We start from the raw sequence: 60,036 nt of genomic DNA, 5'->3' as shown, positions 1-60,036 counted from the left end.
CAACTACAGACCTATATCTATCCTGCCAAACTTGTCAAAAATTTTTGAAAAACTAATCTATAAGCAGCTTTACTCATATCTAGCCAAACTCAATATACTTAGCCCTTGCCAATATGGCTTCAGACCAAAAAAAAGCACTAACGATGCACTTATTAGTATGCTTAACTCGATTCATACAGCTCTTGATAAAAATGAGTTCTCTGTTGGGTTGTTTGTGGACCTGCGTAAAGCTTTTGACACTGTCAACCACCAAAACCTTCTTCTTAAATTACATCATTATGGAGTCAGAGGACACTCCCTACAATACCTCAAATCCTACCTTACTGACAGGCTCCAATATGTTTCTGTGAATAATACAATTTCTCCCACCCTACCCATCAACATTGGTGTTCCCCAGGGCAGCATACTTGGCCCTCTCCTCTTTCTCATCTACATTAATGACCTTCCAAATGCCTCCCAACACCTCAAACCAATTCTATTTGCTGACGACACAACCTTCATTTACTCCAGTCCTGATCCCCTTGCTCTAAATGCCACAGTAAATACTGAGCTAAATAAAGTCCATCTGTGGCTAACTGCCAACAAACTCACCCTTAACATTGACAAAACCTTTTATATTCTGTTTGGCAATAAATCCTCTAATCAAATAAATCTCAAAATAAACAATACCCAAATTTGTAACAAATTAGATGGCAAATTCCTTGGCATTCTCATTGACCACAAGCTTAATTTCCAGGGACACATTCTAAACATATCAAAAAAAGTTTCAAAAACTGTGGGCATTCTTTCTAAGATCAGATATTATGTACCACGCCCTGCCCTGGTGACTCTCTATTACTCCCTTATCTATCCATATCTCAACTATGGTATTTGTGCTTGGGGCTCTACTACCCAAAATCACTTACGTCCTCTAATTACTCAACACAAAGCTGCTATTAGGACAATATCCAATTCTGGCCCCAGACATCACTCGGTACCCCTACTTAAATCTCTGAATATGTTAGACATTAAGTCACTGCACATTCTCTCATGTGTATTATACATATATAAAACGCTAAACTATAATGCAAATCCTGATCTCAAAAGCTTCATAGAAGGTTGTATCAGAACCCATGAGCATCACACCAGAAATAAATACAGTTTTGATATTCCTAGAGTACGACTTAATCAAACTAGAAATGCTCTACAAATCAAGGGGCCCAGAATGTGGAATGACCTTCCCAACCATGTTAAAGACTGTACCTCTCTCAACCAGTTTAAGTTAAAAGCGAAGCTATACCTAATAAATTCCCTGTAACCTACCTTACCCTTCTATTGTCAACCAATGTCTGTTTTTTTCTTTAAAGAGCGCTGTTTGTCGACATAATTGTATTTGTGCTGCTTTTTCATCTATGTTTTCATTTCTTGTTTTCATTCTACTCATTATGCTCAATTAGTATTAAGCTTGTCATTTAAGTTTATCATGCCCGAAACGCTTTGCGTAATAGTGGCTTTAGGCATTGTATGTACTAGCTATACCTATAAGTCAAACAATCCTTGTAAATATTTATTGTATGTATGTACCTTACCTAAATAAAATTGTATTGTATTGTATTGTATTGTAAGGTATGTGTGTTAACACTCTGGTGGTGTATGACAGCGTGTCAGAGCGCCCTTGCACGCATCAACACAAACAATAACAACCATTGTATCACAACAAACAACACTAAACAACACAGTTACACTTTACCAAGAAGTGTTCTTCCCCCTTGAGTCCCTGGCGCAGCCGTCCGCTCCACCACAAGTCGAACTTCATATTCCGAAGGTGGAATACACCATCATAAAGGTGATGTAGGAACACTACTGGGATAAGCATTTAGAGTTTCAAGACTGTGAGTGGTGAGAGAGCAAGGCACTTCACTTGAGCCCCATTCCAGGTTGCCAAGGGCCTGTGGGAACCTGGAATGGGTTCCCACAACCTGGAATGGGTTCCCACACCCTGGAATGGATTCCCACAACCTGGAATGGGTTCCCACACCCTGGAATGGATTCCCACAACCTGGAATGGATTCCCACAACCTGGAATGGGTTCCCACACCCTGGAATGGGTTCCCACACCCTGGAATGGGTTCCCACACCCTGGAATGCCCCAAGCAGCCTCAACATCACTCCCCGGCTGCTTGGAAACTCGGGTAAAGGTTCAGAAACCTGTGAGTGTTATCGAGGTCCTGCTAGGACAAGGACTTACCTTCCCCGAGGTGCAGCAACCCACAACAGTCAACTAACTCCCGGGTATCTCTTTTACTGCAGATATATCAGGAGCAAGTAAACCTTTCCAAACCTCCTGTCTAGAAATCGAACTCAACTGCTTGATTAGCGTGCTGATCACTGTTTATTTAAAGGGTGGCAATATAAATGGCATATCAGCGCTCTTTTGTTTGTGAACTGTGATCATAAAAAAAGAGAGAAGCAACGTTTCGTTTGTCTACTGTGCTAAAGTCTGCGAGCGCTTTGTCCAGGGTTCGTATCCTGGCCGGGGAGGGTTGACTTGGCGTCAATCCTTAACTGTAGCCTCTGTTCACCCAGCAGTGAATGGGTACCTGGTTGTTAAACAATTTGGCGGGTCGTATTCCAGGGAACATAGGATTAAGAACCTGCCAGAAACGCTACGTGTGCTAGTGGCTGTACAAGAATGTAAGAACTCTTGTATATACTTATAAATTCGAAATCTTAATATTATTATTGACATTTTTACTGTACCTTGGTAAATATTTCCCGTGTTAATATTAAGATAAAAGAGTTTTAAACCTGTGTAAACTTTGCTAGTCTTAACACTCGGTGTTTAATTAAACATGAGTTATGTTTTGGCGGGAGCGGGGCGGCGGCGGCGAGAGGCGGCCGATGCTTTTTCCTCACGTGTTGAAGGCTGCAATATTTTGTGTTAATGTTTAGTGTCGCTGCATGCTACGGCCTGCTTCTGCAACCACACCACCACCACCACAACCACACCTCCACCACCACCACCACAACCACACATCCACCACCACCACCACAACCACACATCCACCACCACAACCACTACATCACATCACCACCACAACCACATCACATCACCACCACAACCACTACATCACATCACCACCACAACCACTACATCACATCACCACGACAACCACTACATCACATCACCACCACAACCACTACATCACATCACCACCACAACCACTACATCACATCACCACCACTTCACATCACCTTATCACCATCACCATATTACCCCGCCGTAACACTGGGGGTCGAGGAGACACGCCTGATATATTCTCGTTGAACAGAAATAAAAGAGAAGAGCAGGCAGGCTGCATATTACAGGACTGCCAGAAAGTCATCAACACAGCAGACTAGTGTACAATTAGGAACAGCAGACATTAATAAGAGGAAAGGTGCTCCTGTGGATACAGGAGCACTTCAGCAACGGAACACAGAGCCGCAGTAAAGTGGTATATGTGGTACTGTAAATATATTCCACCCAACAACGAGAGGTATATCAGACCTTTTTTTAATTACGGCATCATGTGGAGTACTTGTCTCCTTAACAGAAGAACCAAGTTAAGAATTACTTGAAATTCTTAAGAATTACGAAAAATTGCAAAGGTCCATACGTGGCAGCTCCTATTTATACCAACCCAAACTCATTCATATAAATGTCTAACCTACGCTTGAACCTATCCAACGATCCCCCGGTCTATTATGAGGCCCTTCAGTTTGTTTACAAAATTAATAACCCTGTTTTCGAGCCAATTTTTATCCAGGTCTACAAGGAAAAAAAGCAAGTTGTAAAAGAGTATAAGTGTGTAGTGCGCTTCCATTTGGATTACTATATTCAAGCATGGAGAAGCACAGAGCTGTTCTGGTGCAACACCGGGCAATAAAAATCATTCCAGAGCTAAGTCATCTCTCGTATCAGGAACGGTTGAGGGCCACGGAGCTAACAACACCACAAGCCAGGCATGACAGGACGGATCTCATCAACACTTTCAAAATACTGACCAGTTTGGAGCATGTTGATCCGGACAATGTCTTCAGAAGGTGTCAGATGTAACACAAACAAGGAGCAACAGTCGCCAGTTCAACAAGCCACAATGTTGGACTGAGAACACCAGATGTTTCTTCACCCACAGGATTATTAACCCATGGAACCGCCTACCCGCCCAAGCCGTCAATACCAAAACACTTCAATTTTAAAATTCAGCTCAACAAAATCATCAGGGGCAAATAGAAGGGGAGGGGGAACCTTTGACTAGCCGCAGGCTTCCTGTCCTCGTCGAGGTCACTAGAGAGATAGTGGCCCCCAAGTAAACAAATAATATAAGGACTTTAACCAGTATTTACCCAGGTCTTTAACCAGTATTTACCCAGGCACTGAAACCCTTACTCATAGCTGCCAATACGAAGCTGGAGAAGTATGTAACCAGACTAGCACCACACCTGAGAGGTATGCGTTACGGTGAAAGACTAAAGTAATAACACCTTACGCCACGAGGAAGCGAGGAGATATGATCACCACATTCAAAATACACAGGAGAACCGACTGCGCTGACGAGCACAGGCTATTTAACATGTAAGGTACAGCAACAAGGGAACACAGGTGGATACTAAGAGGCCCAAGAACGCTCTTTTAAATGTGAGAATTGTGAACAAATGTAATACAGTAAGAAGGTGGAAGAGGTGAAGGCAGCGTCTGGGATGCTCCCACACATAGGTTCGAATCCTCGTCACGGCCCTTGTGGATTTGTTCAGGTGGAAGAGGACTCCAAACACAGCTTCAAATATGCACTCGGTAGACCACAACAAACTCGAGAACCTATACCTCAGTTGACTGAAGGTATAGAGGCTCGGGACCCCAAGAGCTTAACCCCCGTACTAGACACACACGCACCAAGGTAGCCCAACTATCCAGTAGAGGGACGCCACTGGGATCTACACTGTCGCCAACTGAGCGGAACACAGTTGGTACAAGGCGCACAGTAAAATGTCAACAGTTTGGTGGGTTACTGTGCCAGTACATCAGTCCAGTGTTTACTGTGCTACCGTGGAGCCCTTAACTGTGAGGTTTATCCTTCACTCAATACATCATCCCACGCCACCACATCACTACACCGCCACCACATCACTACACCGCCACCACATCACTACACTTCCCCAGTTGTCACTGTATTAGATAAGCACTACATCATCTGACCATCACCACATTACCATCACCACATTATCACCATCACCACACCACCACTACACCACCACCACATCAGCTCACCACCACAGATACAACTGACACTCTTTCCCCCGTACCTTACCACACCAGAAAGGGAAAGTAGTGTGTATGTGTAGGTGTGTGTGTGGGAGTGTGTGTGTGTGTGTGTGTGTGTGTGTGTACTTACCTATATGTACTCACCTATATGTGCTTGCAGGATCGAGCATTGACTCTTGGATCCCGCCTTTCTAGCTATCGGTTGTTTACAGCAATGACTCCTGTCCCATTTCCCTATCATACCTAGTTTTAAAAGTATGAATAGTATTTGCTTCCACAACCTGTTCCCCAAGTGCATTCCATTTTTCTACTACTCTCACGCTAAAAGAAAACTTCCTAACATCTCTGTGACTCATCTGAGTTTCCAGTTTCCACCCATGTCCCCTCGTTCTGTTATTATTACGTGTGAACATTTCATCTATTTCCACTTTGTCAATTCCCCTGAGTATTTTATATGTCCCTATCATATCTCCTCTCTCCCTTCTTTTCTCTAGTGTCGTAAGGTTCAGTTCCTTCAGCCGTTCTTCATATCCCATCCCTCGTAACTCTGGGACAAGCCTCGTCGCAAACCTCTGAACCTTCTCCAGTTTCTTTATGTGTTTCTTCAGGTGGGGGCTCCATGATGGCGCGGCATACTCTAAGACGGGTCTCACGTAGGCAGTGTAAAGCGCCCTAAAAGCTTCCTCATTTAGGTTTCTGAATGCAGTTCTAATTTTCGCCAGTGTAGAGTACGCTGCTGTCGTTATCCTATTTATATGTGCCTCAGGAGTTAGATTAGGTGTTACGTCCACTCCCAGGTCTCTTTCTCGAATCGTTACAGGTAGGCTGTTCCCCTTCATTGTGTACTGTCCCTTTGGTCTCCTGTCACCTGATCCCATTTCCATAACTTTACATTTACTGGTGTTAAACTCCAGTAGCCATTTCCCTGACCATGTGTGTGTGTGTGTGTGTGTGTGTGTGTGTGTGTGTGTGTGTGTGTGTGTGTGTGTGTGTGTGTGTGTGTGTGTGTGTGTGTGTGTGTGTGTGTGGGAGTGTGTGTATGTGTGTGTGTGTGTGTGTGTGTGTGTGTGTGTGTGTGTGTGTGTGTGTGTGTGTGTGTGTGTGTGTGCCAACAGAACCTAAACACCTAACCTAACCAGTGCCTAAACTGTATATGCACAATATGCTAATATATTTTAAGATTAATTTATATTTGAGCAAATTTCTGTTTTGAATGAACAGAATGTTAAAATTGATGAATATGTCTTTGGGGTCGACCGCTGGATGGAATGGACTTGGTCCGAGGACGGGTTGCTATCATACCTACAAGATATGTAGGTATGATAGCACTCCACTATCTCCACTACTTCCAATTCATTCAATTTATTCGCTAAATAAATATTTACCTCCATTATTATAGCTCAAGTGCTTCTAGTTTCCATCCACGATCACTCGTGTATATGATCAATATTTCCCCTTCTAATTTTGCCCTTTAAAATCCTGTATGTCTCGATCATGTCCTCTCTTTCCTAATTTTTATGTATGTAAGCCACAGCTCATCTAGTGTTTCCTTGAACTAATTCCTCTCAGTTGAGGGACTCGCTTTGTGGCGTTACCTTTTACCTCTCGAGTTTGGTCTTGTGTTTTGTTGACCAGACCACACACTAGAAGGTGAAGGGACGACGACGTTTCAGTCCGTCCTGGACCATTCTCAAGTCGATTATGAGAATGGTCCAGGACGGACTGACACGTCGTCGTCCCTTCACCTTCTAGTGTGTGGTCTGGTCAACTTACTTTAGCCACGTTATTGTGACTCATCGCCTGCATTTGGTCTTGTGTTTGTTGCTCTTTTATTTGTGTAGACTTTGGCTCCAGTGGGGCGGCGTACTTGTGTGTCGGTCCCCTCAGCTGTGGCAGGTCTGAGGAACACTCTAATGTTGTTCATGGGTGCGTATGGAGACAGGTTTGGTATATTGTCTAATAGATCATTTAATTTAATTATTCTGGTTGTTGTCTTCTCTTGTGTGCAGGCATTATTTGATGTCCTCGCCCCCGTCCCCCCAACCTCCTTACCTTACACGTACAATGGTTGAAGTCACGTATCCATCCCTCAGACTATTGGTGCAGTTTGCTCCAGTCTTTCCGAGGCAGTCTGAAGACCGCATTGAACATCGGGAGAACTGTCAGGAGAAAGTGCCAAGTCATAACGGCTATATAGCACTTGGAAGGGATCAGGATAGGGATGTGGGATGGGACGGGGGGAAGGAATGGTGCCCAACCACTTGGACGGTCGGGGACTGAATGCGGACTTGCATGAAGCGAGACCGTCGCTCTACCGTCCACCCCAAGTGGTTGGTACCTGCGGACAGAGCCAGAGTGCGTCGGGGAAATTGTGTGAAGTCCTGGTTCGGCTTCAGTGGAATCCTCGTGGGTTGAGCAGAACTCCAGGTTACAATTCTTTTGACCATGTGGTGACGTAGTGGTCTAGAGCGTGCGTCAGGGAAAACCCAGTGCACAGATTCGAATCCTCGTCAGGGCAGGTGTGGATTTTCTCACTGGTATATAACGTTACTTTGTGTAATCCGCCTGTGTTGAAGGCCAGTTGTCTCTTGGGTATGTTGTTTACTATTGTCTTCCTGGTCCACTGGTGTAGTTGTTGACGTGTGTGTTGAACCCCTTGTGACGTGGACCTGTCAGTGGTATATTGGTCTGTAGCTTGGCGCCCTCTGCCTCTCTCTCTTAACTTAACCCATGTCCTCTCTCTCCTAGATGCCTGGTTGATACCTGGTTGATTCCTGGTTGATGGGGGTTCTGGGAGTTGTTCTACTCCCCAAGCCTGGCCTCAGGCCAGGCTTGACTTGTGAGGGTTTGGTCCACCAGGCTGTTGCTTGGAGCGGCCCGCAGGCCCACATACCCATCACAGCCCGGTTGGTCCGGCACTCCTTGGAGGAATAAATCTAGTTTCCTCTTGAAGAAGCATTTAATTCATTTTAACACATTTAATTATGCATTTAATTCAAAATATTTACTGTCCACTTTGCCAATGTCTCTAGGATTATTATGTCGTGGTCATGTCTCTTCCCGTCCTTCCTTTTTTTGGGCCCAAGAGAGGTGTTGCCTATCCATGTATAGCTGAGCTTTCCCAGTACAGGAAGGTGAGTGGTGCAGAATATCAAAGACCAGGAACCAGTCTTGTGGTTCACCTCTCAACTTTCTCTTGTTTTGATTTTATGTGATTTTAATTGGACAGCGACCCCCCCCCCCCACCACCACCCCACCCGGGGACTATATACTTCAGAGGTGAGCAAGTGGATCCAAGTCTGCCAGCATTGCACACGCCGCTGATGTTATCCTGACACACTGTGTCTCCAGAGTGTGTTGGAGATACATTATTCCCCCTCCCCTCTTCCCTCTCAAATCTATGATGGGATGGAATGATGGGAAAGGAAGGCGGCGGATGTTTCCAAAGGGATGCGAGGAGCAGCAGTGAGAGACGGAGGGAGGGGTGAGAATAAAGAGAGGAAGAGGGAAGGAAGGGGAGAAGTGGGACAGGAAGGAGACCCCCGGGACACCTGCCGCTGGGTGAAAGTTCCCGCCGTTTATGACGTCATCCAGGTGACGCAAGGCGTGTGACGCGCGTGCGTACTGGGTGACTCAAGGCGTGATGGGGTGACGCAAGGCGTGCTCCAAGTCCCCTGCTGCCTGACGCAGCTCTTATTCTCTTCCGTTTGCTCTCACTCACCCTCACTCACCTCTCACCAGTTGTCTACATTTGCAACTCCGTAAAAATTGTAACTGTTTTGCATTTGGTGGTGTTGTGTTTGTTGATGATGTCTGTAGTGTCTTTTGTTGACAGTGGTGGTGTATTTGTTGACTTTTATACATGCATGCATTCACACATGTATATATGTATATCTCCACTACAAAAGACATACAGAAAAACAGGCTGGGTTGGTGGGAATGTTCAGAACGAGAGTGCCTGACTGGCAGAAAACAAGAGGGTCATGGTGAAAGACATCATAACGGAGACGACATAAGGAGCTGTGTACCGCTTGTTGCGTCACACACTCACCTACACAAGACAAACACAGCCTGAAGGGGGAAAGTTATCACAGTAAAGGGAAAACGTCCCCCCGGGGCGAAGGTCAGGTCAGGTCTAGCCCCGGATGTGAAGGCGAGTATCACAATGCTCACAGACGTAGGTTCGAATCCTCGTCACGGGTCTTGTGGATTTGTTCGAGTATGACAATATGGCCGACATGCGCAACACTGACAAAAGGAATACTTTAGTGCAACCTAAATGGGTCATGTAGCATAGTGGTCTACGTCCTCCACACACAATTAATCGGGATTCCCGAGTTGAGCCCCGAGCGGGAAAGAAATGGTTAGGCACGTAGACCACACACTAGAAGGTGAAGGGACGACAACGTTTCGGTCCGTCCTGGACCATTCTCAAGTCGACTGTGATGAGATGAGGGAGGCAAAGGTCCCTCTTTGCCGCCCTCGAATTCCCAGAAGAAATTACAAAGAAAGTATTTTTCGACGGCAGAGGATTTGTTTCTTCCGCGTTGGAGAAGTGGAGAGGAGCGGGAGGAGGGGGGAGACAAGAGCGCAGCTCCACCCACAGTTGTATAACATGTGACGAGGCATGTGTTAGGGGGGGGGGGGTGTCGCCAGGCTGATACCCCGGGCATGACCAGATAGCCTCACACTTGTACTCTGTGCAGCTCACCACACGCACTCATTCAGTGAAGGTCACCACCTACTCGGCACACGTAAGTACTCACTTGTACTCAGGGGATCGTGAGCACACACTTGTACTCAGCACAGGTGAGCACATACTCGGCTTACCACCTGTGCTAAGTACTAATGTCAGGAGAAAGCAGAAGTTGTAAAAGCCACCTCGATCACAGCTTCAAAACCTAGCATGACAGACCATTAGAACATCACCAAGTGTAAAAAACATCAGACACAGCCTATGAGGCGGGACCCTAGAACTAGATCTCGCTCCCTGTAGATACACTTAGGATAATATATGTGCGGTTTGCATATCAGGTAAGGTAAGGGAACTATCAGGGGAAAAGCGCCAAGCCATTACGACTATAAAGCACTGGGAAGGGGTCAAGATAAGTATTTACCACCTCACAGGAATGGGTATGGGGTCCACTACCACCATGAGGACTCACAGGAATGGGTATGGGGTCCACTACCACCATGAGGACTCACAGGAATGGGTATGGGGTCCACTACCACCATGAGGACTCACAGGAATGGGTATGGGGTCCACTACCACCATGAGGACTCACAAGAATGGGTATGGGGTCCACTACCACCATGAGGACTCACAGGAATGGGTATGGGGTCCACTACCACCATGAGGACTCACAGGAATGGGTATGGGGTCCACTACCACCATGAGGACTCACAGGAATGGGTATGGGGTCCACTACCACCATGAGGACTCACAAGAATGGGTATGGGGTCCACTACCACCATGAGGACTCACAGGAATGGGTATGGGGTCCACTACCACCATGAGGACTCACAGGAATGGGTATGGGGTCCACTACCACCATGAGGACTCACAGGAATGGGTATGGGGTCCACTACCACCATGAGGACTCACAGGAATGGGTATGGGGTCCACTACCACCATGAGGACTCACAGGAATGGGTATGGGGTCCACTACCACCATGAGGACTCACAGGAATGGGTAAGGGGTCGACTACCACCATGAGGACTCACAAGAATGGGTAAGGGGTCCACTACCACCATGAGGACTCACAAGAATGGGTATGGGGTCCACTACCACCATGAGGACTCACAGGAATGGGTAAGGGGTCCACTACCACCATGAGGACTCACAAGAATGGGTATGGGGTCCACTACCACCATGAGGACTCACAAGAATGGGTATGGGGTCCACTACCACCATGAGGACTCACAAGAATGGGTAAGGGGTCCACTACCACCATGAGGACTCACAAGAATGGGTAAGGGGTCTACTACCACCATGAGGACTCACAAGAATGGGTAAGGGGTCTACTACCACCATGAGGACTCACAAGAATGGGTATGGGGTCCACTACCATTCTGAAGTGACTACGCGTAAGACATTTCCATTAACTTATACATCAAATTTGCAATATTCATTGCCTAATCTTTAAAAAAAATACAAATTAAAACTTTGTATCAAGTAGTTAAAGGCAGCAAGCCGGGAAGTTTGTCAACATAGTGTAGAACTGGATGGTAGAGCGACGGTCTCGCTGCATGCAAGTCGAGGTTCAATCCCCGACCTCCAAGTTGTTGGACACCATTCCTTCCCCCCGTCCCATCCCACATCCTGCCCCCTTCCAAGTGCTATATAGTCCTAATGGCTTGGTGCTTTTCCCTGGTAATTCCCTTCCTCCTCATGGTGGTGCTGGTGCAAGCTTTATAATTCACCGAGTTTGGGGGGACAGACAGCCTGTGAACATATACATGTTAGACTAGAATCCAGGTCCCTCACAAGGTGGAACTACTGACCCTCCCCAGGATACAACCCCCCACAACAGTTGTCTAACTCCCGGGTACCTATTTACTGCTAGGAGAACAGGAGCATTAGGTGATGGGAAACGTGCCTAATTATTTCTGTCCCACCCGGCATTCGAACCCGGAATCAAGACAATCGACTTAAAAATGGTCCAGGACGGACCGAAACGTCGTCGTCCCTTCACCTTCTAGTGTGTGGTCTGGTCAACCGGAATTCTGGATTGAGAGTTGATTGGGAACCCGACTGCACTACCAGGTTGACGGTCCGTGTGCGACCTTCCACCAGCCGCTGCTCAATATGCTCCTCCTGTGGGGGGGGGGGGGGGGGGAACAAATCAACAAATAAAAAGTAATCATCAAAACCCGCTGAAAATGCTACGTATGAGACACAATTAAAGCACCGTATTACTGACGTTTTCTTGGGTTCGTACGTGTCCGATTGGGCAGTACGGTAGCATTGAAATTGAAATAAGTTTATTGAGGTAAAATACACACAAAGGGATGAGGTAGCTCAAGCTACCCTCACCCCGTTCAGTACATATCGTGTTAATACATACATAGACACACATCACAAACAATAAACATATTACCAAACATTCTGAGAGATAAACATATAGATTTCCTCCTTTACACAAGTAGTATGGTATCAGACGTACACACAAATACTTTTATGGCCTAGGTATACTGTATAGACAATTTGCAAGAGACATGCAGATAATTCAACAAAAGATCACAGTCTCGTAGTAGCATTGTTTACGGGAAGTAACTGGACTGTGCTAAATATAGCGGTAGCGGCCACAAGTGAAGGACATACGTGACCCTGGGCATGGCTCCCGAGACAGTCACTGCTCTCTACTGGACAAAAACAACAAACAACACAAGGACGGTTATGGCAGTTAGACCTTGCCAACCATCATGCACGATGATTGGTTGTCATGCCCTCCATCCCCCTCAGTCGCAGCCAATAGGGAGGGAAGTGCTGGCTCACGCCCACAGCCACTAGCCAATAGAGATATGGCATGATATATTTGAACCCAAGTCACAGGATTTGTAACTTAGTTGTTTTTCTAGTTAATTTCACTTATTATGCGCGCCATACCCATCCTGTGAGCGGTAGTGGGAAGGGTTACAGACGCACATATAAATGGGCTAAGGAACTGAACCCCCAAATTCTTAGCCAAATTAAACTGAAGTTTGTTTACGAAAACATCAACAGTATTATATCACAGTTTATGAAGCTAACATCATCGGGTTCACTCAAGGCCAGACCTTAACGTACCACCGAGTGAGCTTTAGTTAGACATCACACAAGATGAATTTAGTTAGATGAATTGGTTTATCATGTACCCCCCATATATACCTGTCAATGAGGGGCGAAATTATTCACTGTGCCATAATGGGTTCAGGCACTGTATATAACCCTATGTTTGTAGGCTTGGTGTATATACCCCGGAACTTAGAGATGCTTCTATTTTTGTTATTAAAACATCCTGGAAAGACAGATGGTGAATCAGAGTCCTGACTCTTTCTAGGAGACTTCGTAGACCCATTAGTGTGTTTAGGTCTTTTACAGTTACGAATATATCTTAGACATATTCGTATGTGTTAATAACACACACAGAAGCATCTATATATACCAAGCCTACATACAGGATTATGCCCGAATGGTAGAAGGGAGTCTCTCCGAAGACATAGTTCTCAATGCTTATATTCGTCGAGCCCTGATACTCACTGCTCTGAATGGAGCAGCGTGAGCAGGGTAATATTGTAGAGGTATGGTCCTGGAGATATTGTAGAGGATATGGTCCTGGAGATATTGTAGAGGGTATGGTCTTGGAGATATTGTAGAGGGTATGGTCTTGGAGATATTGTAAAGGGTATGGTCTTGGAGATATTGTAGAGGGTATGGTCTTGGAGATATTGTAGAGGTCATGGTCCTGGAGATATTGTAGAGGTCATGGTCCTGGAGATATTGTAGAGGTCATGGTCCTGGAGATATTGTAGAGGGTATGGTCCTGGAGATATTGTAGAGGGTATGGTCCTGAAGATATTGTAGAGGGTATGGTCCTGGAGATATTGTAGAGGGTATGGTCCTGGAGATATTGTAGAGGGTATGGTCCTGGAGATATTGTAGAGGTCATGGTCCTGGAGATATTGTAGAGGTCATGGTCCTGGAGATATTGTAGAGGGTATGGTCCTGGAGATATTGTAGAGGGTATGGTCCTGGAGATATTGTAGAGGGTATGGTCCTGGAGATATTGTAGAGGGTATGGTCCTGGAGATATTGTAGAGGTCATGGTCCTGGAGATATTGTAGAGGGTATGGTCCTGGAGATATTGTAGAGGGTATGGTCCTGGAGATATTGTAGAGGGTATGGTCCTGGAGATATTGTAGAGGGTATGGTCCTGGAGATATTGTAGAGGGTATGATCCTGGAGATATTGTAGAGGGTATGATCCGGGAGATATTGTAGAGGGTATGGTCCGGGAGATATTGTAGAGGGTATGGTCCTGGAGATATTGTAGAGGGTATGGTCCTCAAGATATTGTAGAGGGTATGGTCCTCAAGATATTGTAGAGGGTATGGTCCTGGAGATATTGTAGAGGGTATGGTCCTCAAGATATTGTAGAGGGTATGGTCCTGGAGATATTGTAGAGGGTATGGTCCTGGAGATATTGTAGAGGGTATGATCCTGGAGATATTGTAGAGGGTATGATCCGGGAGATATTGTAGAGGGTATGGTCCTGGAGATATTGTAGAGGGTATGGTCCTCAAGATATTGTAGAGGGTATGGTCCTGGAGATATTGTAGAGGGTATGGTCCTCAAGATATTGTAGAGGGTATGGTCCTCAAGATATTGTAGAGGGTATGGTCCTGGAGATATTGTAGAGGGTATGGTCCTGGAGATATTGTAGAGGGTATGGTCCTGGAGATATTGTAGAGGGTATGGTCCTGGAGATATGGTAGAGGGTATGGTCCTGGAGATATTGTAGAGGGTATGGTCCTGGAGATATTGTAGAGGGTATGGACCTGGAGATATTGTAGAGGGTATGGTCCTGGAGATATTGTAGAGGGTATGGTCCTGGAGATATTGTAGAGGGTATGATCCTGGAGATATTGTAGAGGGTATGGTCCTCAAGATATTGTAGAGGGTATGGTCCTCAAGATATTGTAGAGGGTATGGTCCTGGAGATATTGTAGAGGGTATGGTCCTGGAGATATTGTAGAGGGTATGGTCCTGGAGATATTGTAGAGGGTATGGTCCTGGAGATATTGTAGAGGGTATGGTCCTGGAGATATTGTAGAGGGTATGGTCCTGAAGATATTGTAGAGGTCATGGTCCTGGAGATATTGTAGAGGGTATGGTCCTGGAGATATTGTAGAGGGTATGGTCCTGGAGATATTGTAGAGGGTATGGTCCTGGAGATATTGTAGAGGGTATGGTCCTGGAGATATTGTAGAGGGTATGGCCCTGGAGATATTGTAGAGGGTATGGTCCTCAAGATATTGTAGAGGGTATGGTCCTGGAGATATTGTAGAGGGTATGGTCCTGGAGATATTGTAGAGGGTATGGTCCTGGAGATATTGTAGAGGGTATGGTCCTGGAGATATTGTAGAGGGTATGGTCCTGGAGATATTGTAGAGGGTATGGTCCTGGAGATATTGTAGAGGGTATGGTCCTGGAGATATTGTAGAGGGTATGGTCCTGGAGATATTGTAGAGGGTATGGTCCTGTAGATATTGTAGAGGGTATGGTCCTGGAGATATTGTAGAGGGTATGGTCCTGGAGATATTGTAGAGGGTATGGTCCTGGAGATATTGTAGAGGGTATGGTCCTGGAGATATTGTAGAGGGTATGGTCCTGGAGATATTGTAGAGGGTATGGTCCTGGAGATATTGTAGAGGGTATGGTCCTGGAGATATTGTAGAGGGTATGGTCCTGGAGATATTGTAGAGGGTATGGTCCTGGAGATATTGTAGAGGGTATGGTCCTGGAGATATTGTAGAGGGTATGGTCCTGGAGATATTGTAGAGGGTATGGCCCTGGAGATATTGTAGAGGGTATGGTCCTCAAGATATTGTAGAGGGTATGGTCCTGGAGATATTGTAGAGGGTATGGTCCTCAAGATATTGTAGAGGGTATGGTCCTGGAGATATTGTAGAGGGTATGGTCCTGGAGATATTGTAGAGGGTATGATCCTGGAGATATTGTAGAGGGTATGATCCGGGAGATATTGTAGAGGGTATGGTCCTGGAGATATTGTAGAGGGTATGGTCCTCAAGATATTGTAGAGGGTATGGTCCTGGAGATATTGTAGAGGGTATGGTCCTCAAGATATTGTAGAGGGTATGGTCCTGGAGATATTGTAGAGGGTATGGTTCTGGAGATATTGTAGAGGGTATGGTCCTGGAGATATTGTAGAGGGTATGGTCCTGGAGATATTGTGGGATGATTTTTATGTTGGCACAATGACACTTTCCGACACCTTCCAGTAAGTCACTGCAGACAATTCTGCATGTTTGCAAATATTGTATAGTACTGTATTGTTATATAATCAAATTATTGGTTATATATTAGTCACGTGCTGAAATATGTGCAGAGGTGTGTTCTATCGTTACCTATAAAAAAAAACTCCAAAACGTTTGAGTCACAAATAGTAATAGAGTACTATATATCCGGAAATTTGGATTATTTGTGAATCCGGATCGGGTCTGGATCTATAGAATACAGGTTTGAATGTTCTATACAATTAGTGCGTTCTTATCATAATATCGTAACATTTAATGTTAGTCAATAAAGGTGGGGACAATGCCAATTTAAAGTAAGTCTTTGTTATATTACTATAAATTGTTTAATGTTCCATAACAAACATTTGGATTTTTTTTATAAACACAATTAAGGACACCACAAATGTTCTAGATGTATTTTATGAAGGTGCATATTATAAAGTGTCTCGATTCTCTCTCTGTCTCTTGGACAGAGTTACCTGGCAATGATTTCGGAGCTCAACGTTCCCGTGGCCCGGTCCTCGACTAAGCCTCCTGGTTCGGTATAGTACATGGATGAGGATGAGATAGATAAATGTTCTATAGATTACTTGTGTTGCAGGTTGTTACTCTTGCTGCTAGAGAAGGAGGAGGAGACAAGAGGAGAGGAAAAGAAAAATATAGTACTATAGAGAGGAAAGAGAGGGGGCAAGTGAGCCCCCCAGCTTAGCCCAGTGTGCAGAACAAGAGGCCATCATGACTGACCGGCTCTCCCCTGAGCTGCTCGCTCAGGTAAGTTACTTCTCGTTTCCCAGACACTAATTGCACATACATTCATGCATGCACAGGTGAGCATCCTCTAATTCTCCCATACACCCCTTTTCTCCTTCTTACCAGCCTTCTCTCAACAGTACAGGAGAGATGGATGTGTGTGTGTGCCGGGGTTCTTGACAGAGGAGGAAGCTGACAGTCTACGGGCAGCTTGCAGCCGTCTGGTGGATGACATGGACCCTGCCCTACATACCCCAACCATCTTCTCCACCACCGACCACAACCAAGTATGCCCTTGGTTATGCTCTTGACTTAATCAAGTATGCTCTTGGCAGAAATTTGCGTACTGTACTCTTAACTAATGTTTATATGGTGTCTCTTCCTCCACAGTCCCGTAGCTCCTACTTCCTTGAAAGTGGTGACAAGGTGCATTTCTTCTTTGAACAAGGAGCACTGGACAACTCGAAACTGAAAGTAAACACATTATGCATAGTTTCCTCCGTAATTCTTTTTATATAGTTTTCCTGTACATTGATAATTGCTTTCCTGCATTAAAAAAACAGGAGTTTGATTTAAGTATTGTATATGGAAAGTAACCCCCTTTACACAATGTGAGGCATTCAATCATTACTGAAAATTGAAGTTGAAAATGCACACTTTCTTGATTTTTTTTATTTTTTATTAAAGTAGAGCATTTTTATTTGTCTATTTGTTAACATTTTTTAAAAATGTTATTTAATGAATTGGTTTTTTGTTTTGTTCTTTGCAACTTTGTATTAATAATATACAGTATATGTTTTTATTTCATGCATATTTCTATTGGTATAGTCTTCTTTCAAGTGCATTTTTAATGTGTATATTTGCTTTTGTGTCTGTTTAAAGTGCTTATTGAACAAGTTTGTGACTATGTCCAAGCATTTAATATGCTAATCTGCTGCTGTAGGTGGACAAACATTTGGCCCTCAACAAGATAGGCCATGCCCTCCACTGGCTGGTACCAGAGTTCAAGAAAGTATCCTTCTCAACCAAGATGAAGAGAGTTGCCAGGCAACTTGGCTTTGTGTCTCCGGCTGTTGTTCAATCAATGTATATCTTCAAACAGCCAGGCATTGGGGGAGAGGGTAAGGCAAATTTTGCATTACTTGAAGTGTTGTATCAAGGGTTCTGATAAATGGAAGGCCGTTTCAGGTACACAATATAAATTAAGGTTGCTTCTGCTAAAAGCATTAATAATATTGTACAAATCCACAAAGGCCATGATGAGGGTTCGCACCTACGTCCGAGATAATCCCAGACGCGTCTTAGTCGATTGCGCCATGACATGGTCAAAAGAATTGCAACCGGGAGTGCTACTGCCCTCACATGGATCCTGCAGCCTCTCCGAGACACAAACCAGGGTTTTACACAATTCTCCCGTGTACCCGGGCTCTGTCAACAAGCTGTTCTACCTCTTTGCCCTTACTTCAATACACACACAGAAATCACAATAGCATGATACGTCAAGGGAAAATTTGGAGAAGTCAATTTCGAGCAAATCCAGACTAGGTCTAAAATGATATTACAGTAGCTGGATTTCTGAAGTTGCTCTGTATATGGATTTGATACACAGTACTGTATCTACACTTTTGTTTTCTAGATATATTAAATTTAAACAATTGCTTAACACAAGAGCAAATGACTGGGAAAAGACTAACAAATTAACTGGAAATAAAAAAACGTATCCAGAAACAGTACTTTAAAGGTTGAAGATCTAAAGTGGCAGGAAAAATGTACAATGGCCGTCCATTCCACAGCATCGATGAGGAATTTAAAAAAAAAAAAATGGCAGAGGAAGACCAATGGTTCAATCTTGAATATGAGGGTTAAACAATATAGTCACGTAACCAGTTTTCCTTCAATTTTCATAACAAAATTAAAGGGGGGGATTTCATCAGCTGTGATCTGTATTTCCAGGTATGAGTGAACAAGACTTTTAGAGTTTAAGTAACATGTAAAGTGAAACAAGATTTGACCCTAAAGAGAATACCCAAGGCTTCCAACACAGGTCAGATGTGGCCCACAATATTAATGGAGGAATGAAGTTCAAAATAGTGTTCTTGGAATTAAGTTGTTAGTCAACCACAGTTTACTTTAATATAATTGATAAAAATCTAGTGCTTTACTAAAATTCTGAGTGTCACAATGGGTGATGGAGTTTAGATCAGATGTAAAAGAACTATACCACAAAGTTTGAGATTCAAAAAGGTATGTGAATGGTTACAAAATATTTATGGATGATATTTTGGAACATCAGGGATTTGGGGAAAACTCATTTAAATTTGACCATAGGATACCAACCTATCTTTGCTACTTTACATGTCACATTTTAGGCTTAATGTTGACAACAGTGTTTCTCCACAGGGATGAATAATTCAGACAACATGAGGGGGGGGGGGTGCATTTGGCAACCAGTAATACAGAGGATTATTAAAGTCTAGTTATGTTAAGATTGATAACAAATAAGTATTTATATACATTCCTTGATAATAACTGCAGTTAATGTGCACTAAAACCCTGTTAATTCTAATAATCAATAAAAAAAGTGATCAGTGTGATTGTTTAATAATGAAGTGCACATTTGTGTCTCCAGTCACACCTCACAAGGACAGCACCTTCCTGTCAACGGAGCCACAGAGCTGTATAGGATTCTGGTTTGCTCTGGAGGATGTCACCTTAGAGAATGGCTGCCTTTGGTTCAGTCCGGGATCCCACAAGTGCCCCACCACCCGCAGGTCAGTCCAAGCTTCAACAACACTCGGGGTCATTCAGTCTTGAATTCAGGAGGGAAAGGACGTATCAGGAGAAAATTCCAAGCCAACATAACTATATTATGCCATTTCAACTTGGAAGGGATCAGGAAAAAGGATTTGTGACAGGAAGGAAAAAAGAATGGTGCCCAATCACTTGGACGGTCAGGGATTGAATGCCAATCTGCAAGAAGCAAGTCAGAGAGAGAGAGAGAGGGAGGGAGAGAGAAATTACCAAATTGTAGTTACAGTTTGAGAGCTACGCTTGTGGTGTCCCATCTTCCCAGCACTCTTTGTCATAACACTTTGAACCTTTTGAAGCTTTTATTTTTCTTAGGTCCAGATAGGCACAATCAACAAAAACCATCCCTTTCCTGTAGAATCTATGTGGCTCTATCATAAACACTAAAATTTGTTACACATTATCTTCCTGTTTGAAAACCATACTGTCTGTTATTATGTGTGTGTGTGTGTGTGTAATTATCCAAGTGTAGTTACAGGATGAGAGCCATGCTAGTGGTGTCCCGTCTTCCCAGCACTTTTTGTCATACAACGCTTTGAAACTACTGACGGTTTTGACCTCCACCACCACCTCGCTGAACTTGGTCCAACCACTATATGCAAATGAAAACTGTCTAATATTTTTTGGCACCTTTGTTTCCTTAGCTTGAAACTGTGTCCTCTTATTCTTGAAGTTGCTGGTTTCAGGATCTCCTGTCAATTTGGTAGATTTCCGTTAGTATTTTGGAAGTGATGATCATATCACCTCTCTTCTACCTTCTAGTTTTGGCATGATGAACACCTCTAGTCTCTCCTTGTAACTCTTGTTTTTCAGTTCCGGAAGCCAATTTGTGCATGCCTTTGCACCTTTTCCAGTTCATATGCTTCTTGAGATTTGGGCACCATACAACTGTACATATTCTAATTTTAGTGTCTCAAAAGCCATGAACAGTTTCTTTAATATTTCACTATTCATATAATTTAAAGTGAGTGAAGTTAGAAAGCATCACATACGCTCGTCGCATACCGTTCTTTGTGTGCTCCTCTGGTGACAGTTTACTATCCCCAACCTCCCCTTGATCTAATTCTTTATTCAAGTTCTTTAATTCCTTTCCTCACAATTTATAAGTTGTGTGTGGTCTATGTGTACATGTGCATGCACACATGACTTCATTAGTAATATGCATGCATACTCTTGGATGCAAGTGTGTTAAGTCGTGCTGTTGAGTTGCCTAAATGCATCAGGGAAGAGTACCCTTAATTAATTAAGCCATTTTAATTTTCTCCAAAGGTTTATCCGAAACCCTGACAAGACGGGCGATCTGACCTGCTTCACTGCTCCTCCTGACCCTGATGACCCCACCAAGTACATCCCCATCCCTGTCCCAAAAGGTCTGTTCTGCATTTAATTGTATGTTCTTTACACACAAATGTGCCGTACTTTACACCATGCAAACCAGTTCAAGAGATGTGAGAATCACAAATATCTAAAACACTTCATTACGACACCACGATTTACCGAGGATACAAACGCTGGTACTTCATTTCTTAGCTGTTCATGGGGTATAGGATGACTCCTTTTACAAATTACCATTGTAAGAAATTTTAACATTGCTATTGAAAAACTGTAATGTATTTCAATAGCTGAAATACATTACAGTATAAACTGTATTAGGCATAATACACACTATCTAAGGCCTAATATAGTACATATATATGTGCTATACTAGGCCTAGGAATATTTAAGTTTGGTTTTTAGCTTTATTTTTCTGAGACTATACAGTGAATAGTACCAAATTCTACTGTCTAATTGTCAATTATGTCTCGGTATGTACAGTGGTGCACATAGTTGCAAAAAGTACTATCTAAACACATGGATGGGTTGTCATATGAGGATTTAAACTATTATCATCCGAGTTTTACACGTATGATCCAAATAAGGATATAATAGCTCTTTGTGGATATAATGGACTTTCCCTTAGCCCATGAACAAAAATCCTGTTATCAAGTCATGGTTACATTACTAGGTGAATATAGTTATCATGAATGTTACTAGGGAAATGTGGTCATTGTATAAAATTCCTACATAATTACATGATACGTATACCAATGGTGTTCATATGCATTCTACAACTCCATATGGTTGTAATGCGACATAACATAAAACAATCAACAATTGTACCATTACTATGCATCACCTGTTAATTGGGTGCCACAATTGGTGCCAGTAAGGTAAGTCATCTTGACAAACATTTTATACTTCCAGCCATACACTTAAACTACATACAATCAATTTCTAAACAAAGAAACTAGTTGAAGAGTACTGTGTATTTGAAGAATACACTGCTTGACCAGACCACACACTAGAAGGTGAAGGGACGACGATGTTTCGGTCCGTCCTGGACCATTCTCAAGTCGATTGTGAGAATGGTCCAGGACACAATCGACTTGGGAATGGTCCAGGACGGACCGAAACGTCGTCGCCCCTTCACCTTCTAGTGTGTGGTCTGGTCAACTTACTTTAGCCATGTTATTGTGACTCAACTCTTGCAATACACTGCTTGCTGGTGATGGTGTTCATGAAAGAAATTACGTAGGTCTGTATGTAGTTACGCAAGTGTTGGAAAAAATTTATTTAGCATATATGCAGATACAAAATGTTCCAGATACTAATACATGTAATGGGATAATTTTAAATTGTACAGTAAAGTATTACAAGGAAAAAATTGTATTTTGGAATTTATTATTGCTGTAATCCAAAAATATATGCACATATAAATGACAAAATATATTACTTAGTTATATCAAATTAGCACAACGCAAAAGTGAAAAGAGAATAGAATATACAATAAATATTTCAATGGTTGCTTTGATCTATGCTGGAAACTGCACTACAGGTGAACATTTAGTATTTACATAATGCACGAATGACACACAAAACCTCATAACTGAACTGTTGATTTATCTACTCAGGTACGCTGGTGCTCATTGATGGCCAAGTGGATCACAAGAGTGAGAAGAATACCTCCCCAAAATCCCGCCACATTTATACCTTTCATGTCATCGAACGTCACAATACAACCTGGGATCCAAATAACTGGCTCCAGCCCACTCCACAGATGCCATTCACTGGACTTTATGAAAATGAGCCTTAAACTATTGCCATTTAACAGCACAAATGGATATTGAAATTTAACCAACAAGGATGTGTATGTTAGGAAGTGTAACAGAAAGGTAGACACTAAGAAACAAGTCTTTTTATAGGATATTTTGTTCAGATGTAAACAAAATTCAATTAAAATTTGTGTAGGTCTCTGTGGAAAGAATGTCATTGTGATAATGTCTCAGAGATACTGCTTTGGTTTTACTTACAGTATACAAATCAGCTCATCTCTCTCATCTCATTTCCAGAGAGCACATTTTCATTACCTCATTTTCAAGGGGCGGGGAAACTTGCAAGTATTTAGGAGATATAAACCAATAGACATGGTATGTCTTGAAGAACTTTATTTTTGTTCCTTAATATTACACACAGTTTACTCTCACTGCACAAATCTACACATTGAAGAACATGTGTAAATTAATGTCCAAGCTTCCTTAACAATTGTAAACTCAAAAATAATACTCATAGAGAGAGGGATAAAGTGCCAAGCCAGTCCGACTATACAGCACTTGGAAGAGAGACGAAGACAAGGAGCTGGGATAAGAAGGAGGGAAGGAATGGTACCCAACCATTTGGACCATCGGGGATATCACAAGAAGCGAGATCTCTGCTGTTCCAACGACTCCATGTGGTGAGGCGAGCAGATGTGGTATGAAAATATACAACACAAAGGATAACCTGCCTGGGAGTAGGTAAAAGGAAGCTTCACAGCGAGGCCGACTGAGAGACTGTCAGTGTGTCGATCTGTTACTATGCAAAATCTTGCGTCGTTTCCAAAATTTCATTCGTGTAGGTCTCTGTGGAAAGAATGTCATTGTGATAATGAAACAGAGATACTGCTTTGGCCCCACCTACAATATACAAATCAGATCAAAACCAACCCACTGATGAAACAGGATGCAAAGTTTATGTAATCAAATGCCCTAATTAACAGCTTAACTGTAATGATATATTTTAAACTCAACTGTCCCTGATACAATATAAAATATACAGTACTGTATTGAACAAATACCATGCAAATAAAAAAATAGCTTTTACAGTATCTACTTTCCATAAAGAAATAACGAGTATGCATTGGTTCTTACATTAAAATTGACATTGTTCTTAAAAATCGTTTAACCTAAATACTGTATATAGAACAGAAGTCAATGTCTGGTATTCACCCATCTGCTAGATTAAGAATATGTTCCAAAAGTTAAGGAAAGATGAACATATTAGTTTGTTCAAAGGAAAATATTTTTTTGGGAAGTAACATGTGTATAATATGCCACCATCTAAGGCACATGAACACATGAGGTAGATGAATACACAAGGCAGAAGGATATCTAAGGTAGATGAACACATGATTCTGAAGAATACATGAGACAGATGAATTCAGTGTGTACCCAGCCCCTGGATAAGACATGCACATGTACTTACTTAATTCCTCGATCTTGTTTGGGTCGGTTACAATGCAGTTTTTGATGGTGCACTTCCTCTCTATACTAGCAACAATCAAACTATTTTCTATCACACATCTGAAATAAAAATGGTCTTTATCATCCTCTGATTGCCGGAATGTGTGAGAGAAGTCAGCGTTGTTCTGTGTTAGGATAGTTACATTTGGATAATAATGAGGTATAATGAGGGTCTCGCCTGAAGTATAGTCTCTCTCTTACTGTATCAAACATGCATGTGAGGAAAGAGGTGGAGTGAACTAGCAGGGTTCTAGCATCACAAAATTTGAGTTTGTTTTCATTGTTGGGGAGTTCTTTGGGCAATTTTGGGGCTGTGGTCTTCTTTTTAACCATGCAGTGGTCTTGTGATTTGCCTGTCTTTCTTGGTGCCTTCCCTAGATGGTGGCAAAGATGATCAAATTTAACCCTTAGACAGCGGTTATCATCATATGTTGATTATCTGGGTAATGCGGTTGTCGTCATATCACGATTTAAATTATTGTCTGGGTTTTACATGTACTGTATCATACAAATATGGATATAATAGCTCTCTTTGGATATGATGGAGTTTACTTTGACCCATGAACAAAATCCTGCTATCATTTCATAGTTACGTGTACAAGGAGGAGCCTGCCGTCATTGTGTGTGTGTGTCACACTGATGTCTTACACCTTTCTTTTAATCTATACTCTCGCCCATATGGTGCCAATTAGGTTATATGTCATCGCCCAGACCCCAACACCATTGTTTATTATTTTCAAATATTTTCACTACTCATCTTTTTGTATACATCTTTTTGTGCATAGGCACCATTTCTCCATAGCCCCTGTCTAAGGATTAAATGTAAAGTAATCATAGGCTATAGGATTTTGCCTTTCTAGGTATCCAAGTGTGAGAGATCACCATTGACTACTGTGAACAATCAGCCAGGCATTGACAGTGTCCTAGATCAAGTGTGCCACACCAGTAGCCAAGAGTATTTACGCTTGCTTTAAGGCTCAAAAACCTCAACATATGAATATCTATAAATATTTAAATTTGTTCTACACCATACTATTACTGGTCTTGGAATGAGTATTATTTTCCCCACAAGATCCCTGTTAAAGTACTATGCCGTCCAATTTGACAGTGCAACAAGGAATGTGTAACAGCATAAAACTAGGAGTCTACTCTGAAGATTCAAATATTTAAAATGCAAAATGTCTGCATATATGACATGTAGAAAATTTCACATAAAAACAACTCGCAGAAAGATTACAAAACTTTATATAGAATTTGCAAGAAGAGCATAACAATGAACACTAAATTAAATAAACTTACATCATATTTTTGGTAGAGTGACAAACTTAAAACAAAATGGGTTACTTTATTCTAGGGGTACTGATGATAGTGGCCAAGTCGACATACACAAGACAGTAAACTTTATGTTCAATATCTATCTAGTTTGGGTGATAGTGCATAAATATTTAAGGATCTCAATACTACACTTGGGATCATCCTCTACTCACAATTGGGAATCAAAGGTCTAAATCCTGGCAGGACAGAAACAGGTGGGAATGCTTCCTACTGCCTAATGTTTCTGTTCACTCAGTGGTAAATATGTATCCTAGAGTTAGTCAACTCTTGTGGGGATGCAGCTTAGGGAATGGTCAGTAGTTCGACCTGGGGGGGAGGGGGGTACCTCTATATAAGCCTAAAGTGTATATATATATATACCCAGGCTGCCTGTCCCCCCTAACAAAATGAATCATATAATGCAGCACACAAGACAGAAGCCAATGTAAGAAGCAAATGACTGGTACTTACCCTGATGCAATGGTAATGTGGTCTCCCAAAACACAGTTCAGCAGACGGACGAAGGGGTTAATACGACAGTGATTGCCAATGACAGAACTTGTTACATTGGTCTTCTCACATATGACAGATCCTGAACCAATTAAACAGTCCTCCCCAACCTATTACAAAATATTCATCTTTACAAAAATGGTAATGACTAGATCAAATTAAACTCAATAGCAAAGTTATCAAATTTAGACAAAAACTTGCCTAATATGGGCTATCAAAATTAATTAGTAATTTTCCCAACAACTATTCATTTGTTTTTCATCCAAGAGAATGAAATGTAAGAGGAATTTGTGAATACACACACTGTCTAGCATTCAATGTTTTATTATACAGCAGATTAGTTATTAGCAAATATATTCAAGAGCCAAACACATCATCTGGCATATCATTGGTATCAAGAGATTACTCCACACAAAGCAATGTTTACAAACTCACCTGTGCCCTCTCGTGAATATCTGCTGATGGATGTTTGATGCTCCACTCCGAGTTTGGATAAACTTGCTCAAACAGCGAGTGCATCTAGGAAGGAATTTCTGAATTATGGTACAATGATTTTGATGCATGTGAGAAGAGACTAGCAGCAATTGCAGCTGCCACTTGGGAAATAGGGGCAACAACTATGGTTATTGGTGCCTTGACTGTCAAGGTTCTGACTGTCAGAATAGCAAAGAATTACCAGCATGATTATAAACAATAAATATCTTCAGAAATATTTACCAATTGTAATCTCTGACATTAAAAAACAAAACAGCGTTGAATGTAATGAAACGCCAGTTTCTGGGTGAGCCCTGGAGGCTCCCTGAAGCCATCCCACAGATATAGTGCTATTCTATTTGGGATTGTCAGTCACAGTTCTTCTTGCCTACCAGGGACCAGTGCCTGGGGACCTGAGCGAGGGGACCTGAGCATGCAGCTGTACCAGGGCAAAGAGGCATTCGTGCCTCAAAATCCCAGAACAAGAAATTGAGCCCTGAGGTTAAGTCTGACTGCCAGCACCATCAGTCAAGAACTGAAGGGTGTGTTGGTAACAAAGTGGGGTAACCGGGCACATTTTTTCCCTGCAAGGAGGGAATGGTACTAACAAGTGAGGGGCTAGTTCATTGAAGTGTTGCTTAATTATTTTCTTTATGGGGGAATTCTTTTGCTCTTTTGAGGACATAGGTCGCATTTTTCAACCACAGTGGTCTGTTTTGTTTTGCCTACTTTTCTGGGTGCCTTCCCTGGTTGATGGCAAGTATGATATACTTTAAATGTAAAGTGTTCATAGGCCATTGCTCCCTGCAAGTCTCGGAGGGGGGGGGGGGCCAGGTTCTGGCGCTGGTCCCTGGTAGGCAACAAGAACTCGGTGACTGATCACCCCAAATAGGATAGCACTACTGTATATCAGTGGGCTAGCTTCAGGGAGCCGATAGGGCTCTCCACAGAAATCATCACATTGAATCAGTATTTTACCTTTTTAAATTCTTACAATGCCAAACAAGAAACACCTTTGAAGCCCCATTAGAGACTCATCAACTGACCTTTCTATTAAGCTGCCAATATGAGTTAAGGGTGTTGGCCCGGACACAACAGCCTTGGTGAAGGTAGACGTAACACACCCGAGGGTCCATCTGGCAAGAATTGTGGTGTCTTGACAACTCCACACTGCTGTTGTACTTCTTCACCAAATCATCATATTCTTCCTTTTCTATTACGTCATGAATATCTGGCAAGAAATAAAAGTGGGTTACACAATTATATAGTCAAGTGCCAGTTATCAGAGGTACAATATTTGGATCCAGAGCTGCCTTGACACGATGACCAAACCACACACCAGAAGATGAAGAAATGGTGATGTTTCGGTCCATCCTAGACCATTATCAACTCGTGTGTTCGCCGACTTCATAATGGTCCAGGATGGATCAAAACATCATTGTTTTTTCATTTTCTGATGTGTGGTTTGGTCATCATATCTTCAGCCACATTATTGTGACTTATCATCTACCTTGATACATTTTTACAAAAAAATTATAATTGAGCATTTTAATGCTTTTGTACCCGGTACTTTTAAGTACCTTTTGTACTTTTGTAACTTTTGGAAGCCTGGTCAACGACCGGGCCGCGGGGACGCTAAGGCCCGAAAACACTTCAAGGTACAGTAACCTCAAGGGACCCGAGGTACAATAACAATGAAAAAAATTCCTGGAAGCATTATTTTCTGACAGCTTATGCCTCCAGAGTATAGAAAATGGCTATTATTCCCCTCAAACTTTGCTCTGACCTTTTCCCCAGACAGCTTAGGGAAGATGCCATGAAGGTGCCTGAAGGCTGCCGACTTATGAAACAATGTAACTGCTCTAGATAAGGAGTCAACAGCTGTCAAGTACCTTCAAAACATCTTCCCTAACCTGTGGGACTTATCTGTTTCACATGCAACATTCAGCCTATTATTTATGAAAATTTTTTGTGCTGTCCCTTAAACAATATACAGTACTAGTAGCATTTTTCCATTTTAAGGGAAATAAACTTGCTGCCTCTCACTAACCCAGCTTCCTCTCACTACGCGGCTTGGTGGGCTTCCTGGTGAACTGGCGAGAGATGATGTGCGGGAGGATTTCTGCCTTGAGTGAGCCCATTTCTTCACATGGAGATCTGTAACAGAACACTTTTGCCAATAAGCATGGCATCAGGCATGGACATAATATAGAACATTAGCAACATTATATCATGCAAGTGGCCAGGAGCAGCAGGTAAAGTACTAAGGAGGTAAGAAGGAAGCACAACCCAGTGCCTGATATACTGGTACTGTACTCAGGAGAGAAGATCAAAGTACAACCCAGCATCTGATATACATCTTCACCCCATTTATATCTTCATAGCCTTCCCTGGTCTTTAATGTCTTTCTACATATTGCATAAACTAATCATTAGCATCCAGAACATTATTTAACACTTTCACACTCTTGGCGCTCAAAAAAAAATAATACCCTAGATGCTTTCGGCGCTCCGGGTACCTACGCGGTAAGACAGAAAAAGTGTACACTCTTTTTACTGTCCTGATAATAATTGAAGGCGCACGTATTTAAATTTGGTATCACTGTGTTCGCAATAAAATTGTCTATAAGAACATATCTATAAAATGCCGCCAAACCATAAGGACTATCAACACCAAATAAAAAACTATTCAGATCACTCGCCAAGAGCGCCAAACAGCAACAAAATGTTTCCACTCTCTTAATGGTTGCGAAGCCTACAGTTGTCCTACATCGCTAATTGTGGTATCATTGGAATCGCAATAAAATTCTCTACACGGACATATGCATATAAATATAGATTCAATGTTGTAGCCCACCCAAAACAGTGTGGGAAGTGGCCGAAGTGTTACCCGCGGCAGCATATCGGCGAAACTCGCTTTGAAAAGTGTATATTCAATTCACTGTCCTGACATTATTTGTCGATGTATGTATTTCATTTTTGTACCAATGTGCTCGCAATAGAATGTTCTATAAGAACATAAGTATTAAAGGTCACATAAGGATGCGTTCGACCGGCAACATATATAAAAACTACGTCGATTACACTCGTCGTGTCAATAATACAATTGTTTTACCACGATGATTCACTGCCACGCCGTTTTCTTTTATAAGCTGTTCGGCTATTAGAGAAAACGTAAATTTCATGGCAAACATTTGTATACTATTCCCAAGTTGATCGGATAATAAATGGATTTTATACAAATATTTTTTCGATGGACTACAGGCGTCGTCTGTTATGCGGAAACGTAAGAAAATACGGTGACGACTCATGGATAATCCTAAGCGCGAAAGTGTTAAACAAATTGAACTAAAATATATCACATTAAACTATATGACTTAAAGAGTCGTGCCCTTTGCGTACTGTCAGCATTTGCAAGTACCTACTGGGTATTTTAATTATCAATACCTGATCAACTGAGCAATTTTCATCAAAATTAATGTCAGTATAAGTGCCTCAAAATTTCATACCTTCCAGACTAACATAAGTAAACCTTCTGTGCATGTATTCATTTAGTTAACAAAACCTGGAAAGAAAAATCTACTATAACATGAGCAGCCAAGAGAAACTCATAATGAAACAAAAACACTAAGAACCCTACTCTTTACTAAGGATGTAATCAACAAGCCATCGCTTCATGATGTAGAGGTGAGCATCAATCACAGAAGTTGACAAGTCAAGGGACTTGGCACTCTTGAAAACACGGGAATGCAGCGTGATAACTTCGTCATAGTCACCGCCTGCTACTGCATACATCAGCCGTTTTGTCCCCGTCTCCAGACACACAACATCGCTACCTGTCAAAAGGGAAGTAAACAATAAAAACTGTCCAAAGTGTATTACCAAAAGGAATATCATATTTTGAATCCTTATATTTTGTATACCCTTGTCATGCTGTGACAGACTGTGGGGGAGATACTATGCTTAACCAAAAATAAGATGTTGAGTATAGTAAAACACTACTTTTCAGGTGGTTTCTTGGAGTCTTTCTAAGTCAGAAGATATTTGGACCACCAGAACAATGCCACTATGCTAGGGTCATGTGACTTCTTTTAAAGCCTGATATAGATTTTTGCAAATGATCTCATCATGGATAAAGGTGCATAAGGGAGACAATGGGAAGTCTAACTCAAGCCATCACAGAAGGTTCAGCCCAAATTGACACCCTGCAGGGAGCAATACCCTCAACATCCACTGCAAACACTACTTAGCACTCTGCAAACTATTATAACTGACTACATTACTTCCCACTCATGCTCATCCTAAGGTAAATCCAGGCAGATACTGTAGTCAAGTCACAAGAGAATCATTCTCGGAGTGCACCATCCGTCCTAATACCGTCCTATTCAATGAGAAAACCTTAGCCCTGTTTATGCATCAAACTACTATAGAAAATATATCTCTAGGGGGTCATTCATGTTTAAAAAACCATACACAGAACAATAACCCTGCAACTAAGCTGTAATGGAACCCCTATAGACAGTGGCACACAAATAACTACAGTAGTTGCAGATACTTTCCATGATGCGAACAATAACGAAGAACCTAGCTAAAACTTTATGTAATTAACCAATGCATAGCTTAGAATAGCATAGTAATGTACTAGGCAAAAATTGAGAAGTTGGCTTTCTCCAGCCCTGTAACTCTTTGGGTCCGGCCACTTTAGCAAGGCAGGTGGCAGCATAGTTTGAGGCAGTAGATTGCAAAATGTTAATTAATGCTTGTAATGGCTACTGAAGGTACTGCTCTTCCCATATGGCATAGTGAGCTGCACCCTGCACCCTGTGTGCCATAGTGAGCTGCACCCTCTGTAATGGCTTGAGCTAGACTCAAGCCATAACAATCTTTTTTCCCTGATAAACCCATTTCCAAAAACCTGTATCCAGCTAGGGAAGAAAACCATGAGAGCCTAGTGTAGTAACATTGTCCTGGTGATCCAAAGGGTTTCTTGCTGCGGGCATCTGAGGGATCTTGGCTCAGAAACAAAGCAACAGTTAGCTTTATGTACAAATATTAGCAATTCTCCAACCTGAGCCAAATGTAGCAGGACAGATATGAAAGCAGCAATTAAACACGACTTAGTAGCTCCTAAGGAGACTGAGCTAGCAAAACCTATTTTATTCCATTATTTCACCAAATTTTCAAGGGTACATGAACATTTTGTGGAAACATTTTTTTTACTATGTTAAATATTTATTAAAAGTGATTTTTAAGTGGTTTTATAGGGGGAAGGAGGGGGGGGGAGTGAAAACATATGATGGTGTATATATACATAAATACAGTACACATTTAGTGGGTTGTGGACTAAAACATGTGTCTTATCTACCAGCAAATATCATACTATACTTATTACAGTATTTATAACAAAGAAAAGAAAATATCTACCATTTACAAAGAAATCTCAAATCTCAATACAATGACCACTCAAAATTAATCTTAGCACTGTAAACATTTGTAAACTCAGCTGGGCAGACATTATGACTTACTGAGTGTAGGTTTAGTTTTAGGTCCAGGAGCAAATGCCTTCAAGAATTCTGGCTGTTTGTTAGCTGTGAGCATGGTAAACGCCGCACCACTAGACCGGTGCCGATTCAAGATATCTTGAAGTTTAACATCAGTCACCAAATCACTTGATACAATCACAACGTCATCAACACTCCGCTGTAAGTAAACATGTCAATAATGTAGTGAGGGAATAAGTTTATATTAATACATTTTTAGCAAAAGAAAATAAGACAAGATTGGGACAACTACCTGGAGCATACCTGGAGAGGGTTCTGGGAGTTCTACTCCCGGTCTGATAACTTGGTCTAACAGGCTCTTGCTTGAAGCAGTCCAAATAGAGCCGGAGCACAAAGCAACCCGAACCCAGCAAGCTGGGAAAGCACCAGAACCCCGGCTAGCAGACAAGCAGACAACACCAACCAGTCATCGAGGCAGGCTACTAGCCTGCCACTTCCCTAGCACTCACTTCTATGCACCTACATTCATTACTTGTCAGACAGAAGTGATTGTGGTGATACCTTGTGAGTTGTGCCAAACTCCTCCAGGTAACAAAAAACCAGCGTTGAATGTAATGAAACGCCATTTTCTGGGTGAGACCCGGAGGCTCCCCGGAGCTTTACCGGCTGATATGCTAATGTCAGACTTTGGCATCAGTCATGTGTATGGAGTTCTAGGGCCTACCGGGGACCACGAGCCAGAACCTGGCCCCCTCAGAGAGGCAAGGGGAGCAATGGCCTATAGAAACCCCCGTGTGGTTGGAAGCATTCTATGTCTGCCATCGACCGGGTCAAGCATCCAGAAAGGTAAGCATTCCAAAACAAACCCCTATTCTGGTGAAAATTGCTACCTAAGCCGAACTAGTGAATAGAACTCTTCAACAGAAAACAAGGAAACTAGTATGACGTCATACGTCACCGCGCCGCTGTCTGCGCAGCTCCCCCCTCCCCGGGAGGGGGAAGGGGGAGCCCCAGACCTCCCACGCCGGCTATCCACCCATCAGTTCTGAGGCTGGATGTCAAAACACGCGAAAAACGCCGACCGGAGGGAGGGAGGGTTGCCGGGGAGCATCCGGGTCTCACCCAGAAAATGGCGTTTCATTACATTCAACGCTGGTTTTCTGGGGGGAGCCCCTGTTACGGCCCTCTCGGGACGCAACGGGGTTCTCACTCTGATGTTGTTAGAGGAAGATATAGGTATCCGTTCCCAAGCCAGTAGTGGCTATCAAGGGATGAGATCCGTGACGCAAGTAACTTAAAAGGGAGTAGGGAAAGAAAGTTAAGAACTTAATATAATATAATGTTCACCATCACCATTTAAATATATAAAAGTAAAACGTACACAAGGGGGAGGGGTATTAACACTTTACAAAGGGGATCAACACTGTAGTCTTCTGCTGGAGACTATGGATCCTCGAAGCTAGGTGCTGAGTCCGCGGTGCTTTCTTCGTGGCCTCAAGACGTGTCCTCTGAGAACGCCGAGCCTACCCTGGCCACAGGTCAGCCACAACACAGGTCCACTGGGGGCACCGTCGTGGAGGCCGTCAACCACACGTCCAGCAGGTCTGCTGGCAGGTACTGAGCCACCAAGGCTGGTACGGCCACTCCACGAACGATAAAAGGGGTACGCCCTAGACAGGAGTCTCGTGTGATATCACCAATCACCCTCCTGTCCTCAATACCCCAGTGGATTATCGTCTCCAACCGTCGGTCCCGGGTAAATCCTTCCACTGCCACTCCACTGGCAGGCTTAACACACCACAGTGTTCTTCCGGGGGGACGACGTCACGACAGCTGCAGCAAACTTCACAGTATGGAGACTGGCTGCCTCGGGTAGACTGACTCCACTTCCATCACAGTGGTCCCAGGTCGGCTCTGTAAGCAGACACGTCATCAATAACAGGGACACTAAAACACCACACTTACAGGCTCAGACACAAACGCCGGACATATCCACTCCATAGGTGGCGTTGTAGTCTGAGCACCACCTCACCAGAGGTCAGCGGCGGCGGTGTTGAGCGCTGAACCAGACTGGAAACTGGTCCTCGAGTCCAGTACACGCTGTCCTCACTAGGTGTCGTCGTTCGTTTGGCGGGGGTTTCGGGAGCTGACCCACAGATGGCGTGTTTGTCACTGCTCCAGGCTCGAACGCTGGATCCGGGTTCGTAACAGCCCCGTCGGCTCCCCGGAGCTAACTACCCACAGAGGAAGGTCAAAGGGACAAAACCGGGAGGCGGACACCACGCACCCCCCAAGGAGGCAAGACAACCGGCAGCAAACGCCAACCCAAGGCGCCACAGCCCCGAAAATCCCGGGAACAACACGAGAACCACGAGCAGCAAGGCCCCTGCACGAACACCAAAAATCCATGCCCGAAAGACTGCAAGGCCACGTCGCCCAGACGGCAGCGAGAGCAGCGAAGCCACGAACGCCACAGGCATGAGGGAAGAACACAGGCAGCTTAGCCACAAGAACACGGCTGACCACCCGGGACACCATCACCCGCGAACCGGGAAGAACAGAACCGGATCAACGCAAAACGCGCTCCGGACCCAAACGCCGTGGCACGCAAACAACAGCGGAGGGCCGCCACTGAACACAAAAACGACACCCCCGGCCCGACCAACGAAGCACCAACAAACCCTGGACCCCTCCAGAATGCAGCAGCCCCACCCCGCGCCAGAAAAGATGGAGACTGCTGCCATCAAACAACCAAAACGCTAAAACCGAAGGAGCAAGAAAACTCAGCGAACCGACCCCCAGAGGCAAAGGCCCAAAGGAAAGAGCCGACGAAAAAACACACCGGAACCGAAGGGGCACTACCAACCGAGGAGAAGACAGAGCACGCTGACCAGAGACCAGGATGGTGCAAGCGGCGCACGAACAGGCCTGAGGTGAAACGACGCACAAGACAGCTGACTAACGGTGCAGAAGCAACACCAAGACCGAAAGCAAGCTGAAGCGGCTCCGCCTGCGCCGCACGAAAAGAGGCGACAGTATGTGGCAAGACGACGGCCCCCAACCCCCACTAGAAAACCAAGCCAAGAGTAAACCAAGCTAACAAGAGGAACCACCTAAGAAGGGACAGGAAAAGGAAGGACCGCCAAAATACCCCATACTGCCGCCAAGAGAAGCACGCAGGTGGGACACCTACCACGAAGCCACCCGACCACCAACCGGAGGCGAGACCACGAGGCAGAACATAAGCAGCCCCGACAAGGCCCCCCCGAGCCCAGGAAAAAGGCGGAGCCGCGAGAAGATCTCGGGCGCGACCACCGAAACCCAGGCGGCACAAGGAGATGGAACGAAGGCAGACCCCCCCACCAGGTATATAAACAAAAGAAAAAGAAAACCCCGCAAGAGGACAGCGTACCCAAGCGGAACAGAGCCGGCCGCTATGATTGGTAAAGACAAGCTGCACAGTACCCCGCGCCCCACCAGTGCAAACACTGCCCCTTACTCTAAGGCGAACAAGGGAGACAGAACACCCGAGCACACAAAGAGCGGCCGAAAACCAAGCAGTAAACGGCCAAGCAGGGGCAGGACCCAAGGAACTTGTGGAAGGTGGCCCCAAGCCCCAAGGGCAGTACTTACAGGGCACCTAGGGAAGGGAACCCTAGGCGCATGCAGCCCAAGTACTGAAGAATCACTCCCGGCTCACGCACCACCTAGAAAACAGACACCACACTCTAGGTACAGTGCTGAAACAACCACTGGAGCCGGAGCACATAACCATTGCCTATAGCATCAGCCGAAGAACTGATGGGTGGATAGCCGGCGTGGGAGGTCTGGGGCTCCCCCTTCCCCCTCCCGGGGAGGGGGGAGCTGCGCAGACAGCGGCGCGGTGACGTATGACGTCATACTAGTTTCCTTGTTTTCTGTTGAAGAGTTCTATTCACTAGTTCGGCTTAGGTAGCAATTTTCACCAGAATAGGGGTTTGTTTTGGAATGCTTACCTTTCTGGATGCTTGACCCGGTCGATGGCAGACATAGAATGCTTCCAACCACACGGGGGTTTCTATAGGCCATTGCTCCCTTTGCCTCTCTGAGGGGGCCAGGTTCTGGCTCGTGGTCCCCGGTAGGCCCTAGAACTCCATACACATGACTGATGCCAAAGTCTGACATTAGCATATCAGCCGGTAAAGCTCCGGGGAGCCGACGGGGCTCCCCCCAGAAAATTATCCAAGCCCAGAATTATTCACAATTTGGTTAATATTCACATTCCCCAACACCCAGGGTGTTTACGAGGGCTACTACGTAGTACTGCGGGATCTTCAGCTTTCAAGAATTCTCATATTAGCCTGCAACAAGTAGCTGGTTTGAGATCCCCATTCTTCTGGCTTTTCTAATGGTCAGGGACAAAGTAAATAGATTGGGCTGGAAGCCAATTACTCAACAATTTCTTCCCACTAATGGCAGAGCAAGCAATTTTTTCTACCTACTTATGCCTCCCCCACCATACAATATTGGAAAAATGGAGTAATGATAATGAATTAATGAATAATATGTACAAACATTTTTTATTTCAGAACACCATCAATTTTCACCCCACCCTGTCATTCCCTTTACGGGAACAGAGATAAAAAACAAGTCATGTAACATAAAATAATGCAAACCTTGATCTTGGAGGCAACATGTCTGAGGGAGTCAGCAGTGCCTGGGTCATGGGAGGTGTTGACTGGAGCTATGTCCAGGTTTAGCTTGAGCCCATACTGCTCCACCACTTTGCTCATTCTCTGCTCTTCACCCACACTCACCACCACTGTCACCTCTGTAGAAATATACAAATTTGTTAACCATCCACAAATCTGAAAAAGAATTGAAGACATTTTGGTCCATCCCGAACCATTATCGTGTCACGGAAAAAAAAAAAGAGGAGTGGTACAGAGTGTCTAATTTTCTGCCCCCTTTTTATCTTATTAGATACGTAAAATATTTAAAACGAACAAATTGACAAGATAAACAATGCAAATCAATGTAAGAAAAAATTAGAACCTCAAGTATAATGTAACTCACTTTCAGTGCTGGAATGTCAGAATGTCGACCAAGAGAAGCCCAAGCCCTGCCACGACCCAACTGAGAGGGGCTGGAATGATGCCCCTCCCCCTCCCAGAGCACCAACAAGTCCGATACAGGACGGCAACTGGCCGAAGCCGCAGACAGAAACTGGGCAACACTGTCCTCCGGGAATAACAGAGGACAAAATAGCGAAGAAGACTGAAGAGCCAGGGCCCAAGTCGAATGCAAAGACAGAGAAAGCACAGCCTGCCAACAAGCGAGACGTGAGGTGAAAAACATAGTGACCGCCTCCCGGAGGATCGGTGCAAACAGCTTCAGAAGGGCAGACGATGACGCAGCAGTTGATTCCAGAACCCAAGTCTAAGAACCCTCGCCCAGCACCCCCAAATTCTCCAAAAACCGATCTGAAAACAGGTCCAAAGACCGGAAAAACGTAAGACAAAGGCCAAATGACCGCGAGTCCGAAGGTCATCAGCCGCCAACGCAGCCAAAAAGAGTGGGAACCTGAACATGCACCAGACCCACATCCCAAGGAAGCAAAGGAGCGAAGAGGCACTCATTGAGGAACTCTTGCAAGCCTCTAAGAATTCCTGCAACACCGATGAAACCTCCCCCCATTCAAGCATGCGGGTATGACAAAAGTCATGCCAAGCCCCAAGAAAGAAGAAAGGGCAGTCTGTTAGCTAAGAAGATTTCGGAACCTCCTGTAACGGGGGGTGGGGGGAAATAGCTCTATCTTGTCCATTATTCCACCCCCCCAGTTAACTAACGAGGCCGGGGGAAGCAGCTCTCTCTAGTCCGTTATCCCGTCCACAGTTAGCTAACTATTCTAGAGCACTCCCAGAGTTCCTAAGGCAACCTCTCTCGTTCAACACCTTGTAACCTAGGTATTTGACTACCTAGGTGCTAAGACTACAAGGCGCAGTAACTGGATCAGCTACCCGAAACTCTAGAGAGAACTCTAGAATACTGAATCATTGCTACAAACGTATAAGAGGAAACGAAAGGAAAGAAATGAATAGTGAAGTAATTAGTGAGGGTGTGGGGTGAGAGGTAGGGAGGTGGGAGGAGCGAGGAGGGTCATTAGTTGAAAGTGAGAGTTCAGAGAGGGGTGGAGGGAGAGGTGTAGATAGGTAGAAGTAGAAGAGTAGATAGTAGAAGTAGAAAGTAGATAGTAGAAGTAGAAAGTAGATAGTAGAAGACGAAATGCTGCCACCATCCATTCATGATCATTACATACAAGACAAGGAATGGAACTTGTCTGTATCACAATATTCACCAAAGATGTTATCAAGAGATCATTATTAGTATGGTCCCATCTTTATCATGTACTCATTCTAAACCATGAAACCAGTAACCACAGAGGCTTTCTCACCTCAACTCAAAATCTCTAGGGAACAAAATAAAGTCCATTTAAATAATAAATTCAACAATTATATTTTTCATGATAAGTATCATAACTTAAGCAATCCAATTAAAATGTTAAAGATTAATATTCAAAGTGAGTCATCCTCCAAGAATCTGAGAACACTACAACTGACTGCCCCTGATCATCATCACAACACTTGTAAAACACGTCCAAGTCACCTTACTGCTCAACTCACCAAGTGTCTCTGCCTATAGCTGGATTGAGGGGGGGGGGTCTGTAGCTTGACAGAGACTGTCTCGCCCTGCCGGCCGACAGCCTCCCTGCTAGCCTCCGGCACTCTACCAAGCCATTCCTTAAACGTCGGCATGTTTGAAGAAACATGCCGACCACGGAGAAACAGTCTCCGTGGTGTAGTGGTAAGACACTCGCCTGGCGTTCCGCGAGCGCTATGTCATGTGTTCGTATCCTGGCCGGGGAGGATTTACTGGGCGCAATTCCTTAACTGTAGCCTCTGTTTAACGCAACAGTAAAATGTGTACTTGGATGAAAAAACGATTCTTCGCAGCAGGGGATCGTATTCTAGGGACCTGCCCGAAACGCTACGCGTACTAGTGGCTGTACAAGAATGTAACAACTCTTGTATATATCTAAAAAAAAAAAACTATTAGAGGTGTGACTTTCCGGTGGACAAACTGGCGCCTTCTCAATCCTTGTATGTGACTCATGTACTATATATATTTTAAATAAACTAAACCAAACACTTTTACAGTGTTACATCTCCCCTTCTCCCCGAAATAAAGTTTTTGCAACACTGCTAAAGCAAGCTAGCTGTGTGCAACAACTTTATTAACGAAAAAAAATACATCCTAGCTAAACAAATATACATCATCCTACTCTAAAAAATGAAATATGTAGACAGACGTCCATTGTCTCTGGCTGGGCGACGTCACTGCTTGGTCTTGTAGATAGTCCTGTACCACATTTCTTCAACACAACTGCTTCCGTCGCTTCTCCGTCGTTAACGCACAACAACCCTTGGTCAACCAGAAAGCCGTTACTACTTGAACTGCGCACAGGACCGTGGAATTCGGTTGTCCCAGCTGATCTGTAATTGGCCCTACGTCAGTCACCATGAGAGACGTATATTGGGGTTCTTCACAGCTATGGGGACTACAAGGTTCGAGACCTTCATATAGTTGCCAACAGTAGAAATCCCATCCTACTCTTCTTCCTCCCTGTTGCTCCAGCACGCCTCCTTCAGAGAGCTACTTCTGACAGCCACATCAAGTCCGCATGACACAGGAAGAATCACTCAACAGAGCAACATGCTTGCAGGAGGGGCGGCCAGTTAAGGCAAACGATCCTGTCTTGCAATTACGCTCCATGCAATGATGCTGACACCAGCAAGGGACACTAGGCATCGTGTCTCACTCAGCTTGGTCTTATCTTCTTTCTTCTCTCTTCTTTCTTCTCTCTTCTTTCTTCTTTCTTCTCTCTTCTTTCTTCTCTCTTCCTCCTCCCATGGGTCTTTGACAAGCGACCTGGGGTCCATTGGGGTCCGTCCGTCCTGGGGTCCATCTTGGGTAGACCGATGTTGGTGGGACAGACTGGAGTCGTCGTTGTTCCTCTTCCATCTTTACTGGGTCGTCTGGGGTCGTCTGCAGAACGACCTGGGGTCCACTGGGGGTCCGTCCGTCCTGGGGTCCACTGGAATCCGTCCGTCCGTCCTGGGGTCCACTGGGTAGACCAATGTTGACCGACCGAGAGGGCTGTATCTCGGGGGTCCCCTGGGGTGGTGGTGGTGGTGGTGGTGGAGCCATGATCTCCAGGTAGGGGGCTGGTTGTCGTCGTGGTGAGGAACGCCCCTGAGTGTGGTACCAAGCAGCCGTCTCTCTCTTCTGTATATGCATCGCGCCTCTCCTCTGGCTCCCACCTGTGAATGAACATAAAGGCGACAATACCGTGCTCCCAAGATGTTGTGTGACCCTGTAGTTGGTATAGGGTTCACACAGTCTACTCATACTGCTCTCCTCCTGGCAACGACTACACTTAAATTTAAATAATCCAATTGACACTGAATGAAATTGACTTGGTGGAACATAATACAGTAACAGAGTAAAGTTAGAGAAGAGAGAATAAGGTTATCACTACTTTTAACTTGTCACAAAAAAAAAAAAAATCAACACTAATAGACAAAATACTAGCCTAACTTAACTGTACCGTTCTTAATCTTACGTACTTAAACAGCCGTTACTCCCACCCTTAACCTACAGCCACCTACGTGACCCAGAGTGTTTCCCTAGCTTCTCCGCCGGTCAACAACTCAAAACTTTTGCCACCCCCTGTAACCAGACTATCTAACGTCGAGCGTCCCCAACGTGAAGTCTACTGACATACTAAGCCTCCCCCTAGCATGCTGTACAAAACCAGTACACCTTGGGTTATTGCATTCAAATGGAGTAAAACAGTCGATCGCAATAATCTGAGCAGAACCACTACTTAAACTACTTAATAACTACACCTGCCACTCCCCAACTGACCTGGAGACCAGCGGTGGCTGGGTGTCCCCCTGGGACATGCGAGGTCACCTGTCACACTCAGGTGAGCTCCACTACCAACACCGCTAAGTTCCCAAATCACCAAATCTTATCAATTAACACAAATCACTACACACGCAAGTTCTGGTGAACATTCCCTGAACTTCACAAAACTCACCAAATCACTAAACACAACACCAGAGAATCACTATCTCCTAACCTGAAAAAAAACTTGCTAAACCGCGAATATTAAACACTGTCAAGATCTCCCTGATAGCGCCTGAGTGGCAAAAAGACACGTGGGACTAAACAATGTTAAATGAACACTACCATAAACATTGTTCGACACCGCTGCCAACATTGTAACGGGGGGGTGGGGGAAATAGCTCTATCTTGTTCATTATTCCACCCCCCAGTTAACTAACGAGGCCGGGGGAAACAGCTCTCTCTAGTCCGTTATCCCGTCCTCAGTTAGCTAACTATTCTAGTGCACTCCCAGAGTTCCTAAGGCCACCTCTCTCGTTCAACACCTTGTAACCTAGGTATTTGACTACCTAGGCGCTAAGACTACAAGGCGCCGTAACTTGATCCGCTACCCGAAAACTCTAGAGAGAACTCTAGAATACAGAATCACTGCCTACAAACGTATAAGAGAAAACGAAAGGAAAGAAATGAATAGTGAAGTAATTAGTGAGGGTTTGGGGTGAGAGGGAGAGAGGTGGGAGGAGCGAGGAGGGTCATTAGCTGAAAGGGAAAGTTCGGAGAGGGGTGGAGGGAGAGGAATAGATAGGTAGAAGTAGAAGAGTAGATAGAAGTAGAAGAGTAGATAGTAGAAGACGAAATGCTGCCACCATCCATTCAAGACTATTATATACCAGACAAGGAATGGAACTTGTCTGTATCACAAAATTCTCAAAAGATGTTATCAAGAGGTCATTATTAGCATGTCCCATCTTTATCATGTACTTATTAAAATCAGGGAACCAATAATCCCCGAGGCTTTCTCACCTCAACTCAACTCTAGGGACACAGTGAAAGACCATTTAAATAATAAATTCAACAATTATATTTTTCATGATAAATATCATAACTTAAGCAATCCAATTAAAACGTTAAAGATTAATATTCAAAGTGAGTCATCCTCCAAGAATCTGAGAACACTACAACTGACTGCCCCTGATCATCACACAACACTTGTAAAACACGACCAAGTCACCTTAATGCTCAACTCACCAAGTGTTTGCCTATAGATGGATAGGGGGGGGGGGAGGGGGAGTCTGCAGTGGACAGAGACTGTCTCGCCCTGCCGGCCGACAGCCTCCCTGCTAGGGCCGTCCCCTCTGCTCTCCTGGCTGCTGTTGTTCTCTTAATGCTCTCGAATCGATAGTTCTCAGAGTATACATTGGGGAACCTAGTAGCGAACTCCGCCCACAAGTAGATAGCCTCCGGCACTCTACCAAGCCATTCCTTAAACGTCGGCATGTTTGAAGGCTACCAGGCTCCAATTATGAGATTAGTAGAAGTAAGGTGAAATTCGCATGATCTGACCTCAGGTCACTTGGGGTCATTAACTATTAGAGGTGTGACTTTCTGGTGGACAAACTGGCGCCTTCTCAATCCTTGTATGTGACTCATGTACTATATATATTTTAAATAAACTAAACCAAACACTTTTACAGTGTTACACTCATAATGCACCCTATAAGAGAAAGAAGAACTGAACTCAAACAGACGGATCCATCACAGAGGCGTAAACCGGGTCTCGCAAGAGGTACGCACCAAGAGACTCTCTAACCTCCGCAGGGCAAATCTGAGCCCCGAATTTGCCCCACTAGAGGTGGGGCAAACTAGTGCACACGCTAGTTTCACAAAATTTTGGTGGTTTGTTTTCATTGTTGGCAAGTTCTTTTGCAATTTTGGGGCTGTGGTCTAGTTTTTAACCATGCAGTGGTCTGTTTTGATTTGCTTAACTTTCTGGGATGCCTTCCTCATTGGTGGCAATTATGATTGACTCTAAAGATAAAGTTTTCATATGCCATCATTCCCTGCACCTCTCTGAGGGAACAAGGTTCTGGCTTGTGGTCCCCACTAGGAAAATAGAATTCCATGGCTGATGGCACCTTGTAGTATGGCACTGATCAGTGTATGATAGGTTCAGGGAGCCAATGGAGCTCCTCCCAGAAAACTAATAGTGGCAATGAAATTTAAGATACTGTAGGCAAGGAATTAGAGCTACAACTCTTAATTGACTGGTATGACAGATACTTTTACAACTTCAGAGTTATATTAATGTGTATTCAAGACACACCTACCTGAGAAACCAGCCTCCTGCAGGAGCTGAAGTGGGTAGCAGACCATGGGAAGAGTGCCCAGAGGAAGAAGACACTTGGGAGTGTGATTGGTTAATGTTGTCATCCTCATTCCTGGGCCTGCTGCTAACACGATTGCCTGGGCCTCCAAACGCATCTTGGCATATATCACTTGAAAGGTGAAAAACAGCGATTAATAAAAAATAGCAATTCTTGTAACTATATAATACAAATTAATTTCTGTACATTTATGTATGGAGTGTGACAATAAATGGGTGGAGGGATTGAGCAGGAGATCCATCTTCCAAAATTTCTTCCAGCAAAGGCCAAAAAGAGTCCGGTCGTTTAGTCGGGTTCATTTTCTACTCTCACTCAGGGATTCTGGGTTCGAATCCCAGGTGGGACAGAAATGGTTGGGTGTATTTCCTATCACCTGATGCATCTGTTCACCTTGCAATAAACAGGTATCTAAGAGTTAACAAGCTTGTAGTGGGGTTGCATCCTGGGGAAGAGTCTAATATGACCCTAGGAAGAGGGATGACCTCGATACAAGCCTAACATTGAGCAGGGGAAATGCAGGAGTGTTTTATCCACATTGATACTGCTTTTTCATTAGATGTGATGTACCACAGACCATCACTAGCCAGAACCAACAAACACGTCTCCATCAGTCAGATCTGCTGATGCCAAATCAAATCTTCTCACCTCAGGAGTTAGGAATAGCTTGATGGGTACAGAGGAACACAGAGCCTTCAGATCATGGTCCCAAAACCCTTTAGTACCTCCCTGAGCTTGTGTTTTCTGTAATAGTCTCGAAAGAGAAATTAAATCATAAAAAAATCTGTTAAAGAGGTTCCCCCTAGTCAAAGTAGTGTAAGACATTGATATCTATATGCAGTTTTCAGTACTCCCAACGTAATTTTAATTTTGACTTTATTTGCAAAGGGTGACACAAAGCTGATTTGTATTTTGTCTATGAATGATATATATTTTTGTCCATGAATGATCTGTGTGTATTTTTGTTCATGAATGATATGCATGTATTCTTATCCATGAATGATTATTTTTGTCCATGAATGATGTATTTTTGTCCATGAATGATGTATTTTTGTCCATGAATGATGTATTTTTGTCCATGAATGATGTATTTTTATTTATCCATGAATGATATGTATGTATTTTTGTCTATGTATGATATGATTGTCTATGTATGATATGAGTGAGGATGATGCAAGGACAGTATCTTGGGGCACAGAGCCTTTCACTGTGCCAGGACTGGACTTCGTCTAACTTGCTGTCTGACCCGTTCGCCGGGAAACTCAATCTTTCCATTCTGTTTACACTTCCCTTGGACCTGATCTTGCAGGCCATCACTCCATAGTCACACGGACTGGCCTACAATGCAATCTAATCCATCAGTATGAAACACGCTACTGTACCTGTATGTCAACACAAAACTGATGCAACAGCTGGCCAGCAGAGTTTGGTCGTCCAACTATGCACTGCCTCAACAATATCAAATTGGTGTGACTAGAGCTTGTAGCCCGTACGGGAATAGCTCTTACCTGCAGGTGTGGTGATAAATGAGAAGAGAGGTAAATCAAGGTCCCCCGGGAGAGAGCGCGAGGAACACCGTCGCCGCCGTCCACAACAACACAGATCTCCTGCTGGATGGGAACGTGTCCCTACAACAACACAGGTCTCCTGCCGGATGAGAACGTATCCCTACAACAACATCCTTGTCTGTACTGGGATATAAATTCCCACATCAGGGTTGCCAGGTCCCAATTGCTGAAAGTAGCGAGCTGACGGTCTAAAAGTAGCGAATTTGTAATAAGAGTAGCCCAATTTTTTGTTTAGTGACTAATACGGGTTTCAAAGTAATATATTTTGATATATAGAGTACACTACACGATGTTAATTGTTTAATATTATTTCTGGACACACATTATATAGGGGTACCACCTCTGGTGCAAGTGTAGGGACCCATAGCCTCGGAGAAGAAAATAAAGAGTACTCAAAGAAGACCTTGTGGATCCTCACTGAACACTTTGATATTTTCTTCTCCTACCACCCCTATTCTTTTGGAATGTGTGTATATTTATCTAACTTTATTTGAAAATGTCATTACACAAAAAAAGTTACAATATTGATTACATGCAGGGTGCAAGGCTGCTTGTCACAAGTTGTACAGCTCTTCCAGCTCCTCAGATGGCGGTCAGGAACCATGGATGCAGTGAGCATTTCCTCTCTGGATTGCCACACTAAGGCGCTGAAAAAGAAAACTGGCAGCTCTAGGGTCTCTAGTTGTTTCTATTAGCTTAGACCCCAACTCCTTCAAAAAGCTAGCAGCACTTTTACCCCAGGCACCAAGTGTCTGAAGCAATGGGGACAAAATTGTAGTGGTGCTCAAGGTCTCTGTATTTACGTGACTTGGCCGCTTCCCGGTGATTGGCAGCTCCTCCTGCTTGTGTAGCACTGAAGTCAACATAGGTATTGGCTAAAGTTGAAACGCAAGTGTAGTCCCACACCAACTGTCTACCATTCTTCCAGGGGTTCACCGTGATTCCGTCTGGGCGACCGACAGGCTCATCAGAGTTGCGGGACATTAGGTAACGGGGCTCTCTCTCTCTGCTGGACAACCGGCACATTATATATATATATATATATATATATATATATATATATATATATATATATATATATATATATATATATATATATATATATATATATATATATATTAAAATAAAATAATAGGATAAGTTACCAATATTCACTGTATGAAGTATAATGGGTCCTTCCACGTCTTCACAGTTGTAGATTATCAAGATCTTCTCCGATCAAAAACGCATATATAACACACATATATGCCCTGGCGTGTGTTCGCTTCGGTTCTCGTCTGCAAAGATAATAAAATGCCCATTAGATATTGAGAATAAGTTCAAGTTGTGAATAATTAGATGGCACATGAGAATTATATTATAATGATACAAAAGTATTTTTCCGATATGCAAGGCGATTTATCCTTATACAATTGAATGAATTAAATAAGTTTGTCTTAACATCTTTCATATTGCAATATCATATCAAAATATATACACTAAAATTATTGTAGTTAGATGCCCGAAACTCTGTGCGTATTAGTGGCTTAATTGGCATAGCATGTACTAGCTTTATCTAGAAGTCTAACATTCTGCTGGTAACTTTTTGAATGTATTTACTTTTACCTGAATAAACATTATTATTATTGTTATTATATAGATATTGAATGTGGGCTGACATGCATAGCGCACTGCTTATACTGTTGTATATATCTTATTAATACATATCTTATTATCTATCAGCGAGGACTTTCTCTCTTATTACAGAACGAATACTCAAGATGGTGCAAACAATACAACTGCAATAATCCATTGGATTATATGCAATGTTTGCAACTACCGACTTGCACACTTCATTTATTTTTTGCCGCCAGAGGTGGATAGTTCATATTAAGCATCGATCGCCTATTCAACCAGCGAGTGGTAGTTTAATGTGCACCCCGAAGCCCGACCAGTTGTGTAACTGCAAGTCTAGCATGAAAGAACCGAACAAAAAACATCTGAAGCACAACCATGCATGAACCGAAGCCTGACCATGCACAACCCAAAGCCCGAGAGACACCCCCAGATCCCGACCTGTTATTTAACCAGAGCCCAACCAGTTATTTAACCGGAGCCTGACCAGCTATTTAACCAGAGCCCGACCAGTTATTTAACCAGAGCCCGACCAGATATTTAACCGGAGCCCGACCAGTTATTTAACCGGAGCCCGACCAGTTAATTAACCGGAGCCCGACCACTTATTTAACCGGAGCCCGACCAGTTGTGTAACCGGAGCCCAAACAGTTGTGTAACCGGACCCTGACCAGTTGTATAACCTCAAGCCTAGCATGAACAAACCGAACAAACATCATCTTAAGCACAACCATGCACAAACCAAAGCCCGACCATGCACAACCCAAAGCCCAAGTGACACCCCCGGAGCCCGACCAGTTATTTAACCGGAGCCCGACCAGTTAATTAACCGGAGCCCGACAAGTTATTTAACCGGAGCCCGACCAGTTGTGTAACCAAAGCCTGACCAGTTGTGTAACCGCAAGCCTAGCATGAACGGACCAAACAAACAATTCAAAACAAACAACATCTGAAGCATAACCATGCCTGATCCGAAGCCCGACCATGCACAACTCAAAGCCCAAGTGACACCCCCGGAGCCCGACCAGTTATGTAACCGGAGCCCGACCAGTTGTGTAACCGGAGCCTAACAGTTGTGTAACCGGACCTCGACCAGTTGTGTAACTGCAAGCCTAGCATGAACAAACCAAACAAAAAACATCTGAAGCACAACAATGCACGAACCAAAGCCTGACCATCCATAACCCGAAGCCCGAGTGATACCCCCAGAGCCCTTACCAGTTATGTAACCAGAGCCCGACCAGTTGTGTAACCGGAGCCTGACCAGTTGTGTAACCGGAGCCTGACCAGTTGTGTAACCTCAAGCCTAGCATGAACGAACCGAACAAAAAACATCTCAAACACAACCATGCACGAACCGAAGCCCGACCATGCACAACCCAAAGCCCAAGTGACAACCCCGGAGCCCGACCAGTTATTTAACCGGAGCCCGACCAGTTGTGTAACCGAAGCCTGACCAGTTGTGTAACCGGACCCCGACCAGTTGTGTAACTGCTAGCCTAGCATGAACAAACCAATCCAACAACCTTTGAAGCACAACCATCCACAAACCAAAGCCCGACCCATGCACAACCTGAACCCTAAGTGACAACCCTGGAACCTGACCAGTTTTTAACCGGACCCCGGCCAGTTGTGTAACTGGAAGCCTAGCATGAACAAACCGAGCAAACAACATCTGAAGCACAACCATGCACGAACCAAAGCCTGACCATGCACAACCTGAAGCCCAAGTGACACCCCCGGAGCCCGACCAGTTATTTACCCGGAGCCCAGCCAGTTGTGTAACCGAAGCCCGACCAGTTGTGTAACCAGACCTTGACCAGTTGTGTAACCACAAGCCTACCATGAACGAACCGAACAAAAAACATCTGAAACACAACAATTCACGAACAGAAGTCCGACCATGCACAACCCAAAGCCCAAGTGACACCCCCGGAGCCCGACCAGTTATGTAACCGGATCCCGACCAGTTGTGTAACCAGAGCCCAACCAGTTGTGTAACCGGACCCCGACCAGTTGTGTAACCACAAGTCTAGCATGACCAAACCGAACAAAAAACATCTGAAGCACAACCATGCACGAACCGATGCCCGACCATGCACAACCCACAGCCCAAGTGACACCCCCGGAGCCCGACCAGTTATTTAACCAGAGCCCGACCAGTTGTGTAACCGAAGCCCGACCAGTTGTGTAACCGGACCCCGACCAGTTGTGTAACCGCAAGCCTAGCATGAACGAAACTGAACAAAAACATCTGAAGCACAACCATGCACAAACCGAAGCTAGCCCGACCATGCACAACTCAAAGCTTAAGTGACACCCCTGGGGCCCGACCAGTTATTTAACCAGAACCCAACCAGTTGTGTAACTGGACCCCGACCAGTTGTGTAACCGCAAGCCTAGCATGAATAAACCAATCCAACAACCTCTGAATCACAACCATGCATAAACCAAAGCCCGACCCATGTACAACCCAAACCCTAAGTGACAACCCCGGAACCTGACCAGTTTTTAACCGGACCCCGGCCAGTTGTGTAACTGGAAGCCTAGCATGAACAAACCGAACAAACAACATCTGAAGCACAACCATGCACGAACCAAAGCCTGACCAGTTATTTAACCGGAGCCCGACCAGTTGTGTAACCGAAGCCCGACCAGTTGTGTAACCAGACCTTGACCAGTTGTGTAACCACAAGCCTACCATGAACGAACCAAACAAAAAACATCTGAAGCACAACAATGCACGAACAGAAGTCCGACCATGCACAACCCAAAGCCCAAGTGACACCCCCGGAGCCCGACCAGTTATGTAACCGGAGCCCGACCAGTTGTGTAACCACAAGTCTAGCATGAATGAACCAAACAAAAAACATCCGAAGCACAACCATGCATGAACCGAAGCCCGACCATGCACAGCCCAAAACCCAAGTGACACCACTGGAGCCCGACCAATTATTTAACCGGAGCCCGACCAGTTATTTAACCGGAGCCCGACCAGTTGTGTAACCGAAGCCCCATCAGTTGTGTAACCAGACCCCGACCAGTTGTGTAACCGCAAACTTAGCATGAACGAACTGAACAAACATCCTCTGAAGCACAACCATGCACGAACCAAAGCCTGACCATGCACAACCCACAGCCCAAGAGACACCCCCGGAGCCCAACCAGTTATTTAACCGGAGCCCGACCAGTTATTTAACCGGAGCCCGACCAGTTGTGTAACCGAAGCCCCATCAGTTGTGTAACCAGACCCCCGACCAGTTGTGTAACCAGACCCCGACCAGTTGTGTAACCAGACCCCGACCAGTTGTGTAACCAGACCCCGACCAGTTGTGTAACCGCAAGCCTAGCATGAATGGACCAAACAAACAATTCAAAACAAACAACATCTGAAGCACAACCATGCTTGAACAGAAGCCCGATCATGCACAACTCGAGACTCAAGTGACACCCCCGGAGCCCGACCAGTTATGTAACCGGAGCCCGACCAGTTGTGTAACCGAAGCCCGACCAGTTGTGTAACCGGACCCCGACCAGTTGTGTAACCGCAAGCCTAGCATGAACGAAACTGAACAAAAACATCTGAAGCACAACCATGCACGAACCGAAGCTAGCCCGACCATGCACAACTCAAAGCTTAAGTGACACCCCTGGAGCCCGACCAGTTATTTAACCAGAACCCGACCAGTTGTGTAACTGGACCCCGACCAGTTGTGTAACCGCAAGCCTAGCATGAATAAACCAATCCAACAACCTCTGAATCACAACCATGCATAAACCAAAGCCCGACCCATGTACAACTCAAACCCTAAGTGACAACCCCGGAACCTGACCAGTTTTTAACCAGACCCCGGCCAGTTGTGTAACTGGAAGCCTAGCATGAACAAACCGAACAAACAACATCTGAAGCACAACCATGCACGAACCAAAGCCTGACCATGCACAACCCGAAGCCCAAGGGACACCCCCGGAGCCCGACCAGTTGTGTAACCGAAGCCTGACCAGTTGTGTAACCAGACCTTGACCAGTTGTGTAACCACAAGCCTACCATGAACGAACCAAACAAAAAACATCTGAAGCACAACAATGCACGAACAGAAGTTCGACCATGCACAACCCAAAACCCAAGTGACACCACTGGAGCCCGACCAATTATTTAACCGGAGCCCGACCAGTTATTTAACCGGAGCCCGACCAGTTGTGTAACCGAAGCCCCATCAGTTGTGTAACCAGACCCCGACCAGTTGTGTAACCGCAAACTTAGCATGAACGAACTGAACAAACATCCTCTGAAGCACAACCATGCACGAACCGAAGCCTGACCATGCACAACCCACAGCCCAAGTGACACCCCCGGAGCCCGACCAGTTATTTAACCGGAGCCCGACCAGTTATTTAACCGGAGCCCGACCAGTTATTTAACCGGAGCCCGACCAGTTGTGTAACCGAAGCCCCATCAGTTGTGTAACCAGACCCCGACCAGTTGTGTAACCGCAAGCCAAGCAAGTATACATCTCATCCCACCCCCACCAAGCTAAACAGACAGCCCCAGAATCCAACCAAACTCCATTCCTAGCTCTACCAGACTTCCTTAGCCCTACCTAAAATCCTCCACTTTCCCTAGAAACCAGCTATGGAGCCATAGCAAACAAAACTTGAGCTCTGTACGAAAATGGACACCCGGATTTCTAGCAAACATACAACCATGGTGGCCTAGCAAACTAACCTGGAGCACTAGTACGCGAACAACCCCTAGAGCACAACCATGCACGACCCAGAGCCCGACCATGAACAACTAGAAGCCCAACAAGTCACACCCCCGGAGCCCGACCAGTTGTGTAATCGCAAGCCTAGCAAGCAAATATCTCACCCAACCCCCCCACCAATGTGCTAAGTGGGGTGCCAAACTGTCCATTTTGGGGCCCACCCTTTTTGTCATATACATCAATGACAGATGAGAATATTACAAAGCACATCAAATTTGCAGATGACACTAAGACCTATGGTAAAGTGGGAAGTGAAAGCCATATTGAAACCTTACAAAAAGATCTACATTAACTTCACAAATGGTCAGATGACTTTTTAATGTCGATAAATGTAAGACCTGGCATGTGGGGCATAACAATCCACGTCCTGCAAACAAAACAAAAAAAAAATCCACGTCACAACTACCAAATTGCCAGCACTACCTGTCAACAGATAGGTGAAGAAAAGGACCTTGGAGTCAGAATCCATCACGTGAGGCTTAACAATACATAACTACCAAATCCTCAACATTATCCCCTCCGTTGTCAATCCCCTCTGTTGTCAACCCATGTATGTTTTTTGTTTTTTTTTTTGTTTTTCAAGTCAACGCTGTTTGAATGTAATTTTCTGTAATAATTTGTAATTGTATTTGTGCTGCTTTTTCAACAATGTTCCCCCCTCTTTTACCTCTATTTTTATATGTACTCATCACATCTTTTCTTTTTACCCATTAGTTTTAAGCTTTAGTCATTAATGTTTTTCCTGCCCGAAACGCTTTGCGTAATAGTGGCTTTAGGCATTGTATGTACTAGCTCTATCTATAAAGCCAACAAACTTTGTAAAATCTCTATGTATGTACCTTACCTAAATAAAAATTATTATTATTATTATTATTATTATCTTGGAGTCAGAATCCACCAATCACTGATAGTTGCACAAGTGGGAGCGGCAGTAAAAAAGCAAACCAAACCCTGGGAATAATCATGCGTACCTTTACCTTCAAGGCAAAGAAAGTAGACCTTCAATTGTTTAAGTTTCTGGTGCGCCCCCACATGAATTATTGCATCCAGGCATGGAGACCTCATCTTCAGAAAGTCATAACTGCTCTGGAGCTATGTCTCAGAGCTATGGAGCTATGTCTTACCAGAGCTATGGAGCTATGTCTTACGACCAAAATCATACCAGAGTTTAGTCATCTCTCGTATCAGGAACGGTTGAGGGCCACAGACCTAACACCACCACAGGCATGACAGGGAGGACTTCATAGAAACCTTTAAAATAATAAACAATTTTGAGGATGTCGATCAGGACAATGTCTTCAAAAGGTCAGAATGTTTCACGAACAAGGAGCAACGGGTTCAAACTCAACAAGCCAGAATGTTGGACAAGAAACAGGAGATGCTTTTTCACCCATAGGGTTGTAAACCCGTGGAACCGCCTACCCGCCGAAGCCGTAAACGCCAAAATCCTGCTGGGTTTTAAAATACAGCTGGAAAAGCTCATCAGGGCAAATAGTAGGACCTTTGACAAGCCGCCGGCTTACTGTCCTCATTGAGGCCACTAGTGTTAGTGGCCCTCAGGTAAATTCAGTTCCTGGAGGGGTGTCCCCGCTCCTTCCTGTTGGGAAGTTGTTCTGTCGCTTGTCACTAAACGTAGTTTTTAAAACTATTAACTTGATGAAATAATATTACCTTATACGCGAGAATAATTCTGAATACCCACCACTATGTAGTTGGAGGTAGACCCCACTATGTAGGTGGAGGTAGACCCCACTATGTAGGTGGAGGTAGACCCCACTATGTAGGTGGAGGTAGACTATAGTCCCCACTATGTAGGTGGAGGTAGACCCCACTATGTAGGTGGAGGTAGACTATAGTCCCCACTATGTAGGTGGAGGTAGACCCCACTATGTAGGTGGAGGTAGACCCCACTATGTAGGTGGAGGTAGACCCCACTATGTAGGTGGAGGTAGACTATAGACCCCACTATGTAGGTGGAGGTAGACCCCACTATGTAGGTGGAGGTAGACCCCACTATGTAGGTGGAGGTAGACCCCACTATGTAGGTGGAGGTAGACCCCACTATGTAGGTGGAGGTAGACCCCACTATGTAGGTGGAGGTAGACCCCACTATGTAGGTGGAGGTAGACTATAGTCCCCACTATGTAGGTGGAGGTAGACCCCACTATGTAGGTGGAGGTAGACCCCACTATGTAGGTGGAGGTAGACCCCACTATGTAGGTGGAGGTAGACCCCACTATGTAGGTGGAGGTAGACTATAGTCCCCACTATGTAGGTGGAGGTAGACCCCACTATGTAGGTGGAGGTAGACCCCACTATGTAGGTGGAGGTAGACCCCACTATGTAGGTGGAGGTAGACCCCACTATGTAGGTGGAGGTAGACCCCACTATGTAGGTGGAGGTAGACCCCACTATGTAGGTGGAGGTAGACCCCACTATGTAGGTGGAGGTAGACCCCACTATGTAGGTGGAGGTAGACCCCACTATGTAGGTGGAGGTAGACTCCACTATGTAGGTGGAGGTAGACTCCACTATGTAGGTGGAGGTAGACTCCACTATGTAGGTGGAGGTAGACTCCACTATGTAGATGGAGGTAGACTCCACTATGTAGGTGGAGGTAGACTCCACTATGTAGGTGGAGGTAGACTCCACTATGTAGGTGGAGGTAGACTATACACCCCACTATGTAGGTGGAGGTAGACTCCACTATGTAGTTGGAGGTAGACTATACACCCCACTATGTAGGTGGAGGTAGACTATAGACTCCACTATGTAGGTGGAGGTAGACTATAGACTCCACTATGTAGGTGACTGTAGACTATAGACTCCACTATGTTGGTGGAGGTAGACTATAGACTCCACTATGTAGGTGGAGGTAGACTATAGACCCCACTATGTAGGTAGAGGTAGACTATAGACCACTATGTCGGTGGAGGTAGACTAGAGACTCCACCATGTAGGTGGAGGTAGACTATATATTGCTACCCAATCTCCCAATCTTTATGTACCCAATCCGAACATCTTTACTATTGTGATCATTGCTGTCTTATATGTGCTATCAATCTGCTGTATGGTGTCTATTAATCTTGTTTAAATTACCCATCAAGCTGTCAATGTAATCAATCAGAGCTTTAATATACTTACTAATCTCTCTCATCTCATTGTTTTTCTTGCAATGTATCTGTTATTTTATTAATTCTGCTTGAATTTACCTACTTAAAATTATCTGTAAGATTAAGGACCTGCCCGAAACGCTGCGCGTACTAGTGGCTTTACAAGATTGTAAATACTATGCTATGTATTCTCACAAACCCAATGTACCTTCTTGTATATAAATAAATATTAATGAGTACCTTCCAACTGCTCAGATATATTAGCAAACAAACAAAAATTGATCAGTCTTACCTACACGGGAGCGACATACTCACGCCGTGGCTGCTTCCTGACGACTGGCGGGCCGGCGTCGATGACCCGGAAGCGTCCAACCGACCCCAGAGACCCTCTGCCTAAAATTATTTGAAAGCCATATTGAAATTCCTAGCGTATAGCGCCAGGTGTGTGTAAATTAATATTTATATGCATTATAGGCCTTTCTAAAGTAATTTCTAGATCTGAATATCATATATTGTCTAACAAACTAATTATTTAAGTTAATATTTTAATTATGCCAGATACAATTAAGTCTCATCGCACACAAGAAGATTCGTCAGCGGATTTTTTTTATTGTTTTTTTATTTATATATAAAAAGAGTTCTTAAATTCTTGTAAAGCTACTATAGCATGCATAGCATTTCGGGCAGGTCCTTAATCTTAATTTTTTCTCCGGAATACGACCCGCCAAATTGCTTAACAACCCATTCTCTGCTGGGTAAACAGTTAAGGATTGTCGCCCGGCCAATCCTTCCCGGCCAGCAGGTCAAAGCGCTGGCGAAGAGCCGGGCGCGAGCTTTACCACTGCGCCAGAGACTGCTCCATGGCGTTATCTTGAGGTTATCTTGAGATGATTTCGGGGCTTTAGTGTCCCCGCGGCCCGGTCTTCGACCAGGCCTCCACCCCCAGGAAGCAGCCCGTGATAGCTGACTAACACCCAGGTACCTATTTATTACCTATTTATTATTACCTATTTAACAGGGGCATAGGGTGAAATAAACTCTGCCCATTGTTTCTCGCCGGCGCCTGGGATCGAACCCAGGATCACAAATCCAGCGTGCTGTCCGCTCGGCCGGACAGCACGGCCCGGCTCCCCACCGGCGTAGTGGAATTTTGAAACCTGACTAACCTAGCTCAACCCAACCGAACGTAACACAAATAAAACCAATCTAATCCAACCGTGCCCAATACAGCCTAACCTTAATAACATAGCCTAATACAGCCTAGCATAACATTTCATCCGATTTTAAAACAAAATGAGTTTAGCCGAATCGTCTCGTGCCCGAAACTACCATTGTGTAACCAGATCCCAACCAATTGTGTACCCACAGGCCTAGCAAACAAACACCTCACCTAACAAACACCCCCTAACTTTACCAAGTATACCGAGAGCCCTACCAAAGTAGGGAGGGTCCACAGACGAGAATGTGGTTGTAAGTATAGGTCCATAGGCATGGTCCCCAGTGCCCATCATCTGGGTTGGGGGCAACAGTGCATTGCTGTACTCAGAAAGTGCCGTTGTTGTTTTTTTTTTGTGGTACAAATTATGAACCTGATACATTCTGAGTTGAGTTCCAGTTTTAGTTATCCATTTGGAACAATGCTGATCTTCAATAAAGATACCTGGTTGATGGGGTTCTGGGAGTTCTTCTACTCCCCAAGCCCGGCCCGAGGCCAGGCTCGACTTGTGAGAGTTTGGTCCACCAGGCTGTTGCTTGGAGCGGCCCGCAGGCCCACATACCCACCACAGCCCGGTTGGTCCGGCACTCCTTGGAGGAATAAATCTAGTTTCCTCTTGAAAATGTCCACGGTTGTTCCGGCAATATTTCTTATGCTTGCTGGGAGGACGTTGAACAACCGCGGACCTCTGATGTTTATACAGTGTTCTCTGATTGTGCCTATGGCACCTCTGCTCTTCATTGGTTCTATTCTACATTTTCTTCCATGTCGTTCACTCCAGTACGTTGTTATTTTACTGTGTAGATTTGGTACTTGGCCCTCCAGTATCTTCCAGGTGTATATTATTTGATATCTCTCTCGTCTTCTTTCTAGTGAGTACATTTGGAGGGCTTTGAGACGATCCCAATAATTTAGGTGCTTTATTGCATCTATGCGTGCCGTATATGTTCTCTGTATTCCCTCTATTTCAGCAATCTCTCCTGCTCTGAAGGGGGAAGTGAGTACTGAGCAGTACTCAAGACGGGACAACACAAGTGACTTGAAGAGTACAACCATTGTGATGGGATCCCTGGATTTGAAAGTTCTCGTAATCCATCCTATCATTTTTCTGGCTGTCGCAATATTTGCTTGGTTATGCTCCCTAAACGTTAGGTCGTCAGACATTATTATTCCCAAATACTTAACATGCTGTTTTCCTACTATGGGTACATTTGATTGTGTTTTGTACTCTGTATTATGTTTAAGGTCCTCATTTTTACCGTACCTGAGTACCTGGAATTTATCACTGTTAAACATCATGTTATTTTCTGATGCCCAGTCGAAAACTTTATTAATATCAGCTTGAAGTTTTTCAATGTCCTCAGCCGAGGTAATTTTCATACTGATTTTTGTGTCATCTGCAAAGGATGATACGAAGCTGTGACTTGTATTTTTGTCTATAGAAATTCTGGAGGGCTTCTGTGCAAGGGTTAGGATGAGTTATCCTAAGCATTACATGTGGTCTCCATCTCATGTTGGCCTGCGAATGCATGATAGAGCTGATAAGTTAGCCAAAGAATCTGCCTTTAAAGGAGCCGTTGAGTGTAACCTAGGATTGTCAATGAGCAATCTGAGAGCAGCAGTACACCGTTGAACCTGAAATCGTTGTTCTTTGTTTGTGATTGATTGATGAAGATTAAGCCACCAAGAGGTGGCACGGGCATGAATAGCCCGTAAGTAGAAGATTTTTTGGGGGGAGTGAATGTGATCTTTGGTCGTGAAAGGATATACTGTGATTGATTGATTGATAAAGATTAAGCCACCCAAAAGGTGGCACGGGCATGAATAGCCCGTAAGTGGTGGCCCTTTTGAGCCATTACCAGTATCAAGAGCTGATACTGGAGATCTGTGGAGGTGCGACTGCACCCTGCGTGACGGGAGATGTCTCCCATGGGATATACTGCTGATTGATGAAGATTAAGCCGGCGATGAGTCACAATAACGTGGCTGAAGTATGTTGACCAGACCACACACTAGAAATTGAAGGGACGACGACGTTTCGGTCCGTCCTGGACCATTCTCAAGTCAATTGTGCACAATCGACATTCTCAAGTCACAATCGACTTGAGAATGGTCCAGGACGGACCGAAACGTCGTCGTCCCTTCAATTTCTAGTGTGTGGTCTGGTCAAGATTAAGCCACCCAAAAGGTGGCACGGGCATGAATAGCCCTTAAGTGCAGGCCCTTTTGAGCCATTACCAGTATCAATAGATGATACTTGAGATCTGTGGAGGTGCGACTGCACCCTACGTGACGGGAGATGTCTCCCGTCGGATATACTGTGTGCTGTGCTTGCATTTATATCGTCAGTCTGTGGCTGCTATCGCGGGGTGCTTGTTTGTGTTACATCTGACCATAAATAAACATCGTTGAGTTTCTTAACATTAATAGCCCAAATTAGCACATCATGCTTTTAAATTAGCCCAAAGAGTAGCAAGTAGCGAAATTAACATTTTGGGAGCGCGGGGCTCTCAAAAGTAGCCCAATTTGCTACTTGTAGCCCAACCTGGCAACCCTGATTCACAGTAAATTTATATCCTAGTACATACAAGGAGATTAGGTATATGGAATCTGCTGATTACAGTAGCAGATTAAATTTACCTTTGCCTGAATTTACCTGGGGGATAACCATGTATCTAGTCATCATGCCGGGGAACAGAAAGCCCCCCCCCCCCGTTTTTCCTGAGTATTTTTTTCCAACTGTGGCCTTATGATAATAATATTTATTTACAAGAAGGTACAATGAGCTGGTGAGATTGCATTAGTGATATTTTTACATTCCCTCGGGCAATTCTGAAGAGATGAATAAATAAATAGTGTTGAGAAGACAGAGCCAACCTGTCCTCAGGAAGGAGATCTGCTCAAGGAAATGGACTGTGAACCGCTACATAATTCGTGGTATTATCTACTCTCTATCCATAGTTAGGTTAGGTTAAGGGTACTTTAGGTTTAGGGTTGGTTAGGTTAGGTTTCATTGTTTGGTTTCGTTAATATGGCTTATTATGGTTAATAATTATTGACAATAATGTGAAAAATAGAATTCAAAAACTATTTTAGTTGATCCCAAAATTTGTTTATTGAAAACCAATTATTTTAAAGAAAACGTTTTTAGCATACACTAGTATTTTAAACCAACGCTTTAATTTAAAATGAAATAACGTTATAACTTGAGAATAAACTTTATTTATGACAAAGGTTCCTTTGCCTACCGTAACTACTCTTTCCTTACCATAGCTACCCTTTCTCTACCATAACTACGTGTACCTTTGTATATTAGTTATTATACTCTTGCCATAACACTCCTTTTGCTACTATACCGGACCCTTGAGATAAGACTATTGATAATATTTTTGTCCCAGATATAGTGTTATATTAGTGATAACTTGCCTAACCTTGATATATAAGCAGAGTGAAGATAACAGCAGCAAAGATAATTTAAAAAAAATTGTAAATAAAATTATAATTAAAAAATTATAAACCAACCAACAACACACATTTAATTTTTTTATTTAAAATAGTTAATCAAAGATTTTTCAATTACAACTGGAAAAGATCATCAGGGCAAATGGGGAAGGGGGGGGACCCTTTGACAAGCTGCCGGCTTCCTGTCCTCGTCGAGGCCACTAGTATTAGTGGCCCCTCAGGTAAATTCAGGTAAATAATATAATAATTTTTCTTATAAACGAAGGGTGCGATTTAGTTTAAATGATTTTAAGCCGAATTGGTTCATTAAATAATCATTTAGGCATATTTATACAGCGGATGTAATTTGTATGTGTCGTTAAGGTAGATATTTAGCATTATGTCTTCTCTGATGATATAATATATTAAGAAGTGATAATGAATCGCAAGCTTGTTTTCAAATGACGTCACGTCCGCGTAAAGAAATGGCGGATTCGCGGTTTGGTAAGGAAGCATATTGTCCTCTCCTTGGTCCATGTGGGCCTTATGGGGGTTGCGGCTTGGTCTATTGCATGAGACGCCCGCCATACACATATTTAATATAGAAAAACTCCCGGTGAGAAGGTATTTTGGGCTGTGTTAAGAGGGGGAAGGGATGGGCGCTTGGCAGCCCTGAGTCTCGTGTACGGGCTACTCCAATATTTACTACGTTAGAAGATGTCTCAAAAGTT

General features: G+C 44.1%; 2 protein-coding genes across 2 annotated transcripts; one reads left to right on the top strand and one right to left on the bottom strand.

Annotated features, from left to right (window-relative positions):
* Window positions 1-9,908: 9,908 nt before the first annotated feature.
* On the top strand, window positions 9,909-24,037 carry Phyhd1 (Phytanoyl-CoA dioxygenase domain containing 1). Its single transcript, XM_045729133.2, has 8 exons — window positions 9,909-10,038; window positions 16,905-17,074; window positions 17,194-17,340; window positions 17,444-17,527; window positions 17,997-18,174; window positions 19,683-19,824; window positions 21,131-21,231; window positions 22,813-24,037. Exons 2-8 carry the CDS (start codon window positions 17,039-17,041, stop codon window positions 22,992-22,994), a joined length of 870 nt encoding a protein of 289 aa, XP_045585089.2. The 5' UTR covers window positions 9,909-10,038; window positions 16,905-17,038; the 3' UTR covers window positions 22,995-24,037.
* On the bottom strand, window positions 23,325-46,036 carry LOC123747100 (translation initiation factor eIF2B subunit gamma). Its single transcript, XM_045729131.2, has 12 exons — window positions 45,959-46,036; window positions 45,096-45,234; window positions 43,534-43,701; window positions 36,913-37,067; window positions 32,282-32,456; window positions 30,397-30,592; window positions 28,808-28,914; window positions 27,804-27,988; window positions 26,719-26,802; window positions 26,245-26,393; window positions 24,422-24,519; window positions 23,325-23,799 (listed from the first exon to the last, which is right to left on the bottom strand). The coding sequence occupies exons 1-12, from the start codon at window positions 46,019-46,021 to the stop codon at window positions 23,753-23,755; spliced, it is 1,566 nt and encodes a 521-aa protein (XP_045585087.2). The 5' UTR covers window positions 46,022-46,036; the 3' UTR covers window positions 23,325-23,752.
* Between the last annotated feature and the right edge of the window lie 14,000 nt (window positions 46,037-60,036).

Source organism: Procambarus clarkii, chromosome 87, assembly GCF_040958095.1.
Source record: "Procambarus clarkii isolate CNS0578487 chromosome 87, FALCON_Pclarkii_2.0, whole genome shotgun sequence".
Taxonomy (NCBI): domain Eukaryota; kingdom Metazoa; phylum Arthropoda; class Malacostraca; order Decapoda; family Cambaridae; genus Procambarus; species Procambarus clarkii.
This window is presented reverse-complemented; position numbering and strand designations above follow the sequence as displayed.

Bases quoted from the DNA above. Each gene is read 5' to 3' on its own strand.
- Phyhd1 (XM_045729133.2), top strand. From the start codon at position 17,039: ATGACTGACCGGCTCTCCCCTGAGCTGCTCGCTCAG. The intron at 17,528-17,996 runs GTAAACACATTA...CTGCTGCTGTAG, and splicing joins TGGACAACTCGAAACTGAAA to GTGGACAAACATTTGGCCCT. The intron at 18,175-19,682 runs GTAAGGCAAATT...TTGTGTCTCCAG, and splicing joins GCCAGGCATTGGGGGAGAGG to TCACACCTCACAAGGACAGC.
- LOC123747100 (XM_045729131.2), bottom strand. From the start codon at position 46,021: ATGTTGACTTCAGTGCTACACAAGCAGGAGGAGCTGCCAATCACCGGG. The intron at 43,702-45,095 runs GTAAGAGCTATT...TCACCTTTCAAG, and splicing joins ATTTATCACCACACCTGCAG to TGATATATGCCAAGATGCGT. The intron at 26,803-27,803 runs GTCAGTTGATGA...ATTCCTTCCTAG, and splicing joins ATTGGCAGCTTAATAGAAAG to ATGCACTCGCTGTTTGAGCA.